The sequence below is a fragment of the Patagioenas fasciata genome, chromosome 11 (genome assembly GCF_037038585.1).
Source record: "Patagioenas fasciata isolate bPatFas1 chromosome 11, bPatFas1.hap1, whole genome shotgun sequence".
Classification (NCBI taxonomy): domain Eukaryota; kingdom Metazoa; phylum Chordata; class Aves; order Columbiformes; family Columbidae; genus Patagioenas; species Patagioenas fasciata.
In genome coordinates, this window is record NC_092530.1 from 5,235,204 (window position 1) to 5,306,296 (window position 71,093).

At 47.7% G+C, this 71,093-nt stretch overlaps 1 protein-coding gene, 2 long non-coding RNA genes and 1 pseudogene across 5 annotated transcripts; 1 reads left to right on the forward strand and 3 right to left on the reverse strand.

Annotated features, from left to right (window-relative positions):
* Positions 1 to 12,495: 12,495 nt before the first annotated feature.
* LOC139828827 (uncharacterized) lies at positions 12,496 to 30,990 on the reverse strand. The gene is made up of 5 exons (XR_011740820.1): positions 29,878 to 30,990; positions 29,585 to 29,798; positions 24,183 to 24,369; positions 19,566 to 19,670; positions 12,496 to 16,768 (listed from the first exon to the last, which is right to left on the reverse strand). It is a non-coding gene; the product is annotated as an uncharacterized lncRNA (long non-coding RNA).
* Positions 30,991 to 31,246: 256 nt separating this feature from the next.
* On the reverse strand, positions 31,247 to 34,524 carry LOC136106243 (uncharacterized). Of its 3 annotated transcripts, none has more exons than XM_065846489.2 (3): positions 34,354 to 34,524; positions 32,235 to 33,722; positions 31,247 to 31,434 (listed from the first exon to the last, which is right to left on the reverse strand). In XM_065846489.2, the coding sequence occupies exons 2-3, from the start codon at positions 33,613 to 33,615 to the stop codon at positions 31,280 to 31,282; spliced, it is 1,536 nt and encodes a 511-aa protein (XP_065702561.1). In that variant the 5' UTR covers positions 33,616 to 33,722; positions 34,354 to 34,524; the 3' UTR covers positions 31,247 to 31,279. The 3 variants fall into 3 exon arrangements, with proteins under 3 accessions (XP_065702561.1, XP_065702563.1, XP_065702559.1); XM_065846491.2 differs by lacking the exon at positions 34,354 to 34,524 and adding an exon at positions 34,139 to 34,336 and having other exon boundaries at positions 33,027 to 33,722; XM_065846487.2 differs by lacking the exon at positions 34,354 to 34,524 and adding an exon at positions 34,139 to 34,336.
* LOC139828828 (uncharacterized) lies at positions 32,385 to 53,473 on the forward strand. The gene is made up of 3 exons (XR_011740821.1): positions 32,385 to 32,520; positions 45,431 to 45,578; positions 53,243 to 53,473. It is a non-coding gene; the product is annotated as an uncharacterized lncRNA (long non-coding RNA).
* On the reverse strand, positions 39,829 to 40,785 carry LOC136106443 (olfactory receptor 14J1-like; annotated as a pseudogene).
* Positions 53,474 to 71,093: the final 17,620 nt, after the last annotated feature.

Consider the following 71,093-nt stretch of genomic DNA (forward strand, 5'->3'; position numbering starts at 1 on the left):
CCATCCAGTGGTTGCTTCCACCATTGTAAGTACATAATGCTTATCTTGATGTGTTTGTGGAAGTGTAATATAGTCAATCTGCCAAGCTTCTCCATACTTATACTTTAACCATTGCCCCCCTACCATATAGGTTTTAACTGCTTCGCTTGTTTGATTTCGGCGCAAGTTTCACATTCATGAATAACCTGTGAAACAGTGTCCGTAGTTAAATCCACCTCTCAATCGCGAGCCCATTTATATGTTGCATCTCTACCTTGATGCCCTGAAGAATCATGGGCCCACCGAGCTAGGAAAAGTTCACCTTTATGTTGCTAGTCCAAGTCCACCTCAGCTACTTTAATCTTAGCAGCTTGATCCACTTGTTGGTTGTTTAGATGTTCCTCGGTGGCTCGACTTTTAGGCACATGAGCATCTACATGACAAACTTTCACAGGCAGGCTCTCTAGCCGAGCAGCAATGTCTTGCCACAGTGTGGCAGCCCAAATGGGTTTACCCCTGCGCTGCCAGTTGCTTTTCTTCCATTGCTGTAGCCACCCCCACAAGGCATTTGCTACCATCCATGAGTCAGTATAGAGATAAAGTATTGGCCACTTCTCTCGTTCAGCAATGTCCAAAGCCAGCTGGATGGCTTTCACTTCTGCAAATTGACTGGATTCACTTTGTCCTTCAGTGGCTTCTGTGACTTGTCGTGTGGGACTCCACACAGCAGCTTTCCACCTTCGATGTTTTCGTACAAGACAACAGGATCCATCTGTGAACAGTGCATACTGCTATCAGTCTCTGAAAGAGTATTATATGGTGGTGCTTCTTCAGCACGTTTTACTTCCTCCTCATCTGGAGACATCCCAAAGTCTTTGCTTTCTGGCCAGTCTGTAATCACTTCTAAGATCCCTGGGCAATTGGGATTTCCAATTCGAGCTCGTTGCATGATCAGTGCAATCCATTTACTCCACGTAACCTCAGTTGCATGATGTGGAGAGGGAACCGTCCCTTTGAACATCCAGCTCAGCACCGGCAGTCGAGGTGCCAGGAGGAGCTGTGCTTCAGTACCAATCACTTCTGAAGCAGCTCGAACTCCTTCATATGCTGCTAGTATCTCTTTTTCAGTTGCAGTACAGTTGGCCTCAGATCCTTTGTATCCTCGACTCCAAAAACCTAAGGGTCGACCTTGGGTTTCTCCTGGTGCTTTCTGCCAGAGGCTCCAGGTAAGTCCATTGTCTCCAGCTGCGGTGTAGAGCACATTTTTAACACCTAGTCCAGTCCGAACTGGTCCGAGGGCCACTGCATGAGTTATTTCACGCTTAGTTTGTTCAAAGGCTTGTTGTTGTTCCGGGCCCCACTCAAATTGGTTCTTTTTATGAGTCACTCGATAGAGAGGGCTCACAATCTGGCTGTAGTCAGGAATATGCATTCTCCAAAAACCTACAACGCCCAAGAAAGTCTGTGTCTCTTTTTTATTAGTAGGTGGAGACATTGCTGCAATTTTGTTGATCACATCCATTGGGATCTGATGACGGCCATCTTGCCATTTTATTCCAAAAAGCTGGATCTCTCGTGCAGGTCCCTTGATCTTGCTTCATTTTATGGCAAAACCAGCATCCAAAAGAATATGGATTATTCTCTCACCTTTCTCGAAGACTTCTTTCGCTGTGTTGCCCCATACAATGACGTCATCAATATATTGCAAGTGTTCTGGAGGTTTACCTTGCTCCAGCGTGGTCTGGATCAGTCCATGGCAGATGGTAGGGCTGTGTTTCCACCTCTGGAGCAAGTGATTGCACGTGTACTGGATGCCCCTCCAGGTGAAAGCAAACTGTGGCCTGCACTCTACTGCTACAGGAATAGAGAAAAATGCATTAGCAATGTCAATTGTAGCATACCACTTAGCTGCCTTTGACTCCAGTTCAAATTGCAGTTCCAGCATGTCAGGCACAGCAGCACTCAGTGGTGGTGTAACTTCATTCAGGCCACGATAGTCTACAGTTAGTCTCCACTCATCACTAAACTTACGCGCTCGCCAGACTGGGCTGTTAAAAGGTGAGCGAGTCTTACTGATCACACCCTGGCTTTCCAATTGACGGATCAACTTCTGGATAGGAATCAAAGAGTCTCGATTGGTGCGATATTTTTGGTGATGCACCGTCGTGCTAGCAATTGGCACCTGCTGATCATCAACCATCAGCAGTCCTACAACAGAAGGATCATCTGAAAGACCAGGCAAATCAGACAGCTGTTCAATTTTCTCAGTGTCCACAGCTGCTATACCAAATGCCCACCTATACCCTTTTGGGTCCTTAAAATACCCTCTCCTGAGGTAGTCTATACCAAGGATGCACGGAGCATCTGGACCAGTCACAATGGGATGCTTTTGCCAGTTTTTTCCAGTTAGGCTCATTTCAGCCTCTACAACAGTCAGCTCCTGGGATCCCCCAGTCACTCCAACAATATTAATGGATTGCATTCCTTTATAATTAGAAGGAATTATTGTGCACTGGGCACCAGTGTCCACTAAAGCTTTGTACTCCTGGGGTTGTGTTGTACCAGGCCATCGTATTTGCACAGTCCAATAAGCTCTGTTATTTCTTTCCTCCACCCGGTTGGAGGCAGGGCACCTCTAATTTCTGTTTTGCACAGTCTCTGGGTGTGAATTAGAGGTTCCTTCAAGAGCATCAGAATCTCTTCTGCTCCTTTTGTAAACTGGAGCAGCCACATTCCTGGGAGTTTTTCCTTTTATCTCACATACTTGTTCTTGAAGTTCTGAGGTAGGTCTTCCGTGCCACTTATTCATGTTTTCTCCCTGCTCATGTAGGAAGAACCACAGTGAACCTCTTTTTGTGGACTGCCTCTGCCCTCTCTCTCGAGATTGGAAACGCCTTCTCCTAATAGCTGAAACATAGCTTTGTGCAGGTCGTGAATGATATGCGTCTTCTCAGACCTCTTTGATTTCTTGCAACAGCTTTTCAAATCGGTCATCAGATTTTTCACACAGTTTCTCCACAGCAGAGACACAAGCTCGTAGAGAACCAGCAAGGCTGTCCTTAAAGTTCTGGAGCTGCTCAATCTCTTCAGTAATTTCTTGTACACCTCTAGCTGACCAGACCATTCCTGCCAATGACTTAGCGTATGCAGCTGGTGCACTTTGTACAAATCTGCACCACATAGATCGTGTACAATTGATTCTGTCTGAGTCTGTCACCTCTTGGTTGTCTGGTCCAAAACAGATGATCTCTTGCACAGCTAATTCTCTCAGGAACTGGATACCTCTCTCCATAGTATTCCATTTCCCTAACTTGGATATACAATCTTCCTTGTAGGGAAATCTTACTTTCATAGCTGCCAGGAGTCAGGTCCAGAGAGCAGTGGCATTAGACTCTCTTGAAATTGCCCTATCAATGGTGGAATCTTTTGACAGAGATTCCAGCTGCCTGGCTTCACCACCTTCCAATTCAATTGTTTCTGCCCCATTGTCCCAGCATCGCAGCAGCCAGGTTAAAATATTCTCACCTTCACGATGACTGAAATCTTTTCGCAGATCTCTCAGCTCACCTGGAGAAAAGGACCGAGTGGTGGTCACTTCATCTCCTCCCTGTGCTGATGATGCCTCTTGGGTTGATGTTGGCCCTGTGCCATCATCTGCTGCACGGGTAGTCTTTCTAGTGACTTTCTTACAACCAGCAACTGATGCTGATATGAGTTCACCATCATTTGATTCATTTTCAGAGTCTGAATGACTGTCACAGTGATTGCTGTGGTTACAGCAGCAACAGTGCCCAGTGTGTGAAGAAGGGGGGGCTGCCTTGTTAGCCTTTGAGGCTGGAGAAGTAATGTTATCTGCAGCGACCTTGACAGAGGAGCTCTGTGTAGGAGCTGTAGCTTCAGCCTGTGAAGCCGCGGTTGGGGGGCCAGTGGCAGTGGTAGCTTTTGCTGTTTTGCTCTTTCTGGAGTGGCTCGGAGTGCTTTTTGCTAAAGCTTCCGAAGACACACCGCAAATCTCAGGACTAAAAAGAGATGCAAACCTCCTATTGAACCTCATTTCTCTTAACAGTAGCACAAACTGACACACATTCAGCAAACCAGATAACACCATCACAGTTCTATCAAAGCTCCAAGGATATTCAAAGCTCTCTAAAACATTTGCAAACTGTCCTAGTGAAAAAATGAAAGTATGGTTAGTCAGCCTTTCTAAAGATTCGCTTGACCAGTTAGCAAACACAGAGCCGTACTGCTCTTTAATCTCTCCTGGAGGCTTTTCAAGGTAAAGCAGAAGCAAGTAGAAATTCATTAGTGGCTGCGGTATAATGAAATAAACCAGTGCCAAACCACACAATATCATCAGAACCATAGTCCAGTTTCTTGTTGTTATATAATGAATACTTCGAGTCAGAATGAAACACCAACACAGAAGGAATCAGTGAGCTCAATGTAGAAAATAACTGATACAACTTATGCCATAACATCTTTAAATCAATGTAATTCACTTTGCCTTAATACCACTAAATAATATCCAAAGCAAACAGACACGCGAGTATCACAACTCTATGAGTTGGTACCGTGCCAAGAAAATTGAAAGGTACATCAGAGCAGTAGAAAAGCCAAAAATCTCCAAATTTATCCCTTTCTCTTGCCCCACGCTGGGCGCCAATTATCTGTCGAGGGTTAAGATTGTGGAGTGACAATCAAACCCTGCCACATGTATTGTTAACCACCTCTCTCCCCCACTTCCCCCTTTTGCCCCTCCCTCTCCCCCCTTCCCACTCAGGACAGGCGATTGGGAGGGAAAGAAGGACAGAGGGAAGAGAGTTGGAAAAGTTAAAGATGTTTTACTAATGCTACTAATAAGAATAGAGAAAATAATACAAAATATACAAAACCAATCTTGAAAGTCTCAGCAACTGCAGAGCCAGCACCCAAAGTCCTGGATTAGACTCTGTAGCCAACCGGAGCTGGATTCAGTCTCTCACTAGGCCTCAGTTCACAGGGACAACCAGCAAGGTCCTCTCCTAATGTCAGCCATGAGGAAAAAGGAAAAGGAAGAAGGAAAAGGGACGAGATCCTCGTGATCTCCCACTTTTATATGAAGTATTCACGTGAATGGAATGTTATACACAGTTGGGCAGTCTCTTGGTCACCGATTTCTCGTTGCTCCTCTCGCGAGATGTCCATCCGTGCTTATCAATAAATTTGTATTCCATTGCTAGGTTTACCAAAACATGTGTCTGGTTCTCCAGGAAAATGCAGCTAATATGAAGGCTTTAGCTGACAGGCAAAATTCACTAAAAGAGAAACTTGTTTTTTAACAAAACCAGGACACTGTGCTCCTCTCCCAGTCGCTCTCATCAGCACTTCTGGCATACGATTGTGGGGAGTTCTGCCCATACACAGTATGTTTCCCCTCCGCCCCAGAGTCCTCATATTTCTCCCATCAGAGAGAATGCTGCACCAGCATAGAGCAGTTCCAATACTCACAAGTATAGCATAGCTGAAATGGAGAAAGGATTAGGATGCTGTGAATCTCTTTTCCGTGCAGTCTCTCCATGGAGTACGGAGGGCTAAGGAAGACATCTGTAGAAAGGGCTCTTAGCCTGCTTCTTTGTCTCAGGATAGGAGTTTGTATGGATAGGGGTTGGTTTATTCTCTGTGTGTGCAATAGACACGTTTGTGATACCGTGGGATTTTGTGGATCTGTCTATACATGTAGGAAATAGTATGTATATAGTGATGTGTGATCGCAAACGTGTGTGTGTGTGTGTGTGTGTGTGTGCAAGAAGTGTGGTCAGCTTGATACATGATTGTGAGTATGGAATGAATGTGTATGAAACCTTATAAGTATACGGGAATAAGTATAGTATGTACAGGAGTGTGTGCCATGATGTGTAACCAACAGTGTGCATGTGCAATGATGTGAGTACATAGATATTCACGCAAGAGTTTTTCAGTGTGTACATAATTTCTTTTTCCCCTCACCCCTAAACACAGTTTCCCAGCTACTTCATTTCCTCTCACAGACCTGCTGCAGGAAGTGTTTTGCAACAGGTTCAGAGCAGACACTCATTTCTGGGAAACAGGTAGTGGAGATGTTGTTTCTGAAGTGGCAGTCTGTTCCCAGTGTGCAACAAACCAGTCTTAGAAACAGAGATGAGATATTCTTCATTTCAGAGTTGCACAAGTTTAGGTGCTAGAAAGCCAGCATGCCAGTCATTGTATACCAAAACGTATTGCTACGTTGACACCCTCAGGGCAGTGCTAAAGAGCCAATCAGTCACACATTTGCTTATTGGTTATGCAATAATTTTAGTACTGTGCATGTTCACTGAGGAGGGGTCTCCTGCTTGGTTGGCCTCTTCAGTCATGTGGGTGTGCTTTTTATGACTACAATGAGCAAAGTTCATCTAACGGACACCCTCTTACAGTGTTGAGATATATGTTAACTCATTGCTCAGGCTTCCAGATGTCTAAGGTGGAAACAGCAGATTGACCTGAAACTGGTCAGTTGCTGACAGAATTCACATATCATTAGGTTAGCAGTCCCCCACGCTATTTGTTCTTTAAATGGTAATGACTACATAAGGATGGGGGGAGAGAATCATTGTCAATGCCTTACAAAGTTCAGGGTGGAGAAGTACCTGCCTATCTCTGGTTAGCCACGTATAATGCCCGGGGAAAAGAGTTTCTTATTTCTGGCACTGTCTGGCCGACTTTTGAATACTCTACAGGTGGAGGGAGCTGAGTGCCTGAATGTTGGGGTCTTCTTCCCATCTGTAGGGAGATTCCAGGACTTAGTGAAACGGAAGTGCAGGAATGGGGGAGGGAGCAATGCAGGTGACAAGGCTGTCCTAGAGGGATTAAATATCCATGTGTGAGGAACTAAAAGTCTTGCTTTTGTGATAATTGTGCCCATCTTACAGGTGTGGAGGGTGTTTTGCTGATATCCAAAGAGGTACCCTGGTGAAATAAAGGTATGAACTGAACCGCAGTCTACACTCTCAAGCAGGCATTCTTTCATTTAACAGCACTGGCTATTATCCTCCGTAAGTGCTCCAATGACTGGACGCTTGTGTTGTTTACATTTAAACAATTATTGCGCATTCTTTACAATTTGGGGGAATTTTTAACATACAGCACATTTACACTAAGAACGAACTGAATAAAGTTAGGGTTAGACTGAAGCCTGCTATTTCACGGTCTTTGCTGCCATCTAGCGTCTTTTGACAGCCCGTGCAGTCTGTTTCGACGGGACTTGTGAGCGTCTTTTCATGTGTCCGCTAGTCGCTCTCTCCACGTCGGCAGCTCCTCTCAGAAGCGCAACTAGTAGACACTTACAAAGTAATTGATTATTTTCTTACTTACAATACAACCGTTAATTTCTAGTCAAATATAAGCTAAGCACTCTGCTTCTAGACAACTTAATCTTCTGTCTCCAGCTTGTCATGCAGGAGGATCTAAAATTTGAAAAATATCCCCTCCTCTTGCGGGTGGTTAGAAAGCATTTATCATGTCAGTGGTTAATAACGGGTAAGTCCTTTGTACTTTAATCACAGTATACGTGAATTTAGTAGCTTCTCTTCACTGGGATAGAATCGCTTGTTCTGGACATAGCCTTGGGGCTGCAGGGTTTGGTGGTGCATTGTTTTTTTGGGAAGGATTTGGGGGTCCAGGGTTTGGTACACAGAGTTTAGGGTAGCAGGAGCTTGGTGTGCAGGGGTTTTGGGTGAAGGGTTTGATAGGGCAGGATATGGGGGTGCAGGGTTTGGGGGTGCAGGATCATGGGGTGAAGGGGTTTGGGGTGAAGGGTTGGGTAGGGCAGGGTTTGGGGGTGCAGGCTTTGCATGTTCAGGAACTGGGAGTGCAGGCTGTGGGTGTGCAGGGTCAGGGGAAGTTTTGAAGTACAGGATTTGGGTGTGCAGGGTTGGGGGCAGGATCCCGGTGTGCAGGGTTTTGGGTAGCAGTATCTTGGGGTGCAGGGCTTGGGGGTGTAAGGTTTTGGGGCTGCAGGATATTGAGGGAAGGATCTGCGGATACAAGGTTTGGGGTTGCTGGGCTTGGGGGCTAAGGGATTTGGGGGTGTAGGTTTTGGATTTTCAGGGCCTGGGGGTGCAAGGTTTGGGGGCTCATTGGCGGGCAGGATTTGGGGGTGCAGAGTTTTGAGGTGCAGGGGTTTTGAGAGAAGAATCTGGGGGTGCAGGATTTTGGGGTGCATTGTTTAGGGTAGCAGGATCTTGGGGTGCAGGGTTTTGGGGTGAAGCATTTGGTAGTGTAGGATTTGGTGGTGCAAGGTTTTGGAGTGTGAGGTTTGGGGGAGCAGCGTTCAGAGGTGCAGGGTTATGGACAATGATTTGGGGGTGCAGAGTTGTAGGAGGCAGTGTTTGGGCGTGCGAGGTTTTAGGAGGCAGGATTTCGGGGTGCAGCATTTGGGGTTGCACATTTAGGGCATGCAGCATTTTGGGGAAGGACTTGGGATGCAGGATTGTGGGTGCAGGTTTCACATGTTCAGTATCTGGACATGCAGGATTTTGGGGTGCAGAGTGTACACGGAAGGATCTGATGGTGAAAGATTAAGGGATGGAGGTTTTGGGGAATTTCAAGGAAAATGGGTTTGAGGTTGCAGGATTTGGGGAGGCAGAACTGGGTGTGCAAGATTTGGGGTTTCAGAACCTGGGGGTACAGGGTTTGGGTTTCCAAGGATTGGGGGAAGGATTTGGGGTGCAAGTTTTTGGAGGAAGGATCTGAGGCTGCAAGTTTAGGGGAGGGCAGGGTTTGGGAGTTCAGGGTCTCGGTGTGCAGGCTTTTAAGGTGCAGGATTTGGGGACTGCAGGGTTTGAAGGGGCAGGATGTGGGGTGCTTGATTTGGGGGTGCAGGTTTTTGGGGTTCAGGGATTTAGGGTATAGGGCTTGATGAGGGAAGATTTGGGGGTGCAGGGTTTGGAGTGCAGGATCTGTAATGCAGGATATGGGGGTGCGATGTTTGGGGGTGCAGGGTTTGGGGGTCACAATCTGGGGGTGCAGAGTTAAGGGGTGCAGGCTTTTAGGGGGCTAGCATTTGCAGGTGCACTGTTTTGGGGGACAGGATTTGGGGGTGCAGAGTTTAGGGTAGCAGGATCTTGGGGTGAAGGGGTTTAGGGTGAAGAGTTTGGGAGGGCAGGATTTAGGTGTGCAGGTCTTTGGGGTGAAGGACTTAGCAAAGCAGGGTTTGGGGGGGCAGGGTTGGGTGGGCAGCATTTGGGTGTACAGGGCTTTGGGGGGTTTAGGTTTTTGGAGTGCAAAGTTTTGGGATGCAGGATTTTGGGGGTGCAGGGTTTTGGGGAAGGATTTGTGGGTGTAGAGTGCTGGGGAGAAGGATCTGTCAGTGAAAAATTTTGGAGTGCAGGCTTTGGGAGTTCAGGGTTTGGGACTGCAGGATTTGGGCTGCATGGGAGTTCAGGGTTTGGGACTGCAGGATTTGGGCTGCAGGGTGTGGGGGTGAATGCTTTGGGGTGCAACACTTAAGGGTGCAGGATCTGGGCGTACAGGATTTATGGGTGCACAGTGTTGGGGGAAGGATTTGGGGGTGCAGGGTTTGGGGGTTCAGGATGTGGGGGGTGGAGGATTTGAGCGTGCATGCTTTTGGTTGCAGAGTTTGGGGGGACAGATTTGAGGGGTGCAGGTTTTGTGGGGCAGGATTTAGGTGCAGAGTTTAGGGCTCTAGGGTTTGGGGGTGCAGGGTTGTGGAAGGCAGGATCTCGGGGTGCAGTGTTTGGGGTTGCAGGATTTGGGGTGCAGGGTTTTAAGGTGCAGGACTTGTGGGGCAGGATTTTAGGGTGCGTTCTTTCGGAGTTCACGGTTTGGGGTGCACAGTTTTGGGGCACAGGATCTGGGGTTGCAGTACCTGCGGGGCAGAGTGTGAGAGGGAAGGATCTTGGGGTGTAGTGTTTGGCGTGAAGGGCTTGGGAGGCAGGATTTACGGGTGCAGGGCTTGGGGAGCACAGGATCTAGGAATGCAGGATTTGGGGGTTAAAGGTTTAGGGGTGTAGGGTTTGGGGATTCAGGATGTGAGGGTGAAGGAATTGGGGTTGCAGGGTTTGGGGGGGAAGAATTTGGGATGAAGGGTTATGGGGATGCAGGATATGGGGTTGCAGGACCTCGGGAACAGTGTTTTGGGGTGCAAGATTTCAGGGTGCCACATCTGGAGTGAAGGGTTATCCATTGGGCAGGGTTTTGGGGGTGCAGGATTTGGGAGTGAAGGATCTGGGAGTGCAAGATTTGGGGTTGCTGGGTTTGGGGGTACAGGATTCTCAGGTGAAAGGTTTGGAAGTGCATTGTTTGGGGTGCAGGATCTGGGGATAGAGGATTTATGGGTGCAGATCTTAAGGGGGCTGGATTTGGGGGTGCACGATTGGGTCATTCAGGATTCTGGGGAGCCGGGTTTTGGGGTGAGGGATCTTGGAGTGGAGGATTTCAGAGTAGAGGGTTTGGGCATACAGGGTTTTCGTGTTTAAGGAACTGAGGGTGCAGATTTGGGAGTGCAAGGTTTGGGGATCAGGATTAGGGGGTTCAGGGTTCGGGAGGGAAGGATCTGGGGGTGCAGGATTTGGGGTGAAGGCTTTAGTAGGGCAGGATTTTGGGGTGCAGGACTTTGGGGGAACAGGATTTGGGGGTTCAGGACTTGGGGTGGAGGATTCAGGGGTGCAGCATTTGGGGTTGCAGGTTTTGGGGGTGCAAGATTTGGGCGAAGGAGTTGAGGTGCAGTTTTATGGGGTGCAGGATTTAGGGGTGCAAGGTTTGGGTGGGCAGGATTTTGAGGCGGAGGGTTGGCAGGTGTAGGGTTTTGGGGGAAGGATCTGGAGGTGTGAGATTTGGGCGTGCAGGGTTTGGTGGGGCAGGGGTTTGGTGTGCAGGATTTGAGGGTGTAGAGTTGGATCTGGGGGTGTAGTGTTTGGAGGTACAGGGTTTGGGGGTGCAGGTTTTGGGATGAATCGTTAATGGTGCAAGGTTTAAGGGTGCAGGTTTTTGGGTTTGCAAGATTTGTGGGTTTGGAGGAGGGATATTGGGGTGCGGGATTTGGGGGTGCTGGGTTTTGAGTGCAAGATTGGGGTGACTTGATATTTGGGTGCAGGATTTGGGGGGGCAGGATTTAGGGTATAGGGGTTTAGGGCAAAGGGTTTGGGGGAGCAGGGCTTTTGGGGTGCAGAATTTAGAGGTCCAGAACCTGGGGATGCAGGGTTTTGGAGCGCAGGATCTGGAAATTCAGGATTTGGGGTTGCAGGGTTTTTGGGAATGCAAGATTTGGGGGTGCACCGTTTGGGGTTTCAGGGTTTAGGGGAAGGATCTGGGGGTGAAGTATATGGGGGTGCCGGGTTTCGGAGTTCAGGATGTGGGGGTGGAGAAGCCCTCGAGACCCCCTCTCCGCCCTCCACCCGTCCCTTCTCTTCCCTCTCCGCAACCTGATTGGCCGGCTATGCACCCTAATTTCCATTCTTCCTGCCTATCACTCCTCCCAGTTTCCCCCGCGCTGCGCTCTGCTCCGCCCCAGAAGCTTTCTCACGCGACCTGATTGGCCCGCTCTGCATCCCCGTTCGCGTTCTCTCCGCCCATTCCTGGAACCTCGAGGTGATTTGCATATTTGGCGCGGCTTTTTCTTCTATTTAATTTCTGTTTCCATTTCTAGTTCTTTATTTCAATTTATATTTCTTTTTCCCGGTGGCTCATTTGAGCCTTCAGGTGCTCTGTTTCAATATATGAATACATATATAAAAACATACATATAATAAAGATAAAACTATACAGAAATATAAATATATAAAAATGTGTATAAATAAATATATAAATATACAATATATAGAAATATACATAGAAAGACATGTATATATAAAAATGCATCTGTTTGCCTACAAATCGCCCCGAGGCGATTTGCATATTCGGTGCTGCGGTTTCTTCTCTTTCCATTCCGCCCCATGTGCTTCTATTTCTATTCTAGTTCTGGTTCATTTCTTTTTCTGTTTCTTTTCTATTCCTCTTTTCTTCCCGGCGGCTCGTCCGACCGCTGCCCCCCCGCTTTCTGACGGGCACGGCCCCGCCCGCAGCGGCAGCGCCCCCCGGCCCCGCCCCCCAGCACGGGCCCAGGGCGCCGCTCCCCGGCTGCAGTACCGGGCTGTGGCCACCAGATGGCAGCACCGAGGGCGGTCACGCAGCGCCCCCCGGACCCCGCAGCACGGGCGCTTTTTTTCAGACCCCCGGCCCTTTTTCTTGACCCGCGGGCAGCCTGAGCTGCGCTGAACGCGCTTTCCCAGAGCCGGTGCATCTGCAGATGCGAAAGGCAGAGAAACAGGAACGGGGGTGGGCAGGGAGCAGGACCGAGAGAGGAAGCAAGGAAGGGGAAAAAGATGGGGGCAGAACGCAAGGTGAGAAACAAGAACAAGGAGCAGGACAGGAGAGGAGCAATGGGCTGCAGGACAGAGACAGAGGAATTACAAAAAAAAAAAAAAAAAAAAAAAAAAACCAGAAAACTTCAAATTAGTTTCTTGATAAAGTGTATTTAACTGCTGTTTCACTATATGATTCATTTTCTTTTCTACCTGCCCACTTGCTTAAGGCTTGTAGGGAGTTTGCAACTGCCAATCTGTCTCTAATGCTGTGCAAAAAATGTGGCCTCTATCAGAGTGTACCCCAAATCAGGGTATGAATTCATTTAACAAAGCTTTAGTTACTTTTCTGACTTTATGAGTTCAGCAGGGCGAAGCTTCTGGCCAACCTGTTAATACCAGCAAATATCGATACCCCCGTTTTCTAGGGAGTTTGGAGAAATCTATTTGCCAGTGTTGTCCTGGTACATTTCCCTTGTCCAATTGTTCTTATTTGTATCCCATTTACAGTACTAAGATTGTTTTCCAGACATATTTCACATTGCTGGGTCACTTGTTTCTAAATAGTGCATAAATTCACTCTTACCTTTTAATCACATCTTGGTATAGAGCATCAGCTCGCTAATTGGTTTTGTTGTATTCTAATACAGTTTCCCATAACACACTACAAGGAATAGTTTCCTGATGTTGGTTCAGGGAGGCAGCCATTAGCTTCATATCTGTCTCTGTCTTTTTAGAAGCTTGTCTATCAGTATAATCTGTAATCTGCCAATTTGCTCTTTTTCCCGGCAGCCTATTTGAGCCCTTGGGTGCTCCATCTGGATGTAGAAATGCATATATATATATATATATTAAAAATATACATAAATGTATCTATATAAATATATATCATCTATATCTATAACATATATATGTGTGTGTATAAATATATATACACATATAAATAGAAATATATCTTTCCAGGGAAAACAACTGTCGTGGGGCTGGGCTTCAGAGAAGCAAGTGGATGGGGAGGACAGAGTGCAGGGGGGAGACAATGGGTGGTTTAGGGGAGCGTGGGTGCCCCGGGGGTCGGCAGACAGAGGGGCTATGGGGGGGCAGCGTGGACTGGAGGGGACAGAGGAGGGAGTGAAGACACAAGAGCAGAGTTGGGGGGGGTGCATCTCATGGGGGAAAAAAACCCACACGGGGCACATTTGGAGAGAAACTGTTTGGGGAGGGGCAGAGACACCGCCACCTGGGACCATCCACAGCAGACGACTCACCTGGGACAACCCGCAATGGAAAATCCACTCTGGAGAACCAACCCACGACAGAGAATCCACACCAAATCATCCCCAGAAATGCCCCTGCAACTGCTGGCATTTCACTCTGTATTTACCCCAAAAGGGGGCGGGGGGGGAGGGGTAGGGGTGGGAAGGGGTGCTGTGCCTGTCCATAATACAGATTTTTTTTTTTACTTTTCCAAAATATCTGATTTTGAGAGTTTTTTGCACTTTTTCACAACATGCTTTTGGTTTAGTGCATCAAAATGTGGCTAATTTTGCTTTCCAGCTGCACACATCCAGGAAGAGTTTGATATACCAGGAGCCTCAAATTGCACATCCTTGCACACCCAGAATGAGGGTGTTTGGAGTATTTTTGTGCTGCCGTGGTGGCTCCCATCCTGTGTGCACAGCCGCAGAGGGGAAAATCCCCATTTGGGAGAATCAGCCCCAAATCAATGTGAGAAAAATGGGAAAAAGAGAAGGGAGAGCAGGCAGCTTTTGAAAGTTTTTTTGTATCTTTTCTTTTGAGAGATATTTTGAGGTGAGGTTGAGTTTTGAAATGCTTTCTCTAAACAGGGTTTCTTTGCATTTAAAAACCTTATGTGTCACTGACATTTACTCTTATGTATCTTATTACATATACATATTTAGGGAATATATCTAGTTTATATATTACCTGTTTGCACCTTAATATATATCTACTTTGACATGCATACATTTACATACTTTTACTCCTATATCTGTTTATACCTGTATACAATATCTATTTACACTTAAGTATGTTTAAACTTCAATTTTGACACTTAAATATCTTTTCAGATTTACATATTTTGACATATATACAATTATATATATTTAGACTGAGATATCTATTTACACTTAATATATAGAAGGTATGTATACAGGTATGAGTGTACAAATATAGATTCCTGTAATATTTGGACTGATCATGTAACACATAGTAATTATACATAGCTCTCTCTATTCACACTTTTTTCTACGTTAAATCCCTTGCTGCCATCCGATGACAAGTGCTCTGAGAACTGCTCTGAGAAATGCTCTGACTCCGTGACACCTCAACAAAAGCGCCTCCAGCACCTCCAGTTTACAACCAGCAGAATGCAGACAGCTGCATCACCCGGACATCGAAAGTGGCAACGTCTACAAGAGCATCCTGGTGGGTGGTGTGGAACAGCAAAATGCTGTGATCATGGGTGATGTTTTCTCCCCAGATTACTTAAACTGTGCTTTTAGTTTTGGGAACACCTATTCACCGATCAAACCTTCCTGAAAGGGAAAAGGACAAATGCTGCAAAGCAAAACATGTGGCTATAAAAGAGAGGTTTGAAAACAGCACCTCTGAAAGCTTCTAGTCATGAAACTGAAGTTTGTATTTCATTAACAATTCCAAATGAAGCATTTCGAGCAAGTGCTGGATCTGCAGCTCCTGCCCTTCTGCCAGCACCTGCTGTTGTGTCTCCAGCTCAGGTGTGTGAGTTGTGACACACAGTGCCATGGCCCTGCAGAAGCTTCCCCAGGAGTTGGTTTCAGGAACCAGGAGCTGCACGTGAGGAAGCTGACCAACCCTTGAACGACATAGCTTCTCCCTGTGCGAAGGTCACCAGACCGGCACCAACTAGCGCTCAGGTGTTTCCTTGGGTGCTGGTTCCACTGGGGATTCTGGCAGTGCCAGGCCAGCAGCCGAGGGAGCGCAGGGCTGTACCGGACCATGGCACAGATCTCTGCCGATGTCTGACAGAGACTCGGTTGCTGAGCAAGCGCTTCGGGTCTCTCAGGACCTGTGAGGAACAAAGGCATGTGGGGCAGTTCTTAGCACATTTAGCTACCTCAGGATTTTAACGGTCTGAGCTCCTCAAATTGCAAAGAGCCCTTCCCCAAGGGCCTGATTAATTTGGCTACTGGTGAGGCAAATCTTCTTTTTGACTGTCCGAGGCTCTGGAGGAGCCCTTTGTCTGCTCCGCATGGACAGCACTTCCCCTGCAGACAGTAAATCCAGCTACAAGGCCCAAAATCTTTGCAGGATGTCAAAGAAAGTGTTTAGCACAGGAGACTGCAGAATAATGGATGTCTGCAAACAACAGCTGGGGCAGCTATTACTGTGGACTTTCATGGCTGCTGAGAACAAGGTCTCGCCTCTCCAAGTGGTTGCTTGGGAGAGCAGAGGCTGTGATTTACTGCTGCCTCTTCTAGAACAGCGTCTGTTGTCTTGAACTAAAAGAACCACCAAATGTCACAAAAAGCGTGTTTTAGTATCTGGCAGAATCTACTACTTAGTTACTGACCCATTGTAATTTTTCAGTTCTCTGAAATCTTTTCCAGGGCCAACCAGTCTGCAGAAAGACAGGCCTTTACTAATTATTAAGTCATTAGAGGGAGAATAAAGCAGAAACTCTCATTGCAACTCTCTCTTTCCAGCTAACTAACCAAGAGAACACTCCTGCTGTCATCCAGAGAGCAATGGAGAAGCACGACCTGGGCTCTGGCTCAGCTGAGCATTACGAGCTGGTACAGATCATCTCTGAGGACAAAGGTAGGGAAGCAGAACTCTGCTGCTGCTACTTGAAAAACCCTTGCTAAGTGGTGCGCAAATTAGCGCTTGCTCTGCTCCCTCTCTTGCAGAGCTGGTGATCCCACCCAAGGCGAACGTGTTCTACGCCATGAACACCCAGGCCAATTTGGATTTCACACTGAGGAGAAAAGTTCAGCCATGGCGCAGGTGCAAAGGAGGAGCCTGGGCAGCCCAGCACCCCCCAGACCTGCAAGCCGGGGGTGCTGGAGGTTCAGCAGGGTCCCACGGTGAGGGAGACACAGGCCCAGGGAGGAGAGCGATGAGAACTTGGCTGCCATCCAGTGTTCCAGCAGGTGGGCGAAACAGGATCCAACTGTGAGCATCTCAGAGGCTGGAACGGAGCTTTCTGTCATGTGCCATCAGTGGTAAAGAGCCAAAGAAGACCTGCAGTGGTAGTGGTGTGGAGCAGTGCAGATGAGGAAATGGAGCCTGAGCCTTTGCTGGAGCTACAAAGTCACAAGTGAGTTCAGTTTGCAGCATTTCAGCAGAAGATGCGTTAATGTCTGGCTGGTGCCTTTGTCAGGGGTGGGTTGCTCCCTCAGGGCTTGTGTGTCTGTGTTGAGCTGAAAGGTTTTCTATCAAAGATATTTTAAAATATTTACATTATATTTATATAGTTAATATTCTATAATGTTTGAGCTTTGAATAATATTTAGTATTTATATGAGAAGCATATAAACTTTTTCCCACCAATTTTTGTGTGGAGTTACTGTATTTTAATTTTTTATCTTGTTTGAGCTTTGTGTGATATTTAATGTTTATATAGTATTTGATCTCTATATATTGTTAGAGCTTTGTATAATATGTAATTTTTATATAATAAATATAAAAGCTTTTCCTGTGATATTTTGTCTGGAGTTAATATATTTTAATATTTGATCTTTATATAATGTTTGAGCTTTGTATAATATTTAATATTTATATAATATGTATATAAACTTTTCCCCACTAGTTTTTGTCTGGCATTTATATATTTTAGTGTTTGATCTTTGTATCATATATAATCTTTATATAATATTTAATGTTTCTGTAATAAATATGTAAACTTTTTTCCACTAATTTTTGTCTGGAGTTAATGTATTTGATCTTTGTATTATATTTAATCTTTATATAGCATTCAATGTTTCTATAAAAAATATGTAAACTTTTCCCACTAATCTGTGTCTGCTGTTAATATCTTTTCATCACTCCTGGCAGCCATGGGATTCATTCCCCCTTACCCCCTTCCCTTCTCTCCCGTCACTCTCTCCATCCCCATTCCCATTTTAACTCCTCAACCTCTTCAGCTCCCACTGCTGGGGCACTATGGGTTTAGTTCCTGAAGCTGCTGGGAGGCAGCTGCTGTTTCTCTCAGGGATTCTGCATCAAGTTCACACAAAGAAAAAATGGTTTGGGAATTTCAATATTTTCCCCATTGTCTTCATCACGGCATTTTTTCCTCTTGGCCTCACAACCATGACCCTGTTGGGTTTTTTCAACCCACTGCACACAACAGACACGTTTGGAGTTCACATCCCAGTGAACATGGGGAAAGAGTCCTGAACCAGCCCAAAGTCACAACCAGAGTCGCGGAGCCGTGGTCTTTGTCACCAAAGGGCCTCTCGTGTTACAACAGTGAAGGCAAAACAAAGATGACCCTGAATTTAAGCTGCCTCTTGCTTTTTTTTTTTTCTTTAACACTTAAACTACCCAGGGAGACAAAACACAACAACACAACCTTAATCCATTTCCCTCTAATAAATACAATCTGTTTGTGCACCAGGAATTTCACATTGCCGTTCTGAGGGTACAAGAGCACTTCTCCTGTCTTAAAAGCATGGACAGTTGTCAGGTTATAGTGACAGCCTTAGAAACGATGATCTGCACCAACCCTGTCTGTGACCTTTCTGTGAGCAGCCACCTTTGCAGCTGAACTTCCTACGGACACTTGGGAAACCTGCTCCTGGCTCTGCGGGTCTGTCACCCCTCACTGGCCCAGTTTCCATCAGCTGGGACTCCAGGGGCTTTACTCTGATGCTCCACAGCAGAGGAAAAACCCCACACTAAAAGGAGGAAGAAAGGAAAGGAAAGGAGAGGAGAGGAGAGGAGAGGAGAGGAGAGGAGAGGAGAGGAGAGGAGAGGAGAGGAGAGGAGAGGAGAGGAGAGGAGAGGAGAGGAGAGGAGAGGAGAGGAGAGGAGAGGAGAGGAGAGGAGAGGAGAGGAGAGGAGAGGAGAGGAGAGGAGAGGAGAGGAGAGGAGAGGAGAGGAGAGGAGAGGAGAGGAGAGGAGAGGAGAGGAGAAGAAGAGAAGAGAAGAGAAGAGAAGAGAAGAGAAGAGAAGAGAAGAGAAGAGAAGAGAAGAGAAGAGAAGAGAAGAGAAGAGAAGAGAAGAGAAGAGAAGAGAAGAGAAGAGAAGAGAAGAGAAGAGAAGAGAAGAGAAGAGAAGAGAAGAGAGAGAAGAGAAGAGAAGAGAAGAGAAGAGAAGAGAAGAGAAGAGAAGAGAAGAGAAGAGAAGAGAAGAGAAGAGAAGAGAAGAGAAGAGAAGAGAAGAGAAGAGAAGAGAAGAGAAGAGAAGAGAAGAGAAGAAAAGAAGCCCATGATGATTCAAGAAGCAGCCAAGCAAACATCCCTGTAAGGTTCTGCTGACAGCATCTCATTTTCCAGAGCTACAGCCTCACGCATGACCCCACATGAGGCAGCTCTGCGTTGGGGCTCCGCAGGGTTGGCCCTGCCTGAGCGGAGCCATGAGCCCGCTTCACATGGAAAGTGGAAAAATATCAGAAAAACAGAGAAGTGTTTGAACTGGCTCCTACTTTTCCAAAACACAGTTAGTTCTGAGTAGGGCAAAGCCTGGACAAAACCTGCCAAGGAGCTGAAATTTTGAATGCTGTGTTTCCACTAGTATTGGCAGCTGAAGTATTGTAAAGCCAACACTACATTGATAGAACTGAAACAGGACTTCGATCTGGTAAGGGAAAACGATATCCAATAAATACGACAGCCAAAAATGGAATTAGAAACTTTGGTGAATAAATTTATGACAACCTCACAGGCTGACTGCATTCAATTGGACTTGCAGGTTTGTCTATTTATAGCTACAACATAGAAACAACCTGTGGCTCTTATGGGACAGCATGATGAGAATGCTAGCAGACTCATATACCGATTGTTACTCTGATCAAACAATGCAGGGAATGAATTTAAGTCTTAATAGGCCATGATCCTTTTGTCAGATATGTACCATTTGCGAAATCTAATTTTGATTTTTTTTATTTGTAATCTATGTTCTTGTAAATTGCACTAGCTGGTTTTCTTAACAGCACAGCTTTTGGCATGCCTAAATGTAAATTGCTGCAGAACCTGCAAGTCTTTAACATCAGGTCACGGACCATACCTGTATTTGATCTGATCCCACATGCTTGCACAGTTTTTGTTGATGGTTCTGGGCAGTCTCATAAAGCTGTAGTGGTTTGGTGTGAAGATAACAATCGGCATCATTCTGTAAAAATTATTGAAGGTTCAACCCAATTAGCAGAACTTGACACAGCTTTATATTACTTAGAGTTTTTAAAGGAGGAACCTCTAAATTTGATTTGTGATTCTGAGTACATAATTAAGGTCCAACACACGTATCTGATTCTGAACTGGTTTTTTTGTAAAAACAGAAAGGGGGAGAAATAGGGGAAACACCACAAAACTGATGGTCAAAAGCATTGTATGTGATGAATCACTTAGATCTAAGTGATGCAGCCCAAATTCCCCGTGATGAAACACTTCGCAAGTATGACCCAAAAACGTGCTCAATCTGATAGAACCTACATTAGTTATGGTCAAATCACTAGTTAATGGTCAATAGGAAGGGCCACATCAATTGACAACATGGGGTTGAGGTTGTGTCGTTATAGAACAAGGTTCGCAGTGGGTGCTACACATTGTGTCAGACCATTCCTGAAGAAGCTCAAACAAACAGCTGAAGAAACAGAAGCAGCACCTGGTGGTGAAACCAATTTGCTAACTGACATACAGCTAGACAACAACAACGGGGAGTGATCCATAATTGGCTAGTCCCAACGCTTTGGGACAACATAACGTAGCCTCTCTGATCATCTGTACAGCATTTCAACAATGTTGTGGGTATTACACAATGTGTAATAAGCATCGCACTAGTATTGTTGGACATAAGCAATGCTTTTTGGTTTCCCTCTCAATCAAAGATTAACATGTGGATTACTTTAGCCAACATGACTGGCCAGGGCTCCATATGCCTAGCTAGGGCATCTCCAGAAAACCTGTTCCACACATGCTTGGTTGGCATCCCCCTTGATGACTACAGCAGCATCACCCAACCGTTTCAAAATAGTGGTTGGTGCAGAGGCATTGCAACAAACTGTAATAATACCAACATGGCACTTTGGATCAGTTGCCTCCTGGAAGCAGATACTGAACCACAGGAACTGGAATTGCTGGGATTTGTGCCCATGGATGCTTGTATCAACCTGGTTTGTGAAAAGTGTCAGAACAATATGCAAGAGCATGAATGGATAAAACTGCAAAATGTTAATGCTACCCTTGCTGACTATAGAAATGAAACTCGATGGTGTAATGCCTCACGGAGGAAACCAAGGGGTGCCGTTGATAATGTGGGACAGTGACCCAGAAAACTCCTGTACAGTGTATTCTTGTTCTGCAGAGATAGGGCCTAGCCAGAAATTCCTTCTAATGCTGTTGGAGGACTGTGTATTTTGGGACTATTAACTTTCTTAACACCTAATGTATCTATGATAATAGATCACAGAAGAGAAAAACGGGAAAAATGTTTTTTTGCATGCATGTGATTCAAAATGTGATGATAATGTAGATTTTTGGGGACCAGGGGTAAGAGCTTTAGGATCTCTTGTACCTGGTGTTGGCACAGTTAAAGCTTTAAATACTTTAGAAAAATAAGGATGCTGGCTAGTTAAGCAAACTAACAGAACTTCTAAGGCTTTAAGTGGACTTTTGTTAGATGTAGATTCTGTAAGACACGCTACACTGCAGAACAGAGCCACAACAGACTTTTTGTTATTAGCTCAATGACATAGATGTCAAGATTTCGATGGGATGTGTTGCATGAACTTGTCTGATCATTCCGAATCAATTAAAAAAATAATTAGAAGGCTAGATGATATGACCAAGAACTTAACCTATGAAGACTGGGGTTTAGGTGAATGCTTGAATGGTTGGGGTACTACAGGATAGATTAAGGATTTAATAAAAAATGGCCTAGTTCTATTGATGGTTGTATTAGTAATATTAATGCTTGTCCCTTTTATCTTATAATGTGTACAATGTACAGTAGAAAAATCCATGAAAGTTCTATGGCTAGCTGAAAAACAAAAAGGGGGAATTGGGGGGGACTATGGTAGGTCCATGGATTCCCTGACGGAGGGTATGGGAACAGAGACTGACCTTGAAGATATTAAGGTCTACCTGTGAGAAAGGGGAGGGGAGGGGAGGGGAGGGGAGGGGAGGGGAGGGGAGGGGAGGGGAGGGGAGGGGAGGGCAGAAGGGAAGGGAAGGGAAGGGAAGGGAAGGGAAGGGAAGGGAAGGGAAGGGAAGGGAAGGGAAGGGAAGGGAAGGGAAGGGAAGGGAAGGGAAGGGAAGGGAAGGGAAGGGAAGGGAAGGGAAGGGAAGGGAAGGGAAGGGAAGGGAAGGGAAGGGAAGGGAAGGGAAGGGAAGGGAAGGGAAGGGAAGGGAAGGGAAGGGAAGGGAAGGGAAGGGAAGGGAAGAAAAGGGAAGAAAAGGGAAGAAAAGGGAAGAAAAGGGAAGAAAAGGGAAGAAAAGGGAAGAAAAGAAAAGGGAAGAAAAGAAAAGGGAAGAAAAGAAAAGGGAAGAAAAGAAAAAGAGAAGAAAGGAAAGGAAAGGAAAGGAAAGGAAAGGAAAGGAAAGGAAAGGAAAGGAAAGGAAAGGAAAGGAAAGGAAAGGAAAGGAAAGGAAAGGAAAGGAAAGGAAAGGAAAGGAAAGGAAAGGAAAGGAAAGGAAAGGAAAGGAAAGGAAAGGAAAGGAAAGGAAAGGAAAGGAAAGGAAAGGAAAGGAGAAGAGAAGAGAAGAGAAGAGAAGAGAAGAGAAGAGAAGAGAAGAGAAGAGAAGAGAAGAGAAGAGAAGAGAAGAGAGGAAAGGAAAGGAAAGGAAAGGAAAGGAAAGGAAAGGAAAGGAAAGGAAAGGAAAGGAAAGGAAAGGAAAGGAAAGGAAAGGAAAGGAAAGGAAAGGAAAGGAAAGGAAAGGAAAGGAAAGGAAAGGAAAGGAAAGGAAAGGAAAGGAAAGGAAAGGAAAGGAGAAGAGAAGAGAAGAGAAGAGAAGAGAAGAGAAGAGAAGAGAAGAGAAGAGAAGAGAAGAGAAGAGAAGAGAAGAGAAGAGAAGAGAAGAGAAGAGAGGAAAGGAAAGGAAAGGAAAGGAAAAGAAAAGAAAAGAAAAGAAAAGAAAAGAAAAGAAAAGAAAAGAAAAGAAAAGAAAAGAAAAGAAAAGAAAAGAAAAGAAAAGAAAAGAAAAGAAAAGAAAAGAAAAGAAAAGAAAAGAAAAGAAAAGAAAAGAAAAGAAAAGAAAAGAGGAAAAGCTGGCAAGAAGGAAAAAGGGACAGGGATGTGGACAGAGATGGAAGAAGAAAAAGCTGTGAAAGAGGAAAAGAGGCTGCAAGAGGGAGAGGGAGCAAGAGAGAGAAAGAAAAATAAGGGCTGGGGGCAGGACAGAGATTCGGAAAAGAGCCTGGGGTGGGCAGCAAGATGGAGAGGGAGGAAAAAAGAAGAGGGGCAGGGAACTAGACAGAGGGTTATAGTGAGAAATGATGGGGCAGGGAGCAGGACAGAGCGACAGACAAGGATAGAGATAGAGATAGAGATAGATTAAAGGTAGAAGGGGATAGACGTTCATATATGTTCATATATGTATTCCTCTGGATGGTATATGATCCTTGGAACAATCATTGCTTGTATACAGAATTCATTGTTTTGATCAAATATGTTAAGGGATATGCACGGTGTGACTCCAGTTCTTGAACATATCCATTTGGTATTGCTAGCAGGAACTAACCATTTGGTTTTCGATTCTTTTTCTAGCCTGATCTCATTTGCGCATAACGCCTTTTTCCCAGGAGGTACCTTACCGACACAAGAGCCTTACCCTGATACGTATTGCATTGTAATTCCTGGGATGTTTGTGGTGTTCCAAAGGCATTGCGACGGGTTAGGCCCGTTTACTAGTCCTGGTTTAGAAGGTACACCTACTGCTTCATAAAAGGGTGGCCTTATATCGAAGCAAAGCCAGCAGTTTGCTGTAATATTTGGATTGGTAGAATTCAATAGCTGGTATGACGAGTTCAACAACCTCCATAGGGGAGGCATTTCAATTTTGAAAGTATCGAGTGTCTTGGCGTTATTGGGAGCCGCAACCTTGGCGTTGTTCTTGGTATTGTCTACCACAGGTTTAGATGTGTGTGGGTTAAGAACCCAGTTAGGCCCAAGTGTCTGAGGTGTTTGTAGCCTGACCTTGGTGATTTGTATTAGTGTTCCTGGATCCTTCAAGGTCTTACAAAGAAATACTGACCACGTTTTCCCTAAAAGCCAACCCGCATTAGTCGGGTTTCTGATCTCTACGTCTAGACTGACACAATCACCTCTCCGATCCAGTATTTCATTGTACGCAAATATTGGAGGGATACATCCCCTTGGTCCCCAATCTACTCGCAAAAATTCATCCTCTTTTTCTGGACTCCACTTATTGCTTGTAACAATGGTCTCACATCCCCAATACCCACAAAACAAATATCCTGGATAATGACAGTAGCTTTTTCCTGGATTTGAACTAGGGCACCAATATGTTCCCCACAATGAATGAGTTGTGGGAAACAAGTTACTTATTTTAATTGAAAAGGTTGGAGCACCCGTTGTTATGATTTCCCTTATTACTCGATTGCTCCCCACGTTTCGTAGGATCCACTTGAATGGCTGATGGTGGCTGTAACCTGATTCTGTTTTACCTGTAGCAACAAACCCCAGAATCAAGATCAAATGAAGGCATCACAGCTTCCCACCACGGAGGCCGCTTTGCTGTTGTCTGGACTCTTCCCATGCAGAATTCTCAGGCTCAGACAGGACGTTTGCTGATTTGTTGACGTCGTCCGTCACCGGGGCATACGGGCTTCAAGGGCGGCCATTGTTGGGTTCCTGAAAACAAAAACTCACAGTTTTCGCTAGTTTTATTCTGAAGTTCTGGTTTAATGGACTTAAGCGGACACCATTTGACCCTGCCATCTTTTTTGACCGCCGCATACCCTCGTCCTGTCAGAACCAGTTTCCACCCTTTTTCCCAGTCTCCCAGCTCATTTCTGACTACAACTGGGGGGCCCTCTTCCAGTGCTCGAGTGGACCAACGTTTTTGGACAGGACTATTCACGTCCTCTCCCCTAGGGAATTGATTCAGTGCTAGCAAGGCAGTCGCTAGCAAACGTGCCTAATCTCCTGAGGGAATGGTGGAGGTAAAACCTTCTGTTTTTGCCAAGACTTCCAGCTTGGATTTCAGGGTTTGATTTGCTCGCTCGACTGTAGCTTGACCTGTACTATTATATGGGATACCGTGTATTAGAGTAATACCCCATTTCCGAACGAATTCCTGGGTTGATTTGGACACAAAACTCGGACCATTATCTGTTTTGATCTGATTAGGGACACCAAGCCATGCCATGGCCGTCAGCCAATGTTGGATGGTTGCTTTGGAGTCGGCCTTGGAGTGTTGTGTGGCTATGCTTACGGCGCTATATGTGTCTACGGTTACCGCTAGCCACGCTCGAGGTCTCAGCAACTGACAGAGTCTGTCTGCCACACCTCGGAAGCTTTAAGACCTCTGGGGTTGACTCCACTGGACCACAGTGGTGCCTTTTGACAGTGGGGACACGTAGCTACTATGTGTTTTGCGTCGGCGGTTGAAACCCCACATCTCTTAACTAGCACTTTAACTCCAATGTGGAGGGACTCGTGTAGCTGACGGGCATCTCTCAGTGTCCATACCCCTTTTGCAGCGGCATCTGCTTTATCGTTACCGATTTGGTAAAACCCTTTGATCGGGTTGTGGCTGTTGACATGGATGACCGATATGGTGCCTTTCCGGGAGAAAAGTGCTTCTTCCAGAATTAGGGCAGCCGTGGTTGTTGACATGCCGGGCCCCGTCATGGCCAAGCAAAGTTTTGCTATGAACAATGAATCAGTCAGTATGTTGAGGTGTTCCATTGGGAACAGTCCACACGCCAGTACCACAGCCGTCGCTTCTAATTGCTGGACTGAAAGCGCAAAATCGGTCATTTTAACGCAGTGCCATTCTTCTCCTGATTGCCACACTGCTGCTGCAGTTGAGGTCGCTGAGGATGCGTCTGTGAAGACTGTTGGTCCCTGCTGGGGTCGGTCCAAGATCTTCTGTGGGAGGTTGATGTTGACAATTTTCAGCATTTGAGCCCAAGGGGGCTTAATAGCGTACTGGACTTCTCCGCGAAATCCGGCAAGGGCTATAGCCAGAGATTCTGACATCGCTACTGATTGCGTTAGCAGCTGTTTGCAAAAGGGTAGGTATATCGTGGCAGGTTCGATACCTAGGTATCTTAAAGCGAGTTTTCGGTCTTTCATGGTGAGGTTACCAAGGCACTCAACTCCTGGAGAGAATGCACGTGACGGTTTCCCCAGGACTATCCACTGTATTGGCCGAGCTTTATCTTGGGGACCCTGGGCTAATGCCCCTACTCCCCCTCCTTCTGTGAAGTATACATACAGATCAAGTGGTTCTTTTGGGTTCCACCTGGCCGGTGTGCTTGATGATACTTGTTGCTCGATAAAATCGAGAGAGTTCATTGCTTCTGTCGACAGAGTCTTCTGCTCCCATGGGTTTTTTCCTTTTAAAAGGTCATGCAGGGGAGTCATGATCTCGGGAGGAATCAGGACGATATTGCGGAGCCATTGTAAGGATCCCACTAGTTGTTGCACGTCATGGAGCGTTTTGATATCCCGACGGATTTTTATCTGAGGGGGGGTTATGTAAGAGCCTGTGATCCTCACTCCCAAGAAACTTACACAGGGTCCTTTTTTAATTTTAGCACTTGCGATTTCGAATCCGTTTGTCTTCAGAGTCTCCGAGACCGTTAACACTAGTTGGTCCACCTGACTACCTGACGGTGCAGCGATCAGAATGTCGTCCATGTATTGAATGATAGTCGCGGTCAGGTCACTGCGTCGAACTGGTGCCAGCGCCCGATCCACTGTGATCTGGCAGATGGTAGGCGAGTTGATCATTCCTTGAGGCAGCACTTTCCACTGGAAGCGTAAGTTAGGACGTTGGCTATTTGGAAATACAACGGAAAAAGCAAACCGCTCCTTGTCTTCATCATGTAGAGGTATCGAGAAAAAACAGTCTTTAATATCAAGGACGGCGCAAGGTTGCCCTTCTGGTATCATAGAGTTCATAGGCAACAAAGTCTGAACAGGACCCATTGGTTGAATTGTCTTGTTTACCTCACGCTGATCATGTAGGAGACGAAACCCTTCACCGGTTCGCTTGGGTATGATGAAAACTGGAGTGTTCCATGGGCTAGTAGAAGGCTCTATATGACCTCGTTGTAGTTCGCGGTTGACAAGCTCGAGAAGAGCATCTATTCGAGGCTTCGACAGGGGCCACTGCTCGACCCACACTGGGTTGGGCGATTTCCACATCAGTTTGATCGGTGGGAGTGGGTGTGCGGCAGTGGCCCTTACGGTAAATTTGTCACCCTGGCTTTTAGGAGAGCTAAAGCATCCCTTCCCAACAGAGGAGGGACTCCTGACACGACACAGGGGAAGAGAGTAATTGTTTTCTCTGGTCCCTTCTCAGCGACCAATCGAACGCTCTTCCGAGCTCGGGTTAGTCCCCCTACTCCACCCACCATGGGGGCATCCTTAAGTTCCCAACATGGAGGCCAGTTCGTCTCAGGGATAACTGTAACGTCTGCTCCGGTATCAATCAAAAAGGGGACACTGATGGTGGTGCTATTTGAGGTATTATAAAGGGAACAGATCCCCCACACCACTGGTGGGTTATCACACCTCACGGCCAGTGCCACCCAGGGGTCTCGCCCCCCGAGGGTGGAACTTGCTGTCCCTGAGATGAGGGCAGGTTCGGCTGAACCGTTGGTTGGGATATAAAATTGGTTGCCTCTCGAGGGGGTGGAGGGTTCTGGAGCACCGGGTTCGGAAGCACGGGTTTCGGAAGCACCGGGTTTGGAAGCACTGTATTCCATCCGGGGTTGGCATAATTGGGCCGCCTCATGTCCCAAGCGGGAGAGGGCTGTGTGCGGCCCAATTGCCCACTCCCCGACCCATTTCCCTGGTGTTTTGACCTGCATTCCCTAGCGAAGTGCCCTTCCTTTCCACAGGCCCAACATGGTCCTTTGGGTCAGCTTTGGAGTGAAGGGAACGAGACTGACAGACCCCCATGCTGATGACAATTTGATGAGACATGGCCTGCTTGGCCACACTTAATACATGCCATCACGCTAGCTATTGCGGTGCGAACAGCTGCCTGGATCGGGGCCAAGTGCTCTTCTTTCGAGACATGCTTAATCATGTCCGCAATGCTGGACCCCGCTGGCAATGACCGCAGGATTTCTTTAGTTGCTGAATTACACTGCTGGCGTAGGCATTCTGCCACAACTGGGCCTTTTGCCTCCACAGGCAGTGGCGAAGAGTCGACCGCTGCCTGGAGATGATCTACGAATTGCGTGAAGCTCTCACTCTCGCTTTGTTTTATTGTTGACCAGGGCGATGGTTTGGCAATGACTCTGGAGGCTGTGCGAATGGCTTCTCTGGCTGCACGAGTAGTTGTCATAAATTCATGGGCCCGCAGGCCTTGTGCCTGTGCCTGGGGGGTGATCATTGCTGGGTCCGTGCCCATGAGTCACTGCAGGCTGGAGCCATGCAGTGGGTGATCCGCCCCAGCCACCTGGGCCAGTTGTCTCACACAGTTGTCCTCCCACTCCTGATTAAAAACGATCATCCCTGCCCCGTCAAAGATCAGCCTGCAAGTTTGTTTTATATCAAACGGGAGCATGTCATCCCCCCCGAAAACACCATCTATGAGGGTGGAGACCATGGCTGAATTAATCCCTTTGTCCGCGATGGCTTTAACAATCGCTTGCACATCCTTAGGGTTTATTGGTGTGTGAACCCTCTGTTCCCCGTCCGTCACCCGGACCGGGAACGCCAGCACGGCCGATGGAGCCCAATCGGCACACGCAATCTTAATTTTTCTCCAATCCGTGAGAGGAATTTCTCCCCCTCGCGATTCCGCTTTATTTCGGATGTGGATATTTTTGCTTTTAACTCTGTTTGATCCCGCATCCTCCTCTGAATTTAAATTGGTATCTGAGTCGGAGTCGGAACTCGAGTGGCCAGTTACTTCCGTATCCGATCCGGAACCGGAACTTGAGTGGCTGGTTACTTCCGGGTTCCGGTGCCTTTTACAAGAGTTCCGGCCCCGCCCACTACCCTTGTGGGTGGGCCGCTCTCTGCTCCAGCCCCGCCCATTACACCTGTGGGCGGGCCGTTCCCGCCCTCTTGGCTCACCCCGCCTCCTGCTGGGGGAGGAGTCTCCCCCACAGCGGCACCTCTCCAGATGGACGCCCACATCAGCTCTCCGCCCCTCACCCCAGCCTCCACCTCCCCCCCCCCCGATCCCCTGCTCCATTGTTCTCCTGATTCATCACTATCTCTCCTTTCCCGCCGAAGGCATCTTCCCCCCGCCCCTCGACTTTTCCCTGGGGGCCATCTTGGAGCGCATAGCGGGGAGGTCGTGCCCAGACACTCTTGGACTCCGGTTTCCCAGCGGCGCGAGCCGCCTCGGCTAGCCCGCCCCAGAAAGCTTTAGCTCGCTCCCGCACTTCTGCGAATGAAATGGAGTCAGAGGAGTAAGGGGAGGAGTCGCCCTCCTGCTGATCTTTGGATTCAGCTCGCTCCTGCGCCTCCGTGAGTGGATCAGGGTTCGGGGGTGGAGGAGGGGGGTCGCCCTCTCGCAAATCCTTAGACTCAATAGGATCGTCATTATCTGAGGGATGCGGGCTCTGCGTGGTAGCCCCGACTCCCAATTGTGGGGTGGCCATTAAACAGGCCTTAGTCGCTTTCCAAGTTTCTTGTGCTTGCATAGCTTTTTGCAAGGCTTGCACGACTTTCCCCCAAGACTTCAGGTTTTTCCCACAACCCGAGGACATTGTCTCCTCGGCCAGTGCTTTAGTGTACTTATCCCACCCCGCCGGGTGGAGAATATCCACCGGCTGCTCAATTACCCAATTTTCAAAAGCCTTGCAACTGCAAGGGTAAAATCTTTAGATCTACAGTCAATACCCCATTGCCTATGTAATTCTGATACTACCTTCACTAGGGCTTCCATTCTCCTAGTGGCTATGGGAGCGTCCTCCCCATCGTAGCAGTCCAGCTGGCTCGACCACTGTTCACACCTGAAATCAGGAGACTTTCCCGGGTTTCGGCACCAAAATGTCGCGGTTCACCCTGCAACATAGGTGTCCTGGTTCAGGAATGGCACGGCCACCACCCTCAGGTTGCTCGGTCCATCAGCACTCGCGATCCTGCAAGGAATTAAAGAAGATTTTATCACTCACCCACGTGGCTTGGTGTGGGGGGGGAATCCTGGTCCCAGGAGATCACCTTAGGTGGCCATCCTGCCGAAGGGGGAGGGCTCTCGCCCGCAGCATCTGGCTCATGCTCCAAGAGGTCCACGCAATGGGGGGAGCCTCGACAAAAATCCCGTTTTTATAGCCTGATCAGATCTGACTGTAGGCATTCCAGAAGCTTCTCTGCACCCCCACTCTGGCTGTGGGGTGCCCCTGAAGCTTCCAAGTATCCCACACGCTGGCCATGGGTGCCCCGCGGCTCCCTGGCACCTCTGCGCTCCCTTCTCCTCTCTCTTAACGGCCCTGGCCAGGGGCTCTGGGGTCAAACAAAAGAAGCTGCTAGCCCCAAGCAGCAGAGAGAGGGAGATGTGTCTGCACCTTCCATATCGAAGAAAGGGAGGGGGAGAGAGGGGGGTTTGCATTCTGCCACAGTCTCAGGCGCCTGGGTCCCCCCGCCGTACTGTCCCTGGGCAATTCTGCGTCACTATGGGTCACAGTTATGGGTCACAAGGGGTTGTTATGGGTCACACTTGCGGGTCCTGGATGCCTGGGTCCCCCCTCCGACTGCGCAGGGGTAGGGCCATCGTGCTGGTGTTGTTGGTGGCGGCGTGTGCGCCATTCCCAGTATGGACTGGTTTGTGCTGGGGGGAACTGGGAGGGACTGGCGGGTTATACTGGGGAACAGGGGGAGGACATTGGGTGACGCTGGTTCCACTGTTACACACACTGACACATTGTTACACATGGACACACACCCTGTTACACACACACTGTTACACATGGACACACATCCCATTACACATGGACACACACCCTATTAAACACACACACATCAGACTGTGTTACACACACACACAGTTACACACGAACACACACCCTGCTACACACACATCACACCCTGTTACACACACACACACACTGTTACACACACACATCACACCCTGTTACACACACACACACACTGTTACACACACACATCACACCCTGTTACACACACATACACTGTTACACACGAACACACGCACTGTTACACACACACATCACACCCCGTTGTCCACCCCTGGGTCTCACCAGAATCTCGCGCATGACCACCGCCACATGGTGGGGGGGAAAGGGCGTGGTCACAGCCTCACCATCCCAGGTCACACAGCCCTGAGGCCACGCCCACCCCATTGAGCTTCCATGAAGCTCCACCCCCTGTGACCCCGCCCACTCTGCAGCATGCCCTCCCAAGCCCCTCCCATCCTCAGGCCCTGCCCTCCGGGGGCTCCAACCCCAGTTGAGTTTCTGCCCCTGCTGGCCCCGCCCCCCTCACAGCACGGGTCCCGCGGGGCCGCAGCCCATTGGCCAGAACCTTCACCTCCCATGTCGGGGTGGAAACCTGGCAGAAATGCAGCACCACGCCTTGTCCAGAACACTGTTTATTGTGGGCGGGGTTACTCCGTGAGGGGCGGGATCTCCACGGCCCCGCCCAGCTCAGGCCCCACCTCCTCGAGCCGCCCTGCCCCCCGCAGCAGCCGGAAGTAGCGGGGGCGGCGCCGGGACAGGAACACGCTCAGTTTGCCGGGGATGCGGTGCTCGGGCTCTGCCCCTGGGGTCACGGGGGGAGGGAAGGACACGGGGTCAGAGTTGGGGACCCACAAGTGCCCCATAGAGACCTAAACCTGCCCCTTAACCCCCACAACTGCCTCACAGCAGCCCATAAGTGCCCCATAGCAACCCCAAAGTGCCCCATAGACCCTCCAAAATCCCCCAAACTGCCCCATAGTGACCCCTAAGTGTCCCACAGATTCCCCCTAGTGCCCTATAACTGCCCCATAACCCCCACAGTGCCCGTTACAGTCTTACTCAGCACCTGGCACTGCCCCACAGTGACCCATAAACCTTCATATCCCCCCCAAACCACCACATAGTGACCCATAAATCCCCCATAGTTACCCACAGTTGCCTGATAACCCATCCCCCAAACTGCTTCACAGTGACCTCCAAGTGCCTCATAGAAACCCATAAATGCCCCACAGGGACCCATAAGTGCCCTATAAATGCCCCCAAGTGCCCCATAAACCCCCCAGGCCGCCCTGTAATGACCCCAAGCTGCCTCATAGTGACTCCCCAGTGCCCCATAGAGACCCATAAGTGAATCATAGAGATCCCCAAGTGCCCCCCAATTGCCCCATATCCCCCAAACTGCCCCACACTGATCAAAAGCGCCCAATAGTGACCCATAACAGCCCCACAGTGACCCATAGCTGCTGCACAGCGCCCCCGGAGTCTCACCCAGCGCCCTGCACAGCCCCATAGTGACCCATAATCCCCCACAGGGTCCCCAAACTGCCCCATAGTGGCCCCATAGTGATCCCAAGTGCCCCACAGTGCCCCCTGCAGGCTCACCCAGCACCCTGCACAGCCCCTCCACAGTGTCTCTGGCTGCTGGGATGTCCCCCGGGGTCCCCACCAGCTGCTCCAGCTCACCCAGCCCATACCCGAAGTCCGTCTGGTCCAGCTCCACCCTCAGCCCCGCCCCCAGCCCTGCCCCCCGGCGCCATGTGACAAAGGACGCCGTGGGGCGCAGGCCCAGGGGACGCAGGGCGGCGCTCACGCTGCTCCACGGACATGACGGGACCCCCAGGATGGAGCAGAGCGTGGGCAGCACCTGCTGGTCGCCCCACAGCTCGCGGTACGCGGTGCTGGGCGGCATGCGGGCAGCGCTATGGGGTACTTGAGGGGGGACATGGGGCGGTTGTGGGGAAATATGGAGTGGTTGGGGCTCAGTATGAGGTGGTTTGGGTGGACTATGGGACACTTGCGGGGCACTATGAGGTGATCTGGGGAGGTCATGGGGCAGTTTGGGGTCAGTACAGGGCACTTGGGGGTCAGTATGTGGTGGGCTGGGGGTGGTATGGGGCACTTGGGGGTCACGATAGGGGGATTTGGGATCAATATGGGCCACTTGGGGGTCACTATGGGGCAGTCTGGGGTTGTTATGGGATGGCTTGGTGTTGCTATGGGGTATATGGAGGTCAGTATAGGGTGGTTTGGGGGGGATACGGGGCAGCTCAGGGGGCTTATGGGGCACTTGGGGGTCAGTATGGGGCAGCTCAGGGGGTTTATGGGGCAGTTGGGGGTCAGTATGGGGTGATTTGGGGTCACTATGGGGTTTGGGGGGGTTCTGCGGGGGCTCACAGTTGCTGTTGGGCAGCTGTGGGTCACTGCAGGTCACTTGTGCATCTTCATTAATCACATGTAGGCCACTCTGGGTCACCTGTGGGTCAATCTCAGTCACTTGTAGGTCACTCTCAGCCACTTGTGGTTTGCCGTAGGTCACTTGTATGTCACTGTCAGCCACTTGTAGGTCGCTGTGGGTCATTTGTGGGTCTCTATGGGGCTGCAGGTCACTCTGGCTCACCTGTGCGTCACTCTCAGCCACTGGTAGGTCACTGTCAGTCACGTGTGGGCCACTCTCACCCACTTGTGGGTCGCTGTGCGTCACTTCAAGGTCACCCTCAGTCACTTGTAGGTCACTTCCAGTGACTTCTAGGTTGCTGTTGCTCACTTGTGGAGTGCTCCCAGCCATTCGTGGGTCAATCTCTGCCATTTGTGGGTTGCTGTTGCTCACTTGTGGGTCATTGCCAGTCCCATGTGGGTCATTATGGGGCAGCTTGAGCTGCCAGCCCTGTCCCTGCCGATGCCGCAGCCACACGTCTCGCAAGCCCAGGGGTGCACCGGGGCCATCAAAGTAGCAGTCGCGGAAGGGGGGGCTTGGGGGTAGCATGTGGGGCAGAGTGTGGGGCAGCCCACCAGCCAGAAGTGCCGCCAGTGCCGCCTCCACCTTGGGCCCCACTGCGAACTTGACCTCGACCTCGATGGGGTCAGAGGGACCTGGGGGGAGAGAGTGGGGAGGTTGGGAGGAGCTGCACCATAGGGACCGACAGATCAACCCCAGTGCTCCCACAGGGACCCATAAGTGTCCCACAGATCGCCCCAAGTGCCTCATACTGACACATAAGTGCCCCATATAGATTCACAAGTGACACCAAGAGCCCCATAGCAACCCATAAATGACCCAGAGCGACCCATAAGTGACTCACAGAGCCCCCCAGCCCCAGAGTGACCCATAAGAGTCCCACAGACACCCCCCCCACACCCCGGGACGCCTACAGTTCCCCATAGAGACCCCCAAATGCCCTCCAAGGACCCACATGTGGCTCCTAGGCCCACCAAGTGCCCCCGAGTGACCTCCCAGCGCCCCATAGCGCCCCACAGACGCCCCTCTTTCCCACAATTCCCCGCAGCACCTGCCTCTCCCGTCTCCATGGCGACCAGAGAACCCGGGGGGGGGCGGCGGGAAAGGTCGAGGGCGCCGCAAAGAATTGTGGGAGGAGCCGCCCCGGGTACGCTCGCACAGCGGGGAGGGCCCCGCGCAAGGGGGCGTGGCCTGAGCGGGAGGCCCCTGAAGGTCCAGCCTGACCCCCAAGCCCGCCATTTGCAGCCCGTTTCGAGCCTTTTTTACCTCATATCGCCACCTCCAGCCCAGCCGCAGCTCCTCCATTTCCCTCCGGAGGGCTGAAAACCTCACCCCGACCCAAACCCAGTGCTTAATTAAGGGGGAGAGGGTCTTCAATAATGAAGGAAGAGTTAGTAAAGAGCGGTAATTGGCGCTTTCCCGCGGCGGCCGACTGGAAAAATGGCGGAAAGCCGCTGCGCATGCGCGGTTGCGACATAAAGACGACGGCGCATGCGTGGAAGCGGTTCTTGGCACGGCGCGCATGCGCAGAAAGTAAAAGTGAGAGCAGGAGGGGAAGGGCGGACGTACGGGCGGGAGCTGGGCATGCGCAGTGCGGGAAGTGAGGGCGGGAGGGAAGGGACAGGCGGGAAGTGAGGGAAAACCGGGGAGAAATGGGAAAAAACGGTGAAAATGGGGGGAAAACAGGAGTGAATTGGGGAGAAATCGGGGAAATTTGGGTAAACTCCGGGGATAATTAGGACAAAATGAGAGAAAACTGGTGGAATTTGGGGAAATCAGTGGAAAAGTGAGAACATTTCGGATGAAATCTGGGGAAAAAACAAGGAAATTTGGGGACAATGAGGTAAAAATTGATGAGAAATCGGGCAAAAAAAACAAGGAAATCGGAGCAATGCAAAAGGAATTTGTAGAAAATTGGGGGGCATTTGGAGAAAGTAGGGGAAAAATTAAGAAATTTGGGGAGATTGGGGGAAAACTGAGGAAATGGGAAGAAAATTTTGGAAAATTGGGGAACTGGAGAAATTTTTGGGGAATGGAGCAAATTTGGAGGAACATAGTGGAAATTTAGGAAAATCAAGGGGAACCTGAAGAAAATTGGGAGGATTATAGCAGGAAAACAAAGAAATTTAGGGAATATTGGGGGAAATTTGGGAATTTTGAGGAATATTGGGAGAAAATTTTGGAAAAAATGAGGGGAAATCAGGGAAAATGAGGACATTTGGGGTTGAAGAGATGAAAACTTTTGGGAAAATAGTCAAAAATTAGGGAAATCAGAGGGAAAACTGAAGAAATTTGGGAGAAAATTAGAGAAGAAACCAAAGGAATCGAGGGAAAATAGGGGAAGAGCTGAAAAATCAGGGAAAACTGGAGGAAATTGGGGTAAAATTTGGAAAACCCAGGGAAAAATGAGGACTTTGGGGGAAAAGGAAGCAAATTTGGGTGAAAAAGGGAGAAACTTGGGGACATCAAGGGAAAAGTGAAGAAATTGTGGGGAAAACAGGGAAAAACGAGTAGACAATATGGGGAAATTTGGGAAAGATTATGGAAAACTGAGGACATTTGGGGAAATCACGGAAAACCTGGTGCAACTCATGGAAACTGCTGCTAAATTTGGGTGAAAACCCGCAGATCTTGGTCAAAAAAAGGCCTTCAGAGGCTCCATGTCCCTGCACGCTCTCTATCTCTCTCCCCGCCTCCCATCTGGCCCCGCCCCTCCCCTGGCCCCACCCCTTTCGTGGGCCTGCCCCCGGCTCTGTGCTGTGCCACTTCCAGCAATAGAGCGATTCAAAGGGGGGGGGGGGAGGTAGAAAAGGGGGCGTGGCCCGGGCTGCAAGGGCTGTGAAGGAGGCGGAGCCACACAAGGTGTGACCCCCCGCGTGACATGGGGGGAGGGGTTTCGGTGTCCATAGGGGTTGTACCAGGAGGTGGGTCTGGTGCCGCGCCTGCGGAGGGAAAGGGGCGTGGTCAGAGAGGGCGGGGTCGCAGGAGTGTGGCCGATGGAGTAGGGCCAACAGGAACCTGGAGGGAAAGTTACTTCTGGAACTGGAGGAAAGCAAATGTCACTCCTGTGTTCAAAAAAGGCAAGAAGGAGGACCCGGGTAACTCTAGACCGGTCAGCCTCACCTCCATCCCTGGGAAACTGATGGAACAACTTATCCTTGGTGCCATCTCAAGGCACATCAGGGATAAGAGGGTCATTTAGGGGCGGTCAACATGGCTTCACCAAGGGGAAGTCGTGCTTGACCAACCTCATTGACTTTTATGAGGACATAACAAGATGGATGGATGATGGCAGAGCGGTGGACGTGATCTACCTTGACTTGAGTAGGCATTTGACACTGTCTGCACAGCATCCTCACAGCTAAACTGAGGGAGTGCGGTCTGGATGACCGGGTAGTCAGGTGGACTGTGAACTGGCTGAAGGGAAGAAGCCAGAGAGTTGTGGTCAATGGGGCAGAGTCCAGTTGGAGGCCTGGATCTAGTGCAGTACCTCAGGGGTCAGTACTTGGACCAGTACTATTCAATATATTCATCAACAACTTGAATGAGGGAACAGAGTGACTGTGAGCAAGTTGTTTGCTGATGACACCAAGCTGGGAGGAGTGACTGACACTGGAAGCTGTGCTGCCATCCAGAGACCTGGACAGGCTGGAGGGCTGGGCGGGGAAGAATTTAATGAAATAGAACAAGGGCAAGTGTAGAGTCTTGAATCTGGGCAGGAACAACCCCAGGTTCCAGTATAAGTTGGGGAATGACCTATTAGAGAGCAGTGTAGGGGAAAAGGACCTGGGGGTCCTGGGGACAGCAGGGTGACCATGAGCCAGCACTGGGCCCTTGTGGCCAGGAAGGCCAATGGTACCTGGGATGGGTTAGAAGGGGGTGGTCAGTAGGTCAGAGAGGTTCTCCTGCCCGTCTACACTGCCCTGGGGAGACCACACCTGGAATATCGTGTCCAGTTGTGGCCCCTCAATTCCAGAAGGACAGGAAACTGCTGGAGAGAGTCCAGTACAGCCACGAAGATGCTGAAGGCAGTGGAGCATCTCCCGTGTGAGGAAAGGCTGAGGAAGCTGGGGCTCTGGAGCTGGAGAAGAGGAGACTGAGGGGGGACTCATTCATGGGGATCAATATGGAAAGGGGGAGTGTCAGGAGGATGGAGCCAGGCTCTTCTCGGTGACAAGCAGTGATAGGACAAGGGGCAATGGGTGCAAACTGGAACACAGGAGGTTCCACTTAAAGATGAGAAGAAACTTGTTCCTGGTGAGGGTGTCAGAGCCTGGCCCAGGCTGCCCAGGGAGATTGTGGAGTCTCCTTCTCTGCAGACATTCAAACCCGCCTGGACACCTTCCCGTGTAACCTCATCTGGGTGTTCCTGCTCCATGGGGGGATTGCACTGGATGAGCTTTCCAGGTCCCTTCCAACCCCTGACATTCTGTGATTGTTAAGCTCCTGAACTGTAACTCTGAGTTACATCACCTTTCCTAGATCATCAGGGTTGTTCTGAGATCTCCTTTTCCACTTGCAAACAGGAGCTTGTGTCCAGGCTGTGCCCTGCAAATGGTCAGATTTCTGTAGGGCCAGAGTGACTGTACAGAGCGTGGGATGGGGTCTGTGAGCACTGACAGGGAAAAGACATGGGACAGGGAAACACCTCCCAGGAGGAAAACCTCCAGGCAGCAGGGGCAGCATCTGGGAAGGAGGGGAAACTAAAAGTAGAAATGTTGTGAAGAGAAAATTTAGAAAAATCCATATGATTCCCTCCTGCACAAATCGCTCCTCTGGGCAGCCCTCTCGCCTCCTCTCCCACCCAGCAAAGCCTCTTCCCTCAGGGCCGGGGCCTCCAAGGCATGAACCAGCTCCTCTGCAGCCGGGGCTCCAGTTCCTCTGCAGAGCACAGGGAGTTTCAGCTGCAGAGTCACAGCCTGATCTTGTGGGTCCTTTCCTGCAGGTGTGTCCATGGGAACAGGTGTCCCAGCTTTCCTCTGACCTTTGGGGCTATGGGCAATGCAGCCTGTGACGCTGGGGAATAAGCTGAATCTCCCCTTAGCAAATGCCATCATTAGGATACTTGGCTATTTCCTTGAGATTTCCTTTCATGACGTGAGCTTCAATGTAGGATGCAAACCTGTCCTATAGGATATTTGTGTTATCTGAAACCCCCATGGAGAAGCACAGTCATGCTACAACAGAGTGTTGGATTTATGAAATGATCCATGTGTGTCCTTTACTACACATGGGGTGCTGACACCTTAGGAAATGGTGAGATATGTGGCGGTGTGAGGTGGATCCCTCAGCTCTCATCAGTGCCTGGTGGCTTTTCAGGATAACATGGGAGTGTGATCATCCTCTGTGTTTGAAAGGTCAGCTGGGAACAAGAGAGAGGGACAAACAATCTGCCCTCACTCTGCACTAAGTCACAGACCATCCTCTTGCCTTGCAGAACTCGCTCTGTTCTCTGTGAGTGCAGCAGAAATGCTGAAGATTTCTGACATCCAAGAACATTCCTCAGGGGAAATGGTGGGGGAGCTGTAAAAAAACCTGAAACTGCCTTTACTACTCCTGTTCCTTACCCCTGGGTGTGCAGATGCTGATAGGCCTTTCTGCATTAGATGTGCTTTCATCAGACAAATTTGAAACTGGGACTGGTCCTTGCTGCTACCCAATTCTGCAGAGTCAGGCTGACCTTTCAAGAGCCTGCAGGCAGAGGCCCTGCTTTTTATTGCACATTTGACCAGAGCCCTCAGGCCTTGCACCAACCCAAGGGATCAGAAGGACAATGTGGGAGTGGAAGAGAACAAGAGACCAAGTGCTGGTGCTTCCTGTCAGTGCTGCCATGCTGGACTCTTTTCCCCTCTTCCCATGCATGCAGAAACTGTGCCTGTAGCTCAAAAAAACCTTAGAGGAAGCATTTCAGGATAAAAACAAAACAAAACAAAAAGTATCAGTAGGGAGCTTGAGGCGTGGAAATTACTTTACAACCTGCGAGGTTATAAAGAAGGTATGTTTATTCAGCGCTGGGCACACACGGTGATAATTCCTCCAAGGTGTGGCAAATGCTCAGTGGCCGCTAACTTTTTAAAATGCTGTAAAGTATTACATATTCATGAAAATTCTAGGAACGCCTATACATATTCATAACCTGTCCCTGAGAAGGTGGTTCTTATTACAATGAGTTTTACTACAATGAGTTCTGGGAAATAATTTCCATAGTCTTCACCTCCAGCCCCTCCTGGTGTGCCTGTGCAGTGATCGTGAACTGGGGTCTTCTTGGCTGTACACTTTTACCTCTGGCCTAGTGTGCTGAGTTGGCTGGAGCTCAAACTGGTGAGCTAGTTAGAACTGACGTATCTCCTGTCCTGTGCCCAAGTTTCTGCTATCTAGTTCACCCAAGGATGCAGCTAGCTTTTTTTTTATCTTTGCAGGCCTGTGAAGTCATCAGTGAACTCCTGTTTCTCATACAATAAAGTTACGCAAAGCCCTAAGATAGGCAATTGCTATGTGGGTTAAGGGTTAGCTTTTTAAGTGTTAAGTGTTACTTTAAGTGTTAGTTGGTTAGTTTCCTGTATCACACTTAAACTTCTTTAAATACACAGAGAGCACATTTCCTCATTTACACAGCCATTCAGTCAGAAAATAAAAGCAGGTAGTGAATAACAAAGGTGATAACAACGTTATTACAAGTAAAATCACTACAACTACTACTAACAACGCAGGCTGTGCCTGCAATGAGTTACACTATGACTGCTATGCAGAAGGTCTTGGACAGCTTATTGCTGCAGAAAAAAATCCAGTTATCAGTTTCCATACTGCATCCTTGAGATCCTGGTTCCTCATGCTGTAGATGAGAGGATTCATTACTGGAGGTACCACTGAGTACAGAACTGCCACCACCAGGTCCAGGGCTTGGGAGGAGATAGTGTGGGGCTTCAGGTAGGCAAACATAGCAGTGCTGACAAACATGAAGACAACAGCCAGGTGAGGGAGGCACGTGGAAAAGGATTTGTGCCGTCCCTGCTCAGAGGGGATCCTCAGCACAGCCCTGAAGATCTGCACATAGGACAGTACAATGAAAACAAAACAAACAAATGCTATGAAGAGACTGAACACACTAAGCCCAAATTCTCTGAAGTAGGATTGTGAGCAGGAGAGCTTAAGGATCTGTGGAATTTCACAGAAGAACTGGTCCACAGCATTGCCCTTGCAGAGTGGCAGTGAAAATGTATTGGCTGTGTGCAGGACAGCAATGAGAAATGCACTGCCTCAGGCAGCTGCTGCCATGTGGACACAAGCTCTGCTGTCCAGGAGGGTCCCATAGTGCAGGGGTTTGCAGATGGCAATGTAGCGGTCGTAGGACATGATGGTGAGGAGAGAATACTCTGCAGTAGCACAGAAAAAGAAAAAAAATACCTGTATAGCACATCCTGAAGAGGAGATGGCCCTGATGTCCCAGAGGGAGTTAGCTATGGCTTTAAGAAGAATGGTGGATATGGAGCCCAAGTCAAGCAGGGAGAGGTTAAAGAGGAAGAAGTACATGGGTGTGTGGAGGTGCTGGTCACAAGCTATGGTGGTGATGACAAGGCCATTACCCAAGAAGGCAGCCAGGTAGATGCCCAGGAAGAGCCAGAAGTGCAAGAGCTGCAGCTCCCGTGTGTCTGCGAATGGCAGGAGGAGGAACTGGGTGATGGAGCTGCTGTTGGACATTTGCTGCCTCTGGGCATGGAGCACTGTCATAGGAGGAAAAGACAGTTAGGGCAGACTTCTTCCCTGAGCAAAAACTAAGCCATTTCCCATACACCCTCCCCTGCTCCACTCCCCCTTGTCCTTTTCCAGACCTTCCTTCAGCTCTGAGGCTGAGCCCTGGGTGGTGCTGGCTGGAGGTGCCATGAGGAGCAGGGCTTGTGCCCGCTGGCTGCCGAGGAGTCAGCCCTGTTCTGCAGCAGGGGGGTCATGGGAACAGGGGGCAGGGGCCAGTCCTGGGGTTCAGCTGTGTCGGATGAACCTGCTCCTGGTGCAGAGGGGCCTGTCAGCATCTGCACTCCCAGTGGTAAGGAACCGAGATGGCAGAAGGCAGTTTCAGAGGTTTGGGGTCTCTACAGCTCCTTCTTTGCTCCCACCCTGGAGACTGTTATTGGATGTCAGAAACCTTCATCATTTCAGCTTCACCCAGGGAGAACAGAGTGAGCCCTGTGAGGCAGGAGGATGCCTCTGGGCCAGTGCAGAGTGAAGGGAGCTGCTCTGTCTCTGTCTTACTCTCAGTTGCCTTGCGCTGGAACCTTTCTGAGATGGAGACTGATCACACTCCCAATGTTACCCTGAAAAGCCACCAGGCACTGCTGAGAACAGAGGAACCCACCTCAGGCCATGACATGTCTCCCCCTTTCCTAAGATCACAGCTCCCCATTTCTAACCCAGGACACACCTGGCACATTTCAAAATACAAACAGCATTTTTTCTGCATAGCATCTCTGTGCTTATCTGTGGGGCTTTCAAATAACACAAATATACTATAGAACAGGTTTGGAAGAAAACCTTAAGGAGATAGCCAAGTGTCCCAATGATGGCATTTGATTCAAGGAGATTCACCTAATTCCCCAGCCCCACAGACTGCATTGCCCACAGCCCCACAGCTCAGAGCAAAGCTGGGACACGTGTTCCCATGGACACATCTGCAGGAAAGGACCCACACTGTGACTCTGCAGCTGAAACTCCCATCCCCAGAGAGTCTGACAGCAAGAACAAGATCACAACAGTGACACAGAGCAGTGGAACAAGAAGGAAAATGCAGTGAGGGTGGGTGTGAGAGAGGCCAGGGCAGAGGCAGCCGGGCACTCAGACAGCATCACCCTTCCCCAGCTGTGCAGCCACCTCCCAGACACCAACATTGCCGGGCAGCTGCTCTCAGCTCCTGTGCTCTGCAGAGGAACTGGAGCCCTGGCTGCAGAGGAGCTGTTTCATGCCTTGGAGGCCCCGGCCCTGAGGGAAGAGGCTTTGCTGGGTGGGAGAGGAGGTGAGGGGGCTTGCTCAGAGGAAGAGCTCTGAGTTGGATGGCATCATATGGAGGTTTCTGTCTTCTCCCGCCCACAGCATTTCTGGGTTTTGTTTGCTGTCCTTCCCAGATCATGTCCCTGCTGCCTGGATGTTTTCCTCCTGGTGTTTCCCTGTCCCATGTCTTTTCCCTGTCAGTGCTCACAGACCTCATCCCACCCTCTGTACACTCACTCTGGTCCTACAGAAATGAGCCTGTTTGCAGGGCACAGCCTGGACACATCTTCCTGTTTGCAGGTGGAAAAGGGCAGGTCAGGCTAAGGCTAATGGGTCCAGTAGAGTTGACTCCAGCTCTGTCCACAGGGAGAGGACTGGCTAAAGGCATGTGAAGAGGCTCCTATCAGACCTACTGGCCATTCAAAGTTACAGCTCAGTGGTCTCAGTTACTTGTTCAAGCATGAGAGCTAGTTTTGATTTTTTCCAAACAGGTTCCCCAAAGAAAGGTATTTCAAAAAACAGACTCAGGAAAGCTAGTTAGTTTCACAGTAGTGCCTGCCTTTATCTTGCCCTTGAAAACTCCCCACAGATATGTCTCAGGGTAATCTGGAGCTTCAAGCAACCCTGGACCACACAGCATCCTCTGAACAGCAGAAGGACCCTGTCCTGCTGCGGGTCACTCCTTCCACCCACAGCTTCTGCCATGAGATCTCCATGGGCAGGTTGAGTGCTGACCCTGGCAAGCAAGAGAGTCCCTGCCCTGGCACACAGGGCTAGGGTGTAGGGACCAAGCTCTGCAAGAGAGCCCTGGGCACCCCTGCCTGCACACCAAGCATCACAACCTGCAGTCATCCCAGGGAGCAGGCAGCCATCACACCCAGTCCTCTGATGGTTTAGTGGCAAATCCCTGCTCTGGAGCACACACTTCTCCCTTACACTAGAGAAATTCTGAGTCCTCTTGACATGTTCCATAAGCGGTGGCACATGTCAGCTTTAGAAGATCTTTCCAGGAACTACAGCTGTATTGCCCTACACACAGACACTTACAGTATTAAGGGCTGTGAAGAGTTTTCCCCTAGTGAAATTAACCTCTCCTCCCACTGCAGATTGCCATCTCTCTCTTCTTTACTCGTCTCTCCTTAGCACCTGCAGGCAGAGCCCTCAGCCCTGCTGTGCTTTGCAGAGGAGCTGCTCCTGGGCAGAGCTGTCTCCCTGCAGCGCTGCCACTTACCATGAGCTCCCTCTGTCCCAGGAGCCCAGCCCAGCTCACCAGCATTTTCTCTGTCCTCTTTGGGCTCCCTCCAGGTGCCCTTAGGGGTCCTGGGGAACTTGCTGTGAAACAGGCTGAAGTCATCACTGCTGTTCCCTCCCTCAGGTGAGGAAGAACTCTTAGTTTCAGCAGCGTCATTTCTTGTATCATGAAAGGAGTCAGATGCAGGAAACACCTTTTCTTGGACCATGTTTAGGGAGGACACCCAGAGAGGGAGATGGAGGGATCTCCTTTACCCCACTGAGGGAAGCAATTCATCTCAGTCAATCAAGGCATCTCAGCCTGGGTTTGTAGTCCTGGGGCTCAAATGCACTCAGTTCCCTCCCATGCCTGACAGGAGCCCACATGAGCTGGGATTCCTCTTGCCTCACTTCAGGTGGGCATAAAATAGGCACCTGCATGTGATCTCCTTTTCTAAGCTCCCCTGCTAATTAATGGAGATGGAGGTCAGGAGTGAGGTGCTCAGATAAAAATGTCTGGTGACATGTGGCATGCCAGAGGTGGTCTAAGATTAGTGCAGGTACCTGCAAATTCAAATGGAGCAGTTCATACAGACATAGCAAAATCTGAGGGCATCCTCTTGGAGATTGTTGGGAATTTCCTCTGGCCAACTGAAACAACAGTTTATGCCCAAAATAAGGTCAACTGAGCTTTTCCCTACTCATCATGTTCAGGGCAGCATATAGAGGTGTTCATGTGAATGATTTGAATCACGTGCCATAGGGAGAGCTCAGTGCCTCTCTTCATCTGGTGTTTTTACTAGATCATGACTGGCTATATTGGCAGTTGCCTCATTCTCAACCTCCCACTGCCTTACAGCACTCAGGGTACCTATTCAGTTTAGTTCAAATCAAGGTCCACAGAGCTACATGAGATGCCAGGGCTTGCAGGAGCAGCAGAGGATTTACAGAAAAGTCATTCCCATTCAGGGCAGGTGTGTGCCAGACACCTCAGATGACAACACAGGGGTTGCAATTTGCTGCCTGCGTGCCATTGGCAGGTGCCATCAATCAGAGGCATCAGTCATCAGATGTGTTCAGAGAGGCAAGGCCTGTCCCTCGTCTACCCAACAGCTGCAGCATTGCACGAACACAAAGCCCATCACACTGGGGTCTTTAATCACACCCATGATGATATAGCCAAGGAACAGACCAATCATTTTCCCAATGTGCCTGGATGTGTCTTGTCTTCAAGAATAACATCCTTCCAGCACAGCAATGATCCTGTCGTGGTTTAACCTGAACTAGCAATCCAGCAACGATAGCCACTCACTCACCGCTTCCCCCTTGCCCCCAATAGGGGAGAAACTTGGATTGAGATAAACACAGTTTAATCAAATAACAAAATACTAATACACAACTAGTAAATATATATATAAAATAGAAATAAAAGATATACGAGGCTATTGCTCACGAACTCTGTCCACACTAAGCAGCCAGTCCCAGGAAGCAACACCCCAGTCCCAAGCAGCTGATCCCAAAGAATGGAAAAAGGCAGAAAGGCTCAGAGGCCTCTGTAAAACGACAAAGGGCCGAACTAAACACCCCAATCCAAACTCCCCTGGCTCTGACAAAAAGAGTGAAAAAGCAAGTGCAAGAAATGTCTGAGAGAAAAAGAGAAACCGGAAGGCCACAATTCTCTTTAAGTATGAAGCATGACACTAATGGGCTGGAATACTCTTATTGATCAGTCTGGATGTCAGTCAAGCTCTGCCCCCCTTCCTTGATGCCTCACACCAGTGGGCAGAGCGCTCAGAATCTCTCAGACCAGAGCAATTAAAAACTTTAACTCTGTGCTGGGGTGTTTTCTCTTGTTCTCAAACCAAGTCCAAATAATGACTGTGCTAGCTATGAAAAAGAAAGATTTCTAAATGCACGAAGAAAATTAACTACTTTTAAATCAAACCAGCACAGATCCTTATGAAAACTCAGTTGAACACAGGAAGGGAATGCAATGACAATGAAAATGAACTGTTGCTACATCAGAAACAGTTAAAGAAGAAACAGAGAATGTGGGACCACTGGTGAATTTAGTAAGAGTAGGTGTAGGTGGATCTGAGATAGTCTGTGACCTCTTTTTCTCATTTACCAACAGGCAGGTCTCCCAGGCCTTCGAGCTTTGAGACAGGACTCTGGAGGACAATATCCTGTGGGCGCTGGGTTTCAAGCCAGGGGTTGAATAAACTAGACTCTTACCCATTCATGGGACCGGAGAGGTTTCATCAAGGGTCCTGGTCAGCAAGGTGAGCTCATGTGGGTGACTGAGCACAGCCACCCCCAGCAGTGGGCATTCCACATCTGCCAGACTGAGGCATGCACACAAGATGGAAACATCTTTATTATCCCTGATTTGCACAGGAGGGGCCTTCCTGCTATACTTTTAGGACAAATCTCTTCCCACTCTTTCACCTGCAGACATCAACTGTTTTCTCGCTGGTTTCAGACATGATATTTAAGGTTCGTCAAAGCTATCAGCCATCCCCTTGCTTCTCACTGGCATCCTCCCCAACCCTTTCTCTCAGACCTGCAGGTGGCTGAACACTCTTGCTCTGGATGACTCACTCCATGAGCTACAGAAGACAACCTGCCTCACCATGGCCTTCACCATGACCTGCAGTGGAATCTCCGTTCTGGTCCCTGGAGCACATCCTGCCCCTCCTTTTCCTCTGACCTTGGTGTCTGCAGAGTTTTTACTCTCACATATTCTCACTCTTCTCTTGAGCTGCTGTTTCACAGCAGGTTTTGTTTTTTATCCTCCTTCTTCAATATGTTGTTGCAGAGGTGCTACCATCATTGCCGATGTGCTCGGATTGGCCAGCAGTGGGTTTGTCTTGGAGGCATCTGATGTTGGTTCTGTTGGATGTATGGGAAGCTTTTAGAATCTTCTCACAGAAGAAGAAGAATCTCACAGAAGCTGCCCCTGGGGCACCCCACTAACAAAACCTTGACATGCAAACCCGATACAGAAGTCTGCTATTCTCTTTGCCCTTCGGAGGTCAGACCCTGCTATTTCATGGTCACAACAGCCAAGGCTGACACTGTTATTCACATCCATGACCAGCTCTTCCTGCTTCGTGAGTAACAAATTCACATGACTGTCACTGCAGTTGGCACATCTGGAAGCTGTCCTATAAAGACCTGTGTCCCCAGCCATGCCCAAGGACCTCCAGAAACGTCCAGAGTTGTCTACATATTGTTTTAGTCTCCTTCCACTTAATGCCAAAGTCATCAAAGTCCTCAAGGGGAATATGGGGTGACTGACCTGGAAAAATCATTGGGTCATGTGAGCAGTTGCAACATGTGTCAGCTGTTATTTCCTCAAGATGAAAGGACTGAGGACTCTTCTTGAACACTGTCAGGCTTGGGGCCATGATTGCCTCCCTGAGGAGCTTGTTCCAGTGCTCCAGCACCCTCTGGGTGAAGAATCTTTTCCTAATGTCCAACCTAAACCTCCCTTGGCACATCTTGCTGCCATTCCCTTGGGTTCTGCCATTGGTTGCTGGAGAGATCAGTGGCTACCCTTCCTCCTCCTCTTGTGAGGAAGCTGTAACTGTGATGATGTCTCCTCTTCATCTCCTCTTCATCTCTGATGAAGGCCGAACAAACCCAGTGACTTTAGCTGCTCCTCATACAGCTTCCCTTCCAAAACCTTCAGCACCTTTGTGGCCCTCTTCTGGACACTTTCCTGTAGCTTGATATCTTTTTTATCCTGTTTGTTAAGCAGGACTTTCCCTTCATAAACCCATGCTGGCTGGGACCAATGAATGTGTTGTCTCTCATGTGATTTTTCATAACTCTCATAATAATTTTCTCCATAATTTTGCCAGACACAGAAGTGAGACTGACAATCCTGTAGTTGCTGGAGTCATTCCTGCTGCCCTTCTTGGAGATTCTCACCTCACTACTGATACTCTTTTCCCTCATTGTTGTCAGTGGGATGACCAGAACATCTTTTCTGAGATAGAGAGAGAGAGAAAGAGAGAGAGAGAGATTGGGTAGATAGTTTGAAAAAGCCCCTTTTCAACACCATATTCAGTCACCTGCTAAACCTCCTCATCTACAGCCTGTGGAGGAGAAATTTTAGGGGCAGGGAATCACTAAAAAACATTCAGGAAAGTTGTGAACTGCAAAAAGAGCCCGTTGGAATGTTGGGCCTGTGGGAAGAAATCACTTCTGGTTCTCTTCTGAACTGTCCTGAGGACCTGGGCACACCTCTGGAAGTGTGGGATATTGAGAAGGCTTTTGTTGTCATGGTGACTGAGAAGGCTGGCCAGTGTCATTGTCCCTGATGAAATTCAACAAGGGCAAGTGTAAGGCCTTGCACCTGGGGAGGAATAACCCCAGGCACCAGTACAGGTGAGGGGTTGACCTGCTGGAAAGCAGCATTGTGGAGAGGGACCTGGGAGTTCTAGTTCACAACAGGTTGACCATGAGTCAGCAATGTGCTCTTGGTACCATTGGTACCTGGGGTGTATTCAGTTGGAAGAGACCCTCAGGATCATGGAGTCTAACCATTATCTAAGTCTAACACTGAACCATGTCCTTAAGAACTTAGTCTAAAGGCCTTTTAAACCCCTCCAGGGATGATGACTCCACCAGTTCCATGGACAGACTGTTCCAATGCCTGACAACCCTTTCTGTGAAGAATTTTTTCCCAATTTCCAATCTAAACCTCCCCTGGCACAACTTGTGGCCATTTCGTCTTGTCCTATCACTTGCTACTTGGGAGAAGAGACCAACACCTTCCATGCTACAACCTCCTTTCAGGCAGTCGTAGACAGCAATAAGGTCTCCCCTCAGGCTCCTTTTCTCCAGGCTAAACAGGCCCAGTTCCCTCAACCGCTCCTCATCACACTGGTGCTCCAGGCCCCTCACCAGTTTCGGTGCCCTCCTCTGCACTCTCTCTAGTACCTCAATGTCCTTCTTATGATGAGGGGCCCAAAACTGAACACAGGATTCAAGGTGCAGCCTTACCAGTGCCCAGCACAGTGGCACAATCACTTCTGTAGTCCTGCTGGCCACACTATTCCTGATAGAAGCCAGGATGCTGGTGGCCTTTTTGGCCACCTGGTCACACTGCTGGCTCATGTTCAGCTGCTGTCAATCAATACCCCCGGATCCCTCTCTGCCAGTCAGCTTTCCAGTCACTCTTCCCCGAACCTGTAGCGCTGCCTCGGGCAGTTATGACCCAACTGCCAGGCCCAGCACTTGGCTTTGTTAAGCCTCATACAACTGACCTCAGCCCAACGATCCAGCTGGTCCAGATCTTTCTGTATGACCATCCTACCATATGAGAAACTTCTTTACTTTGAGGGTGCCAGAGCACTGGAACAGGCTGCCCAGAGTGGTTGTGGAGTCTCCTTCTCTGGAGACATTTAAAACCCGCCTGGACACATTTCTGTGTGATCTACTGTAGGTGAACCTGCTTTAGCAGGTGGGTTGGACTAGGTGATCTCCTAAGGTCCCTTCCAACCTCAGCTATTCTTTCATTCTGTGATTCCAGCCAGACCCAGCACAGTGGTATTCAGGGGTCTCTTCCAACCTGCGGTATTCTAGGATTCCATTAATCTTTTCCTTCTAGAGCTCTTTGAAGACAGAAAAGACAGAGGAAGAAAAAAAAAAGGCAGAAGCAGAGATAGAAAATGCAGCAGTGTATATACAGCAATTCCTGAGGAACCTTTCTCCACTCAAAACCTGGGTAGGAGATCTGTTAGATAACTTTGATGAAACCAGCTTACTTTTGTCTGCTCATGTAGTGGACAAGGAGGTTGGGTTGATGGTTGGGTACAATGTGATGCAGACAGTTGTGTTTCAGGAACTCATAATCCAGTAGGAAGTCAATGTCTGTGGAGGTGGATGTGAAGTCACTTCTGCCTCTAGAGGTGACAGGCAAACAGCAGGAACATGGCTGGGAAAGGCACTGTGAGGTCACTTCTTTCTGAAACAGCTGATAGGTCAACCCTTGATGAGTCCCTTGTCTGGAATATGTGATTTCAAGCTCACAACTACCAGTGTCTCTGACAGGGCAGCAGAAAGTATCTGGTTGGCACATTGACTGTGAGATTCCCCTCTGCCAAAGGATCTGGGCTCTCTCCAGGAAGGGGCTGTTATTTTGGTTGTCATGTCTCTTCTGCCTGAGCACAAGATAAGACAGCAGCAGGCACAGGGCTTGGTCATGTATATCTGAGGAACTGAAAGCCTGGAAGATCATGGTGAGGTTACTTCTCTCTGGGCAGGTGATAGGCCACAAGAAGGCTGACGGTGAACACACGGAAATACCAGGGGGACAGCAAGGTGAGGAAGTGAGATGGGTGTCTACAGCCTACAGGGAAACAGAAGTACCTCTGAGACAATATAGGACAACCTGTGGTGGAGATAGTAAGGGGCTCTGGCAAGGCTGGACGTCACCAAGAGGACCCAAGTTTTCATCCCCTTGGCTATGGCAGTCATCTCCGCTACCAAGGCCTATGAGGAGACATGTCCTCAGGCACTGGGGGCACCTCATGGCCTTCTTGCAACCCCCAGTAAGGCTGGGAACTGTCACACCATTGTCCTTCACTTAGCATCACACACTACATATCCCTCTGCCCCAGGAAAAGCCCTGAGCAATGTGTGAGGGACAGGATCTGCCTTCCCAGGGGCTGGGGGTCAGGGCTTGACCACTGTGCTTCATCAAATGAAACCAGGGTTTTCTCAGCATCTGAACTGCCTGCACATTACCTTTGCCTATCTGCCATCATGGCCTCCAATTATCTGCTCTAACGAGTCCCTGGGGAGGCTTTGGTGGTATTGGCCCTCTGTGGAACTCATTAATACAGTATTTTATTTCTTCTGACTTCGACTTCTGGAAAGGTTTATGCAATCTCCTTGATTGCACATGAGGTTCAAGGACTAGGCACCAAATGTACCATGGGGCTCATTACGGTGAAGAAAGTCCTAACAAACCATGTCTCTTCTGGTATTTTTCTTCTGGTCTTGTACAGTTAATTAGAGAGGTTTTCTGCTGCAGTTAAGGAGAACTATTTCAAAGACCTTCTAATAAAAATGACATTTTTTGATGAAGGGTATAGTTTATTATTTTTCAGTTTAGAGAAGAGGTGATTGCAGCATTATCTGAATGATGTTGTTCGAGGGTCTCTCCTAAGGTGGTCTGGACTGGCTGGAGAATCTGTCCCTTGAGGTCTGACATTGTGGACAACCTTGCTCCATACCTCCCCAACCCCATCTCTCGTTGGCCACCTGGGACTTGCACCCCTTTTCCTTACATCAGACTCCTCCACTGCAGTCTGCAGCTGCATGTTACAGCTCCTTTGCACAAGCTCCCACCTGGTCATCTTAGAGACCTTGCTGCACACAGGCAAAGAGGCATTTTTCTTTGTTTTTAAGCAAACAGAAGAAAACTTACAAGATCCAACATTAAAATAAAACATGCTCCTCAGTTATATGCCAAGTACAACCTACCACCAATGAGGTTCACCTTCCACAAGACATAACCATGCAAACAGTGTTTTAGACAGAAATGAAATTATAAAATAAACACAGTTATGGAGTTGACCAATGACAGAATTAGGCAGAGTACTGAAAGATAGGAAATCCTTTAACTCCCTGGAGCTGGAGTGACACTGGCTTCCTCCAGTCCTCAGGTACCTCTCCTGTTCTCCAAGAGAAGAAATGGAGCAGTTCACAGAAACAGGGCAACATCTGTGGGCATCATCTTTGAGGCTGTTAGGAATTTCCTTTGGCCAACTGAAACAAAAGTTGATGCCCAAAATAAGGGCAGCTGAGCTTATTGTGTTAAGGGCAGGTAACAGAGGCAGGTATGTGACAGACAACCCAGACAGAATCACAGAAATTGCAATTTGCTGCCTGGGTGTCATTGCCTGGTGCCATCAGTCAGAGGCATCAGTCATCAGATATATTCAGAGAGGCAAGGTCTGCAGGCATTGAATGAATATGAAGAACATCATAGTTGGGGTCTTTACTCACACACATGTTGACACAGTCAAGGAACAGATGAACCATTTTCATAATGTGCCTGGATACACCTTGTCTTCAAGGACAACATCTTCCAAGCACAACAGTGATCCTTATGAAAATTCAGTTGAAAATGGAAAGTGAATGCAACAGAAACCAAGATGAGCTGTTGCTACATCAGAAACAGTTAAAGAAGAAACAGAGAATGTGGGACCACTGGTGAATTTAGTAAGAGTAGGTGTAGATGGATCTGAGATAGTCTGTGACCTCTTTGTCTCATTTACCAACAGGCAGGTCTCCCAGGCCTTTGAGCTTTGAGGAAGGACTCTGGAGGAGATCAGCCCCCCGTGGATGGGGATCAAGTCATGGTTACTTGAGCAAACTACACTCTTACCCATCCACGGGACTGAAGCTGCATCCAAGGATGCAAGGTGAATTAATGTGGAAGACTGAGAACAGCCACCCCAGCAGCAGGCATTCCCACTGGAAACATCTTTATAATTGCTGATTGGCACAGGAGGGGCCCTCCTTCCTGCTGTACCTCTAGGAGAAACCTTTTCCTCTTTCACCTGTAGACATCAACTGTTTTCCTTTGCTGGTTTCAGACATGGTTTCAAAGATTCGCTAAAGCCATCAGTCCTTCCCTCGTTTCTCATTGACATCCTCCAACCCCCTCTCCCAGATCTAGACATGACCAGTCACTGCTGCTGAGGGCCAGTGACTTTTCAGAAGAGGCCTTGAGCATTTTGGATCTTCCTGGTTCTTCTTATAATTATCCTCACTGCCTCTAGAGCTCATGGTGAGCTTTCCTGGCCATAACAGGGCCTTCAGACCATCTGTTACAAAACAGCTCTCTTTTTATGATGATCTGTGCAGAGTAGGGTCAAGAAACCCAGTTACCCTCAGAACCAACCAAAAAAAATGTACTGTGGGCTGTGAGTTCAGTATATACCTATGTTTTCTTCTTTATTTATAACTTGGGTCTCAATATTTATGGATTTAATCTGCTCTGCCACTTTGAAATAATTTAAAAGCCTAGTTCAGCATGTTTTTGGTGTTTATTTTTAATCCAAATGAACATGCAGCACTGAAGTGGATTTCCATATATGGACCAGCTTCATACAATAGGTACTTCAAGAGGGTAAATATCTCTGACAGCAAGTGGAAATGGGTGAAGCTGTGGGGGATAACTGTTGTTTCAGATAACATTTGATATGCATACAATTAAAAAAAAAAAAAAGGAAGAAGAAAAAAATAATAATAATAAAAAAAAAAGACTAGTGAAGGTGAATAATCATGAAAGAAACAGGAAAACTGCAAACTACCCAGTCAATGGTGCTCTGCAGAAGAAGGATGGATCTGTACATAATATGATGCAATATACATGGAATCAGCGCATAGAGAAGACTCTGAAGGGAGTACCCTGACTGCATGCAGCTGAAAACCAGAGAGCTGGCAGTGTGCTGAAGGGATGGGGAGAAGTGTCCTGGGGTGAAAAAAACAAAATAGTGTGGGTGACAGAAGACTGAAGAGATGTGGTTTGCAGAAATTTGCAGTAGTCCTTTCCAGGTCTGAGCAGGATGAGCTTTGGAGACAAGGAAAAACAAAGCAGTTCTCAAGCGTGTTTTGGAATTAGTGGTGCTGTCACTAATAAAAGAAAGAGGAAAATGCTAATTTTTCATTATGATAAACTAAAGGTCTTTCATTTCCTTTCCACCAGTTATTCTTACTTGTCAAAGCATGTATAGTTTTTAGTAATTCACCTCTGGCATTAAGTTCTTAGAATGGTGCTTCTTCTTTCACTGCTATCTCTCTGTTATCATTTAAAGAATATACCTCTTAAACAGAATTGCCCTTAAATCCTGCCTGCTCTGTATATTTGCTCCCTGATTTTGGTAAGAGGGGTGGAATGAAATAGTTCTTTTTTTTTCAGTGAAAGGAGGCCAAGATAAAGATCCTGGATTTCTGAAAAGGCACAAAGGAAGGCAAAATTTTTGTGGTGTTGTGACTGGTACCCTCTCCTTCTGACCTCTGGTGTGCACTGACACGACATCTTACCTGCATTTCCAGTGTCTGAAGTTGTAACTGTGCAGCAGACATCCTGGAAGCTCTGATCTCCTACCCTGCATTCCAACATGGAAAATTAAAGTAACCTCATCAAGAAGTTGGTTTTGATTCTCTTCACAGCTTAAAGCACCACATGGGTAATGACACTGGCCAGGAAACGTAAAGAGGAATCAAAGTGGGACTGGAGACCTCCTAAGCACGGGACAATGTCACCCTGAATCACCCCATGAGCCTCCGCTGCAGAGACCCTCAGCTACACCTGTTTCCTGCAGCACACTGCAAGGCACAGGTTCACGGAAGGGGTTTTGGGAAAGGGACTGATGAAGCAGTCTCTGGTAGGGTATCACCAACCCCAGGGTCAGACTGGGTGACATTTTGGTGAGCTGAAATCCTCCAAAGGTGGAGATCACCGAGAGTCCCTGGCTGTTCTGCTGCAGGGCAGCACCACCCCCCTGGTCAGTTTTTCCTAATGCTCAGTTCAAAGCTGCCTGGAGGGTGTTTGTGACTGTTGCTTCTCCCCCACCAGCTGCCACTACAGAAAGGTTTACCTCCACTATCATCTCTCCAAGTAGGTGTCGCCTGCTTTTAGACTACCCTGTGCCTCCCCTTCAGCAGAGTAAGAGGCCAAATTGACTCAGTTGCTCCACAAAGCTCATGTGCCCCTAACCCCACCATGACAGATGGTCCTCTGGACCTTCTGCAGTTTCTCCATCCTCATTTCAAAGTGGGAAGCCCACTGGTTCATATGGAACCATAATAACTGCCAGGGCCACCTTCTCAGCACTCTTCAGCCGGTCACATCGCAGCCTGTCCCAATGCACCAGGTTTACTCTGCTCCCAGTGCAGACCTTGCCTCTTTGCCTTGTAAACCTTACAGAGGTTTCTGTTGGCCAAATCCACCACTGTGTGAAGGTCCTACCTGCACTGAAACTACAATACGTGACTGTTTAATGTTTGTGGGCCACTGCCTCAAGCAAATGAAGAATATGAAGAATTGCAGAACACTACAGGTGATGAAAGAAAGTCATGCACTTAACGGAGTTTCTACCCAAGGCAGAAAATACCACAACAACCATCTCAGAAATACCAAGACAGTATGAAACTAGAAAATAATGGACAATGCGGAAAGGATTAGTGAGGTAGGATGTTCTTTTTGAGGGTATTAGGATAGTAAAAGAGAAGATCTTGGGCAGGGGTAACCAAAATAGAAGCAAAGGATGTGGTCAGGGCTGTTTGGGGGCACCTCCAAATTCCTTCTGTGAACAGGGGGAACCTGAGCGCTTTCCCTAATGTAAAAACATGAAGGGGAAGGAAGGAGAGTATCATTCAGTCTGGAAGGAATCTTCAGACATATAACAACCGATTTCCCACTCAAAGCAGGGCCAGATTACTCAGGGCTTTATCCAAACATATCTTGGACCCTTTCTGGGACAGAACTATCATGTGATCCCCAGGAAACAGCTTTTAGCATTTTACTTTCTCCATGCTGGGAAAGTTTCTCCCTATATTTAGCCTTACCATCTCTTAGAATCATGGAATATCTTGAAGTGGAAGAGATCCACAAGGAACATTGAGTCCAACTCCATGATCTTCACAGAACTGCCTAAAACTAAACCATATGTTTAAGAGTATTGTCCAGACACTCCTTGAACATGGTCGATGCTATGACCACTTCCCTGGTGAGCCTGTTCCAGTGACTGACCATCCTCCTAGGGAAGAACTTTTTCCTAATGTCCTATATGAACTTCCCCTGACACAGATTAGTTTCCTCATGTCCTATCACTGGTCATCAGAGAGAAGAGATAAGCACATCTTCCCCCACTGCCCCCCTTGGGGAAGGTATAGAATGAGATGAGGCCACCCCTTAGCCTTCTCCAAGCAAAACAAATGAAGTGATCTCAGCTGCTCCTCATAATCTTTCCCTTGAGATATTTCACCATCTTGGTGAAATGGCTGGAAAGATGCCCCATGGAAAAGAACCTGGCGGTGTTGATCAACAGCAGCTGAATATGAGCCAAGAGTGTGCCCAGGTGGCCAAAACATCCAACAGAATCCTGCTTTATGCCAGCACTAGTGTGCCCAGCAGGACCAGGGCAGTAACTGTCCCCTTGTACTGGGTACTGCTGAGGCCACACCTCGAATCCTGAGGTCAGTTTTGGGCCCTTCACTACAAGAAAGACCTTAAGGTGCTGGAGCAAATTCAGCGAAGGGAATGGAGATGTTGTAGGGGCTGGAGCACAAGTGTGATGGGGAGCAGCTGAGGGATCTGGAGGGGTTCAGACTGAAGAAAAAGAAGCTGAGTAGAGATCTCAGCCTTTTGCTCTCTGCAACTGCCTGAGAGGAGATTGTAGCAAGGTGGGTATCAGTCTCTTTTACCAAAGGCCTTAAGATGCACCAGGGGAGGTTTAGATTGGATTTTCTTAACTGAAAGGGTTATCAAGCCTTGGAACAGGCTCCCCAGGGAAGTTGTTGAGTCACCATCCTTGGAGGTATTTAAAAGACATGTGGATGCCAAACTTAGGGACGTGGCTTAGTGGTGGACTTGGCAGTGTTCGTTTTATGGTTGGACTCAATGACCATAAAGGTCCTTTCCAACCTAAATGATTCTATGATTTTGTGACACTACGATCCTATATTCAACTTGCCATCAGTCAGCCTGATTTCTTTCCTCAGGGCTACTCTCCAGTTTCTCATCCCCCAGTTTGTACATACAAGCAGGATTACCCCATCCCACGGGAAGAATCCAGCACTTGCTAAGTTAAGTTTGTTGTTAAGTTTCATGCAGTTGGTGATTGCTGAGTTCTCTAGTCTATCCAGATCTCTCTTTAAGGCCTCTTGCCCCTCAGGGGTGTCCACAGCTCCTCCTAGTTGAGTATCATCAGAAAACTTACTTAATGTACATTCTATTCCTGTATCTAGATGATTGTTTCAGCCTATTGCCTCTTGTCCTTGTGTCTTGTTCCACAGATATGAACCTGGTCCATTTTTCCTGTGAATTCTGTAATGCTTCTACATTTCTGCTCCCTCTGCCTTTCCCCAATCTTCTCTTTTCACAGCTGATCAAGCCCAGATTTCTAAGTGTGGCAGGGAGGAACAACACATACAGACACAGACAGAGACACACAGGCACAGAGTTCTTGTTAGCAGCAAGAGCAGAGCTAGGCAGAGCTGACTTTCATTAACAGTTCTCAATTTACAGGCTTACAGATATGGACCTGGACTAAGAGGTTAGACAGGACGTTTTTTCGATAATTGTTATTCCAAATACACCGCACTCATGTTGTGTCTGTTTTCAGCCACATTCCTGTGTGTATCTTGTGGGCAGCGTTCTGACCCACTCATTCATACGCCCAGGCCCAACATTCAAACATCATACATATGGGGGCAGTTTTCCAGCCTGAGATATCATTCTCACTGTCCTGGGCTGTCACTCCTTACACTCACAGAAAACATACTTCTGTATAACCTGTCCAAGGCCCTTTAGCTGGAACCACACATCCTGCCGTTCTCACATCTCCCCCTTCTTTGTTTTTGAACATCATGTTCACAGTGAGTGCAGCAAGGACCCTGGCTTTATTCTTCTTTACATTCTCTATCATTCTCCAGATGATTCAGAGGACTACAAGAAAAAATATTACACAAGCACATACAGTTCCCACAAAATCCCATATACACAGATTGAGGCCTGAAAACCATGTTTTTGGGTCTAACCACTTCACACTATTAGAAAATGTCATTATTAAGTCTTGCAGTGTTAATTCTTGCAAATCAGAGAATTGTTTTTGCAGGGCACTGGCTAAATTTTGAACCAGGCCTTGCACATTAACTGACTGCTCTCTGAAGATGTTGTTTCACTTGATTCCGCTCATGAACACTATCATTCCATTTTAATGGTATTACATTCTTGTGAGTGTATTCCCAATCACAATGCAGTTTTATTCTGGTAGCCAAAGTGTTTGTCCATCTCCTATGCACAACAGGGCTGCTTCACATATATGTATTGTAGAGGTGTAAAAAGTTGTACAGTTTTATTCTTCCGCTTAGATTACTGCTGTCCTGTCCCAGCAGAAGTCGTTTTTACAGAAAGTTTGACTCCTTTTTTATCTGTGTCATGGAGACATTCCGAAGTCAGTTTTAGGTGGACAGCAAGTTCCAAAACAGACTTAATTCTAGCTGGAAAAGTGCAGCCAGTAAACCAACTAGAATCAGGGTTTATGCAATTATTTAGCACTCCAACAACATAAAGTACAGGTTTGGATATCAGTTGGGGAGATTACTGGGGTACAACAAAATAAGAATAATGAGGATCCACAACGTGCATGCAGTCACAAGAAACAAAACTAGAGGCCTCTCACTTCAGAGTACTCACAATAAATAATCACTCGCCTGGGTTAGGCGAGGGCTCATTCAAGGATATATCCAGTAAATAACCACTCACCCAAACGAAGAGGTGAGGCGCTCTCAATCCTGGGAAGTCTCCTTAGACTGTGTTCCAGTCTAAGGAAAGAGGTCCAGTTCACAGACCTGCTGCTCCGAGAAGAACACTCAAATGGTGTCTTTGGCAGGAACCCTGTTTTATAATCTGGTCAGATGTGGCTGAGGGCATTACAACATGGTCCAAAAACTTTGCAGCTACTTTGGGCACCTTCTTTATTGAGGACCTTGTCTATCATTACACACTATCATTACGGATCAGCCTACTAATAAACAATAGAATAGTGCAAATTACAACAATTACAGCTATTATCAAATATCAGAGGAGGCTGGTTAGCCATCCTGATAAGAAAAATAAATGCACTGAAAGTTTTTTCACCAGTTAGTCCCCAGTCCAAATAATGTAAATCTGTACCGTTCTGATATGCTGGTGCCTCTAATTTGCAGGGAGCCCAGTAAAAACTCGAAACATCTCCCATGGTTACTTTAGATACCTTGCATGTTGGAATGCGAGCAAGGTATTTCAAAGTAGAATTGTGACTTATATCTCGGTGTTCAAGCTGGAATTGTTAGAAGCACATACAGGGTGGGTCTCAATAAAATACTGTTGCGTTTGATAAAATTTAATCCAAGTCCTGTTTTCCAGCAACTGACCTTCTGGTGGTACCCATGTACCACCTACCCAGTGGATGTCATTGTTGGAGAGAGGAACTTCAGGATCCCACCATGTTATAGGTCTAAAAAGAGGTGGATCCACAATATAAGCCAAATTTACAAGATTTCCCCTGCAGTTGTAATCATGCCAAAACTGATCATCATGAAACAAAACCTTACTGCATTGTTGCAGGAGATGATAGCCAGATAAGCTAAGAAGGTGTTATTTGGAGTGAGGGGGCACCTGTGTCTGTCATTGTAGTACTTGTGTTCTGTTGTAACTTCTTCAGCTGCTCCCAGGTAACATCACTGGCTTCTTACTTTGATTTCTTCTATTTCTTCATTGTCCTCTGCTGCAGAGACAGACATTGCATCTCTGGCATTGGGTTCTGTGTTGTTTTTCCAACTCATAGTAAAGTTTAACATATTTTACAGGAAGCCTCTTCAGTACTGTTGGAAGAAGAACACACGCATATCCCCTTTTCCAGGTGATTAAGTCTACAGGTCCTTGCCATTGTCTGTTGTGCAGGGGATTCTGATACAAAACCTTTGGTCTCTGTGACAGTGAATCTGGAGCACAGAAGTGTTTTTCCACTGCTGTGATAGAGGAGGGAGGCATAGCATGATCCAAAAAGTTTAAAGTATGTATTGCATTGTCTAATTGTTCCTGGGTCATCATATTCTACCTTTTTTTGTTTCCATAATATTTGTTTCTGTGTGGAATGTGCCCATTCAATAATAGCCTGTCCAGTGGGAGAATGTGGAATACTTGTGACATGCAAAACACCCCATTGCTATAAAAAATATTGCGTGGATCTGGTAGTGTAGCCAGGACCATTGTCAGTTTTAATCTCTTCATGCCCAGCATAGCAAAACAGCGGGTCCAGTGACACTGAACATCTCTGCTTTTTTCACTAGGATAAGCAGATGTACAAAGCATACCTGAAAAAGTATCTATAGAAAGGTGTACATATTTCAAATGACCAAAAGATGAGTCGTAACCTCAGTCTGCTAAATGGCATTAGCTGTGAGGCCACAAGGGTTAACTCCAAGGGAGCGTAAATTTGTAATAAGGCCTTGACATTCCAGGCAAGAACGAACTATGTGTCAGATCAAACATCTTTTTTAAAGCAGCAGCATTTTGATGGAAGAAAGTGTGTGATGCCATGGCAGACTGAAAGCAGACTGCAGCTACAGTATAAGAATCAGCAACTGCATTTCCTTCTGTTATGGAGCATGGTAAAGTGGTATGAGAGCATATATGAGTAAGAAGCAGTGAGTATCTGCAATGCTGTAATGCAGTTTGCAATGATACTAACATTTCAAAGAGCTACTGTTGTGAGATTTCTTTAAGAAAGTTGGAGGAGATGCGCTGTAGGACCTTGACTATGTACTCAGAATCACAAATCAAATTCAGAGGTTCCTCCTTAAAAATCTCTAAGTAATGTAAAGCTGCACCAAGTTCTGCTAATTGGGTTGAGCCATCAATAATTTTAACAGAATGATGCTGATTTTTATCTCTACACCAGACCACTTCAGCTTTATGAGACTTCCCAGAACCATCAACAAAATCTGCGCGAGCATGTGGGATCAGAGCAAATAAAAGTGTGGTCTGTGGCCTGATGTCAAAGACATAGAGATTCTGCAGCAATTTACATTTAGGCATGCCAAAAGCTGTGCTGTTAAGAAAATCGGCTGGTGCAATTTGCAAGGACATAGATTGTGAATAAAAAAAATCAAAATTAGATTTCAGAAATGGTACCTATATGACAGATGGGTCATGGCCTACTAGGACCTGAATCTATTCCCTGCCTTTTTTGATCAAAGTGACAATCAATTCTAGAAGCTGAGAAAAAGTTTTATGGAAAGAATTGGGAAAAAAAATCCTTTCCAAATATATGAATCTGTTTGCTTTCTCATCATACTGTCCTACAATAGCCACAGGTGGTTTCTGTGTTGTAGCTATTAATAGACAAATCTGCAAGTGTAATCAAGTGCAGTCAGCCTATAAGGTTGACATAAACTTGCTCATCAAAGTCTCTAACCCTATTTTGGCTTTCATGTTTATTGGATATTGTTTTTCCTTACTGTCTCAAAGTCCTGTTTCAGTTCTATCAGTGTAGTGTTGGCTTTACCGATACTTCAGCTGCCCATATTAGTGGAAATACAGCATCCAAAAAATGTACTTAACAATTCTTGACCAAAGAGAGATAAAGGGCTTTCTGGCAAATATGAGAATTCATATGGTAAAACTTTGTTCCAAATTTGGTATTCCATTGGTTTCAAAAAATGACATTTCTTCCCATGACTTCAAAAACTAGCACGGTGAATTTACTAAGAATTCTCTTACAGCTAGCTACCACAGAATAAGTCTATTAAAAGATTTTTGGTTTAATTTTCCAGCTTCTTAAGAACCATGAATCCGCTGGGGATGTCTTTAAATTTCACCCTCAGGCTTCTCCATTCAGTATTACAGTTCTCCAACAGCAACATCTCTACAATGGGGGGACCAATAAAGCCCCCTTTTCTCCTCTTTGGCAGCAAGTTGCCAGGTTTTTCTTTTTTCTTTCTTTTTTTTCTTTCTCTCTTGCTGCAGTTCAAACACAGCCAAGGCCACGCAGCTGGTGTAATCGCTGGTGCCAAGTCAGACCCTGGCAGACTCCTCAGTTACAATGAGCTGAGTTTATCTTGCAGCTTGACACAGGCCTGAAACTTATGTTCAAGCACAGGCCTGGAATATTTTGCTTTCTTGGTTTTCCATTTAATTCCAGCCATAATGCACTTTATATGCAATTCCAATTAGCTCAGCAACAGTTACATTCCTCAACCCCATTTACATGCTGCAATTTCTTACAGAAGTCAATAAACAGCATGCTAACCATCTATCCATTATTTTCACTTTCCTAGATCCAAATCAGTTCCTATTCTAGCAGCTTTTAAATACAACCTCTCCCAAGTTCACATTCATCATAGCATTTAGTTTTCTTTCCCATATCTCCAACTAGCACATAAATTCAGTGCGAATCAGAGTTTAACAACTAAAATTCTTTTCTGGTCTCAAAATTATTAGACAACAATAAGAGCAGATTAACTTACAGTACTGTACTTCATTCCGTTTTTTTCCAAAGTTCTGCAGAACAATATTAACTGCAATACAGCACTATAACTCAGAATCCCACATTCGAGCCACAATTGAGTACAACATTGTTTCAAACTTTTTTTTATCAGAGGATTCCCCCACAAAGTTACTCTAATCTGTAAGGATGCATTCTAAATGGGAGCAAGGTGGTACTTTAGTAGTGGAACTGGTTCCCATTTTGTAATTATCTCCCCAAACAAAATTCTTTTGGTACCAAATATAGATATGCAAACTAAAATATCAAGCTCAGATACGCAAACCAAACACCAAGTTCAACTATGCAGATGGATCACAGTTACACTTATTCAAGACAATATCTCGATTTTAGCATTGCACCTTTGAACTGCTTACTGCTCAGCCAGGTGGAGGCACCTCTGGGTCTCCCTGGCAAAACAGGTCAGTGCAGCTGAAGCCCCATCGGCACCCACCCCCCCGCTGTCGCAGCAAGCTGGACTGGGCAAGGCTTTTATCAGTGTCTTATCTGGTGTGCTACAACTGTTATCCCAAAACCAGGATTCTTTACATGGTGTGCATACAAAAGAGCCAAATTTAGTACACCAAGATGAGACACAGCCTATCACAGAGTTGCGCAAGTCTGGATGCTGGAATAAACTAGCATTTTAGAAAGAACAGCTATCACACACACAATTTTATAACCACATTCATGCAGTAAAGAACAAAGTTACTCATGATCTTCTGTATTATCACAAAATGTACATTTTGGGTCCATGGATTCTCATGATTTAACAGTCTGTAAACTTACTGTACCATATAACAGACACAGACTTATCGAAACTGTAATACATTTAAACAGATACCTACAAAGAAAACAGGTTAATAATGCAAAGCATCTGGCTGAGTGTTCTGCAAGTTTTCTGTGACTTGTGTGTTATCAGTAAATTCTCTCTCAGCTTGTTGAAGTTCAAACCATTCCGCCTGTAAAACTGTCTGCAATGATTTAATGATCTCTTGTAGAGATTGATTTTTGTCTTGCTCTTCTCACTTTAAAAGCATTAATTGCAACAAAATATTATACTTCAAGGTTCTATTCTCCAGTCACTTTTCCCAACCATCTCACTTACATGGCAGCCCCCACTGATTACAATACTTCACAAGATCCTCTTTCCTCATATTTCCAAGTGCTTTCCTATGTTTTAAAATACCTCCCAATACTGATTTCTTAGGAACACAACTGAAAACTGTGGCTTCCTAATCCCATATCATAAGCAAAAACCATAAGAAAAGCGGGGGCGGGGGGAAGTAAGCATGTAACGGCTTGCAGCACGAGTGGGGGAAGCTGAGGGAGAAGGCTTACAGTGCACTTACACAAACAATACCACAAAGAAACAATTGTAACAACAACCAGTAAAACCATTAACTCACATTCCTGACAAGCTGCTTGATTTTCAGAAAGGCAATACAGAGAAGCATGTAATATGTACTGTAAAACTTGCAGATATAGCTTATGTACAGGTGAAGGAGCTTGCCCCATTACTCTTGTTCAATGAGGACTGCTTTCCCTGTTGCACCCAGGGATTGTGTGGCCACAAAAATTTAATCAGAATCACAGAATGTCAGGGATTGGAAGGGACCTCAAAAGCTCATCCAGTCCAATCCCGTCACCAGAAAAAGAACACTTAGGTGAAGTTACACAGGAATGTGTTCAGGCGGGTTTTCAGTGTCTCCAGAGAGGGAGACTCCACAACCTCCCTGGGCAGCCGGTTCCAGTGTTCTGTCACCCTCATTTTGAAGAAATTTCTTTTCATATTTAAGTGGAACTGTCACGGAGGCACCCCAGAGTCAGTTTTAGGCAAATAACAAGGTCCAAAACAGACTTTATTCTGGCAGGAAAAGTACAGCCAATAAGCCAACCAAAACAGGGTTTATACAATTAGTTAGCACTTTGGTAACATAAAATACAGATTCATGTATCAGTTGAGGATATTATTGGGGTGCAGCAAATGAGAATAATGAGGATCCACAGTGTGCATGCATGCACTCACAAGAAACAAAGCCAGAGCACTCTGACTCTAGGATACTACACTTGCCCGATGGGCAAGGATTACACTTGCCTGATTTAGGTAAGGACTTACACTTGCCTGAGTTTGGCAAGAACTTAGATTATCACTTGCCCAAAAGAGGAGGTGAGGCGCTTCTAATCCCAGGAAGTTTCCTTAGGTGGCATTCCCGTCTAAGGGGAGGACTCTTGGCTCAACAGACCCACAGCTCCAAGAAGATCACACGAAGGGAATCTTTGGCAGGAACCCCATTTTTAGTCTGATCAAATCTGGCTGTGGGCATTGCAGAAGCTTCTTGGCTTCTCTACTAATGACCCTGCCCAACCAACTCTGGGTCTCACAAAAGAGCCATTAACTGCCCCATTGAAGGAGAGGGGGATGTACAACTGCCACAGCAGTTCTCAGAGGTGGGAAGAGTGTAATTGCCACAGGAACCTCCTGTGTTACAGCTTGTACCTATTGCACCTTGTCCTATAATTTGTTGTCACTGAGAAAGCCTGGCTCCATCCTTGTAACACTCATCCTTTACATATTTATAAACATTAATGAGGTGACCCTCAGTTTCCTTTTGTCCAAGCTCAAAAGCTCCAGCTCCCTCAGCCTTTCCTCATACAGGAGATGTTCCACTTCCTTCATCATATTTGTGGCTCTGTGTTGGACTCTCTCCAGCAGTTCCCTGTCCTTCTAGAACTGAGGGGCCACAACTGGACACAATATTCCAGGTGTGGTCTCACCAGGGCAGAGTAGAGGGGCAGGAGAACCTCTCTGACTTACTGACCACTCCACTTCTAATTCACCCCAGGTACCATTGGCCTTCCTGGCCACAAGGGCCCAGTGCTGGCTCATGGTCATCCTGATGTCCACCAGGACCCCCAGGTCCCTTTCCCCTACACTGCTCTCTAACAGGTCATTCCCCAACTTATACTGGAACCTGGGGTTGCTCCTGCCCAGATACAAGACCCTACACTTGCCCTTGGTATATTTCATTGAATTCTTCCCCGCCCGACTCTCCAGCCCGTCCAGGTCTCTGGATGGCAGCACAGCTTCCAGTGTCAGCCACTCCTCCCAGCTTGGTGCCATCAGCAAACTTGCTGACAGTGCACTCTATTCCCTCATCCAAGTCATTGATGAATATATTGAATAGTACTGGTCCCAGTACTGATCCTTGAGGCACTCCACTAGATCCAGGCTTCCAACTGGACTCTGTCCCATGGACCACATCTCTCTGGCTTCTTTCCTTCAGTCAGTTCACAATCCACCTCATTACCCAATCGTCCAGACCGCACTTCCTCGGTTCAGCAGCAAGGATGCTGTGGGAGACTGTGTCAAATGCTTTACTGAAATCAAGATATACCACATCCACTGCTTTGCCATCATCCATTCACCTGGTTATGTCCTCATAAAAGGCTATGAGGTTGGTCAAGCATGACTTCCCCTTGGTGAAGCCATGTTGACTGCCCTGAATGACCCTCTTAACCAGTTGGTGCAAGACCTGAGTGCTCTGGCCACTTGGTCACCATCGTGCTGCATGGCAGACCTGTGACTGCAGGCAGTGACAGGCAATGGGCACTTCTGTGACAGAACTGGCCTCCAGAGCAACCTTTCCAGAAAGAAAAGTGATCTCTGCAGGGCAGGGCCTGAAGGCTTAGGTTTTCTTCCAAAGTTTCCCTCCAGAACACGCCCAAGACAGTGACTTGCAGATCCAAACACCAGGGTACAGCTAAAAAGTGTGAGTGTGCAGGGCTGGGGCACGCAGCTATGACCTCTCATAGCCAGATGTTCCGTGAGAGACCTGAAGGACCAGCAGAGCAGGGTCTGGGCTTTACCAGCGTGCACTGGGCGCACTGCAGAAGCTGCCCCAGGGCAGTCATCATGAACTGGCCCCTCAGAGCCACCATTTCCAGCCCTGGACTCTCACCCCAGCTCAGAGAAGTTGTTCTTCCCTCCATGGAGGGACATTGAATGAGTAGATCAGCAGCCCGTGTTTACATTGTACGGATGAGATGTGAGCATGCACATCATGTATGTGAGGTGAGATGAACCTGAGTGAACACAAATGCCATCAAGTGTTCCTTGGGGTTCCATGATGGCATGTCAGAGAGACTTCACTTTGGGAATAACATCTGATGGGAAATTGCCTAAATGAAACACTGGGATGTGCTTCCTTGAACCAATGTTCCTGTGTCCATTCCTTATGATGTGGGGCATCTCAGACGAGTGCAGAGCAGAGCAGAGCAACACACTGCAGGGCTGAGGTGCCACCCATCGTTTGGGAGTGGAAACAGGACACCAGAGAGACTGTGACTCCTGCTTCTGTGTGCATAAGGGAAAGACTCTGTCTCTGAACACCCCTGGGTGCTTAAGGAGTCCATGAGGCCTACTCAGATGTGGACATCTGACAGAACCCTGACATTTCTGTGTGCAACTCCAGGAACAAATGCAACTAGCCCAGTGAGATTCATCTGAGCTGCCTTGGACAGGCTCATTGCAAGTGCTCCTGTCTGCTGTGTCACCCTTGCTCATGATTCTAGATTGTGCTCTCAAGAGCACGAGAGCAATTAGAGAGGTTCTGGGGTCCTTGGACAAGGGAGATGTCAAACGTGTCTTCAAGAAGGGCACGAATAAGAATCAGAAGAATGTCGTGGTTTAACTCAAGCTAGCAATATAATGCATGATAGCCGCTCACTCACTCACTCCCCCTTCTGCAACCCCTGAATAGGTCACAGAAGCAGGCAAAAAAGTGGCCTGCAAATGGGCGAGGAGCCCCGTGCACGGGTAGGTAGGCCAGGGAAGGTGGGAGGATGGGGACACGGTATCTCTTTTTGGAGAAGAGATTTCTGTTCGGTTGGGTTTTGTTTCACTTTGTGGTTTTGTTTTGATTTTTTCTGCCTCACCCCTTGCACTTCACGTTGGCTTCTTTTTCAGCCCGCAGCTGGGTTGGGCAGCAGGGTGAGGGACTGACCGAGCCACCGAGGAAGAAAGACGGGAGGCGGGAGAACAGGTAGGTGAAGGGGTTAGGGCTCCCACAGCTGGGCTTAGAAACTGCAGGCCACCGTGCCACCCCTCTGGCTGGCAGGGATACCCCAGCTTCCCTTCCCAGGGGGAGGCAAACTCGCTGGCAAAAGGCGGGGGGGGGGCAGGATCGGGGGTGGGGGAAGAAGGGCAGCCGAGTTCGCTCAGTCTGTAGCCCATCGGCGGCGAGGCAGGTGGGGGAGAGGAAAAAGGTAAACTAAGTTGGAAAAAGAAAATAAATATGTATTTTTTTTAAAGAGGTAGTAAACTGATGTAAATTTAAAAAAAAAAAAATGGACAATGAAAATGAATACATAAATTACAAAAAAAAATCTAACTAAAGACACAACAATAAAAAAGAAAGGGAGTGCGGGTAGGGTGTACTTGTATTTCTTCTCACAAAATTGTCTGGGGGTGAGGGGAGGGAGGGTGGGGTGGTGGTGCTGGTGGAAGGAGGGGGCATTGGGGGAGGTGGGCAGGCAGGATGGTGTTTGTGTGAGGTGGGGCTGGGGGCACACATGTTCAGGATGATTATTAATCTGGGGCCATCTGTTAATCACTGATAGAATTAACACAGTCCTACCAACTGAGGTGGTTTTGAACGGGTAATTAGCATATGAGGTAAGAGCCATAGAGAGGTATGGTTTAGTTTTTACTGGTGTTCATTAACATGCACGGGGTTAATGTCCCATTTCACTGATTTGTCAGAGGTACTTTCCCAGTCATGTCCCTGCTGCTGGCCTGTCACCTCCTGTGACAGAACTGACCTCACAGTCCCCTTCACAGACACATGCTTCTTATTGGGTTATGAGTTTCAGAGACACAACTGACCTCATAATACCATACTACCATACCCACACATCACCATCCTTATGGCCCAGGACCTGATCAGATAAAAGTATGCTTTTTTTTTTTTTTCTAATTTATCAAATCTATTTCCTACTGATGATTTGAGCAAGAAACATTCTTAACAGGAACTACTGTATTTATGTTAACATATTTCATATCTCCTCTTCTGCCTGTTTTTTTTCTTCCAGATTTGCTGTCTTCAAAAACTTCTACCAGGGAAAGACTCATTGAATCACAGAGTAACTCAGGTTTGAAGAGAGCCCTGAACATCATCTTGTCTCACTCTCCTGCTCAGGGGAGGGTGAACCATGTGAGGTTGTTCTAGGCCTCCACCTAGCTTTACCTCATCCACAAAGGAGCTGAAAGTGTACTTGTCACATCATACAGGGGGAGAATAACAACGTTCAAAAGTGTTGGCCCAAGTGCTGGCCACTGAGGGATTCCACTGGTAACCAGCTGTATGAAGGACTTTGTATCACTGATGATACTGGGGCTTGATTGTTGAGCCAACTTCCCACCCAGCATCCACTTCTTCAGCCCAGACAGTACCAGTCTGGCTATAAGGACACCACGGGAGAACATGTCTGAGGCCTTTCAAAATTCCACATACACAAGATGCCTTTCTTTCCCCTGCCCATTTTGGTTCAGAAACCCCTTTCTTGTCCTTCAAGTGCCTGGAAAACGGCTGCAGAAGGATGTGTCCAATCCATTTCCCAGAGACAGAGGAAGGCTGACCAGCCTGTAATTCTCCCGATTCTCCTTCCTGCTCTTCTTGAAGATGGGTTTGTCATCTACGTTTTCCAAGGACCTCAGAATCTCTCTGGTTTCTCTGTCACTTTTGAGAGCACAATCAGGAATCCCAAGCGTGACATAGCAGACAGGAGCACTTGCAATGAGCTCGTCCAAGGCAGCTGAGATGAACCTCACTGGGCCAGTGGGGTTTGTTCCTGGAGTCACACACAGAAACGTCAGGGTTCTTTCCCAGGAGCCCAGCCCAGCTTACCAGCAGAGAAGCACTCCAAGGCATTTTAATGAGAAACTAGGAGCTCAAGGAGGCCTAGCCGAAACTATTTGAATACAGACTATTTCAGATTCAATAAGGTGTCTGTCATCATCAGAAAAACCTTGGAAGCTCTTCTGATCATGTGTCTTCTTTGACTTTATTTATTGTAGTTCAAATAATATTCCCACTGAAATACTATTTTTAGTGTCCTATGTATGTTTTCGGACTTAAAGTCCTCATGTACATATGGAATCATGCTTTCGGTGTAGGTAAACACAGTAAAGCAACCAAGAGAATATTTGTCTCTGGTCCCATCTATTACATCCCCCCTGAAGCTGGAGGTGAAGCCCTAGCATGCAGAACGGGTGAAGGAGCCAAGAGCCCAGCTGCCACGTGGTCCATAGCCCATAGCCTCCTGTAACACATATCTCCATCTTCCTGCTTCACCAGCCCCCAAGCAACAGGAACCTTGTCTGTTAATTCCCTACATGTTCTATTCAGTCACAGACTTCAGAAGGACCTTTGAACACCCTCAGAAACCTGGAGGTTTGCTTCTGATCTTTACTTCTCTAGACGTATGTTCAGTCTTCAAGGATCTGTGGTTCAAGAACTCATCACCAGAGGACTCATTAAAATGGAAAAAAACTCCAAGGAGCCAAGTCTGTGCATAATTTTCCTTTAGTCTTCAAATCTTATGTGGTTAATTAGAGAGATTTCAGGAGAGTAGTCCAAGTGAAAAGATGTCAAAGCAAAGAGGTCAAGTAAATAAAATACTTGATTTTGAATAGCCAGTTCAGGATTAATCCCAACATATCCAGGTCACAGGAATGCCTTCAAGTAGAGCCTGCACTATCTCAACCCATGTGGGTGGACTGGCACAGCTACCCCCAGCATGGAGCATTCCCCATGTCCTAGGCTGAGCCATGCAGTCAAGATGAAAACCTCTGCAGTGCCCACTTGTTACAGGACTCCAGGTATGGTGTGAATCATTCTGCATGACCCCCCATACCTCTGTCACCTCATTTTGCTTCTGCTGCCCACCTTTGCAACTACCAAGACTATGGGAGCTTTGGCTTTGGCATCAACCCTACATTCTGGGGCAATGTTTCTAAATTCCTCCTTTGCAGCTTCCCCTGCTTCCAACTCCTGTGTGCTGCCTTTTTCCCCTGGAACTCCATCAGTTTAGACAAGCAGCCTCCTGAGGTGAATGCTTTCTGGGTTTTTTTGGTGGGTACTCAGAGACATCATGCTTGTCCTTGGAAGAGGCTGTCATGTAAGGCCTATCAGTTTTCCTTCAGCCTTCAGAGCTGCTTCCTATGGCACTACTTGTAACATTCCCTCCATTACATGAAAGTCATCTCCACTGGAGTCATAGAATCATATATAGATCATAGAATGTCCTGAGTTGGAAGGGAACCACAAAGATCATCAAGTCCAACTCCTGTCCCTGCATATAACAAACCCACAGTTCACACCATGTGTCTGAGGACATTGTCCAGTCTTTTCTTGAACACGGCTTGAGGCCATGACACCTCCCTGGGGAGCCTGTTCAAGTGCTCCACCACTGTCTGGGTGAAGAATCTTTTCCTAATGTCCAACCTGAACCTGCCCTGACACATATTTCTGTCATTCCCTTGGGTTCTGTCATTGGTCACCAAAGAGAAGAGTTCGGTGCCTGCCCCTCCTGCTCCCCTTACGAGAAAGCTGTAGACTACTATGAGCTCTCCCCTCAGTCTCCTCTTCTCCAGGCTGAACAAACTGGGTGACTTTAGCGATTCCTCATATGGTTTCCTCTTCAAACTTTGCACCAACTTTGTAACCTCTTCTGGACACTCTCTAGTAGCTTAATATCTTTTTTATACTCTGGGGCCCAGACCTGCACACAGTGCTCCAGGTGAGGCCGCACCAGTGCAGAGCAGAGCAGGACAGTTTCCCCCTGCCCGGCTGGCTGTGCTGTGCTGGATGCATCCAGGACACGAGTCCCTTTTGGCTGCCAGGTACACTGTTGGCTCATGTTCAACTTGCCAGCAACCTGAACCCCCAGATCCCTCTCTGCAGAGCTGCTATGCAGCATCTCGTCCCCCAGTCTGTATGTACAGCCAGGGTTGTCGTGACCCAGGCGCAAAATCCAGCACTTGCTCTTGTTGAACTTCATGCGGTTGGTGATTGCCCAGTTCTCCAGTTTGTCCAGATCCCTCTGCAGGGCCTCTCTGCCCTCGAGAGTGTGAACAGCTCCTCCCTATTTTGTGTCATCAGCAAACTTACTTAGTATTCCCACAAGTCCTGTGTCCAAGTCATTTATGAAGACACTGAAGAGCACTGGCCCTAAGATGGATTCCTGTGGAACCTACTAGTGACTGGTCCAACATAACTCCATTTACTAGAACCCTTTGAGCCTGGCCCATCAGCCAATTGCTCACCCACTGCATTGTGTGTTTATCCAGCTGTATGCTGGACATCTTATCCAGGAGGAGACTGTGAGAGGAACTATCAAAGGCCTTACTGAAATCCAAAAAGATCACATTGACAGGCTTCCCTTGGTCAACTGGGTGAGTAATCTTGTTGTAGAATGAAATTAAGCTTGTCAAGCAGGACTTTACCCTCATGA

Excerpts from the sequence above, each read along its gene's own strand:
- LOC136106243 (XM_065846487.2), bottom strand. Across the intron at positions 31,435-32,234 it reads GGGGCTGTGCAGGGTGCTGG|GGGCAGAGCCCGAGCACCGC; the intron begins GTGAGCCTGCAG and ends CCGTGACCCCAG.